The 72,089-nt window shown below is 46.0% G+C and overlaps 2 protein-coding genes and 1 long non-coding RNA gene across 3 annotated transcripts; 1 reads left to right on the top strand and 2 right to left on the bottom strand.

Annotated features, from left to right (window-relative positions):
* Window positions 1-2,518: 2,518 nt before the first annotated feature.
* On the bottom strand, window positions 2,519-5,148 carry LOC109779748 (uncharacterized). The gene is made up of 3 exons (XM_020338372.4): window positions 4,817-5,148; window positions 4,577-4,652; window positions 2,519-4,485 (listed from the first exon to the last, which is right to left on the bottom strand). The coding sequence occupies exons 1-3, from the start codon at window positions 4,844-4,846 to the stop codon at window positions 2,819-2,821; spliced, it is 1,773 nt and encodes a 590-aa protein (XP_020193961.1). The 5' UTR covers window positions 4,847-5,148; the 3' UTR covers window positions 2,519-2,818.
* A 50,093-nt stretch (window positions 5,149-55,241) lies between these two features.
* Window positions 55,242-58,440, top strand: LOC120962807 (uncharacterized). Its single transcript, XR_005753781.2, has 2 exons — window positions 55,242-55,733; window positions 55,810-58,440. It is a non-coding gene; the product is annotated as an uncharacterized lncRNA (long non-coding RNA).
* Window positions 58,441-66,275: 7,835 nt separating this feature from the next.
* On the bottom strand, window positions 66,276-68,502 carry LOC109779747 (uncharacterized). Its single transcript, XM_020338371.4, has 6 exons — window positions 68,249-68,502; window positions 67,954-68,062; window positions 67,755-67,840; window positions 67,457-67,621; window positions 66,911-67,015; window positions 66,276-66,703 (listed from the first exon to the last, which is right to left on the bottom strand). Exons 1-6 carry the CDS (start codon window positions 68,366-68,368, stop codon window positions 66,542-66,544), a joined length of 747 nt encoding a protein of 248 aa, XP_020193960.1. The 5' UTR covers window positions 68,369-68,502; the 3' UTR covers window positions 66,276-66,541.
* Between the last annotated feature and the right edge of the window lie 3,587 nt (window positions 68,503-72,089).

The raw sequence follows: 72,089 nt of genomic DNA, 5'->3' as shown, positions 1-72,089 counted from the left end.
GTGTGAAGAAAGTAAAGAAATGTCACAAAATTTTAGATCCCAATATATATTATGTCACTTGATCATCCTTTCTAAATCCAGCCGAATATGATGTTATTTTCTAAATAAAAAGTATATAGAATTATGAGTGTAAAGTCAAAAGTTGTGTGAAAAAATCACAATTCACATGTTCCCCAATGTTCCACTATGATAACTTCCTAGTAAAAAGTGGAATTTACTTTCTACATTTTTTCAAGAACACCCAGGAGATCTGTGTGCCTACATATTAATACAAAAGGCAGTTTACATTTTACCAATTTACATCAAGATTGTGCTTGAAGCACTAGGACAGAATGACATCCCAATGATTCTTCCTAGCAAACTACGTTACAACTCGCTTAAGAATACTGTTGTTGCTCCACTCGCAACAATGGTCCCTAGCCTTGTCAATAACCGCCAGTGGAAGGTGGGAGGTGTTCTTGAACACCCTTCTGTTTCTCTCGAGCCATATGTAGCTAAGCGTTCACATGACAACTGAGTTCACAGTTTTTTTAAGCTTGTGAGGCACAACCAGCTGGAGAGATGTTCACTAATCTAGGATGGAATCTTTGGTGGAAGGGGAATGTTGATGTAGGCCGATCCAGTTAATAATTTTTGACCAAACCTTGTGGGCGAACACACATTGGAGGAGCACGTGTTCCATCGTTTTCTCGTGCTTGCAGCATATGGGGCATGACTGTTGGTGAGGTAGCCTGCGCTTGGCCAGTCAGTTAGAAGACCATCAACGATTGCGCATGACCAGCCAGGTGAAAATCTTATACTTGAGCGATGCCCTTGGATGATCAATGCTTCCAGCAAAGGTAGCCACGTATGTTGTTTTGGTCGAGTGGGAGCCTGGCGGATTCCATTTCCACAACTAGAAGTCTAGGCCCAGGAGAAGCGGTTGTCGACTAATGATCTTCTGCCACAACTCTAAGAACTGGATAATTGCGTCGGCGGAGCCACCCTCTGATGTCCCGAGTCCACGAGGCATTGTTCCACGGAATGTTGGCTCCATCGATTCAACAGTCCCACCGATAGAGTAGAAGCACCATACCTCCAGCCTTGTTGATGCTCCAAAGATGGCCTCGGCCTCATCTGATGCAGAGAGCTCAAGTGCAGACCATGGGAGATCATCAGAGGTTTTGCAGCCCACAACCACTTCGAGTGAAGGCATCGTTTAGAGCCTTGAGTTTTTTAGTACCTAGGCCGTCAAATTGGACTAGGGTGTAGAAGTTTCCCCAGGCGACGAGACATTGGCCTCCCTCAGTGCAATCAGACCTGGCCCAAAAGAACTCGCGCCGATTTTTTCGGACGCCTTGAGCATCCATGGGGAAGGTCGAGAGCAAGAAGAAAGTAAATCCCGGTAGCGGTGATGATAAAGTTGAGAAGGATGATGCGTCCGCTTGTGGGGATTAGTCCAGCCTTCCACGTAGGCAGCTTGTTAGCAAACTGTCCACCAGGAGGTGTAGTCTCGTTTCCGTAGCCTCGAGTTGGAGAGGGGGAGCCCAAGGTTCTTGATAGGAACTGGCATGGTCGCACAAGGGAAGACATCCTTGAGCTCGTGCGGGTTGATGTCATCACACCTGATGGGGATTATAGCGCTCTTGGACAAGTTCACTTTGAGGCCTGAAGCATTCCCATAAATCTCAAGGATCGTCTTTGTTGCGGCCATGTACTGGACGATGGGGCGCAAGAAGAGAGCCACATCATCTGCGAATAGGGAGGCGTGATGCCCCACATAGAGAGAGGAAGCAGAATGTACTCATGGTCAAATTCCCCGATCAAGGCATCTAGCACATTGATGACAAGAAGGAAGATCATCGGTGAGATAGGATAAACCTGGTGACAAGGACGAACGGAGGAGCAAGTGATGAGATTGATCCACTTGTAGCCAAACCCCCAGTACCTCCAAGAGGAATGACCATGCCTCGAAATCAAATGCTTTCGATATGTCAAGTTTGAGGAGGAGAGATGGCACCCTTCACGAATGCTCTTTGGGGACAAGATGAGCTCATAGAGACGTTGGGCTAGTTGATTCGCCAGCACCTTTGCAAGAAGCTAGAGGAAGTTGTCCACATAGCTTGTCGGGCGGAATTCAGCTAAGGCTCACCTTTGCGAGAAGCTTGGGCAAGTTGTGCACAACGCTTATCGGGCAGAAATCGGCTAAGGCGAGCACCTTTGCAAGAAGCTTGGGGAAGCTGTGCACAATGCTTACCGGGCGGAAATGGGCTATGGTGGGCACTTTGCAGAAGCTTGGGAAAGCTGTGCACAAGGCTTATCGGGCCGAAATTGGCCAAGTCCAGTGGGGAGTCTTTCTTAGGAAGGAGGACCAGAAAAGCTTGGTTGAGAAGATGTAGCGAACTGCGCCCCTCAAAAAAAATGTAGCGAACTGCCATCATATCCTTTCTACATTTCTACGATCGTTTCTTCTGGACATCTCACTTTTCAGTCGTACCAACGCAGAATGTAAACACAAGACACAACATTGACACCAGAGTTATTTTGCATACTGTTCATTGATCTACCATCAGTCAATCACATTGTTCTTCAACTGTAACAGCATGGAGCATTCATCTCTTATGACATCTATAGATAATTACTGTACCTACAATCGCCTTCAAGCAAGTCTCACAACTCTTGTTCTTTTTTAGCTTGAAATAAAGGGCGAAAATGTAGAAGCTAAATTAATCAAGAAGAAACGGTCTAGATGGGACTTGTTGTTGCCCCATGTCATGCCACTGCCAGATTCATCATGGTCTTCCTTCCAACCATGAGCGGCGGTGGCGCGATCCATCTCTCACATCACCGAGCAGCTGTTGGGGTCCTCGTCGCTGAAGTAGTTGTAAGGCTCGCCCGCTGGTGGCTGCGGCGGCATCGCATAGGCGGTTGGCATCGGGTACGAGCCCATCGGCGGGCGCCCGTACCCCGGCCCGTAGCCCATCTGAGGGTACCCTCCCGCGCCGCCGCCGTGGCCGCCGTTCATCATCATCATTTGTTGCTGCTGCTGCTGTTGCTGCAGCATTGCCATCTGCTGCTGCTGTTGCTGCTGCTGGATCAGTTGCATGTACTGCTGCTGCGCCATGGGATTCCCGGCCGCCGCGGCAGCCTGCAGCATCTCCGCGCCGGACGGCATGCCGCCGCCGCCGCCGCCAGCGCCCTGGTAATGCCCAGCCGGCGGCATGCCCTGCATGGCGCGGCCAGCCTGCGCGCCGCTCGCCGCGTGCGGGTGGCCCATTGGACCGCCCATGCCGGGGAAACCGGCGCCGCCCATCATGTTAGGCCTGAACATGGCCTGCTGCTGCGACGGCATGCCGCCGCCCATCGGGCCACCCATGCCTGGGGCCGGGCCACCAGCGCCGCCGCCCTTCTTTCCCTGGACCGGCGCTCCTCCTCCCTTGACGTTGTTCGGCTGCCCACCGCCGCCTCCGTTCTTACCGCCGCCGTTGCCGTTGCCGTTGCCACCTTGGTGCTGCTGCTTGCCACCCGCGTCTTTCTTGCCGCCGCCGTTGTTGCCGTTCCCCTTGATCTGCACAGGGATCTCGTTTCCTCCACCGCCCTTCTTCCCACCATTGCCGGCGCCCTTCTTGTCGCCCCCGCCGGCGTTCGGCGGCATGGCCATCTGCTTCATGATCATCTTGGGGTCGTCGTAGTAGTCGTCTTCGAAGCCCTCATCGTCGTAATCTTCGTCGTCGTCAAATTCGTCGAACTCGTCGTCGAACTCGCTGCCGCCGTCGTCGCCCCAGCCGTCGTCGGGGAGGTTGAACTTGACGGACTTGGGGTCCTTGGCCGGCGCACCCGCCGGGAACGGCATCTTGGCCGCGGCGGCGCCCATGAACTGCGGCGGCAGCTTCAGCCCCTTCATCTGCATCTGCTGCTGCATCTGCTGGAGCTGCTGCGGCGTCGGCGCACCCTTCATCTGCATCTGCTGCTGCAGCTGCTGGAGCTGCTGCGGCGTCGGCGCGCCCTTCATCTGCATCTGCTGCTGCAGCTGCTGGAGCTGCTGCGGCGTCGGCGCACCCTTCATCTGCATCTGCTGCTGCAGCTGCTGAAGCTGCTGCGGCGTGGGCGCGCCCTTCATCTGCATCTGCTGCTGCAGCTGCTGAAGCTGCTGCGGCGTCGGCGCGCCTTTCATCTGCATCTGCTGCTGCATTTGCTGAATCTGCTGCGGGGTCGGCTGCGGCATCGCCATCTTGGCGTCCTTGCCTCCGCCCTTCTGGGCCTTGCCGCCGGCATCTTTGGGATGGCCTTTGCCGCCGGCGTCCTTGGGCTGCTGGCCCTTACCGCCGCCGCCGTTACCGTCGAGGTGGAGCTTTTGGAACTGGTTGGCGACGCCGCCGGGCTTGGAGCCCCAGAGCACAGCGGGCTTGCCGCCCTTGTTGAGCTTCTTGATGATGGTGTCCGGATCCACGAGTCCGGACACCATCACCTTGCCCTCCTCCGCGTCGATGGAGGTCTGGTACACGCCTGCAAACAAGATGGATGAATCCAACACATTCTCCCCACGGAACAACAAAACAACACGGATAAACAGAACTCCATCTACTATATTATTTACCATCGATCTTGCTGAGGATCTTCTTCACCTTCTTCTGGCACCCGTCGCAGTGGATGTTCACCTTGAGCACGCAGGTCTGCGGATTTGGGGACGAACAAACGAACACACACGAACGGCATGCAGGGATCAGACACAGGAGCAAGCAAGCAACCTCACAAAAATTTCATGGCAGCAGAAACAAGAAGGAACATGCGGGGGAATGTCTTGAGTTGAGAGGAAGCAAAGCAAGGAAGAACTCACCTGTATCTTGAGCACATCCTCCTTGCTCATGGCTGACTTCCGGACCGAAACGCAGCAGCCCACCCCACGGACGAGCGCAGATCTGGTGCAGAGGAAACGGACGCGGAGGGAGGCCTCAAATCAGGGGGAGGAGAGCAGGAAGAAGGCAGCTACCAGGAAACATTGCGCTCCATCTCTCCCGCAGTGTGAGTGTGTGAGAGGGCGAGCGAGAGAAGGAGGAACTGCCTTCTTGGTGAAGATAATATAATAAGTGTCCCGTCCCACACTCACACAAAGAGCGAGTGCTCGGAGAATGGAGAGAGAGGAGAGGGGGGAGGGGCTTCTTATCAGAGTGTGTGCCTGCAGAAAACTAGAAGGAAATTAATAGGGGAGGGGCGGAGGAAGGAGAGGGGCACTCTCTCTCTATCTCTATCTTGTGCAAAGCTAGGAAGGAAATTACTCTTTACCCTTTTCAAGATTTATTCCTCGATAGTCTTTGGGCTTTGGGGATGGATTGGATTGGAAGCCTTTCGCTTTTGCTCTCTCTCAACTAATTACTAGTATTAGTAGCAGCTAAATATGGATCAGAGTTGCTAAACATGGACCGGTCAGTGGGCAGAGACAGAGGCTGAACATGTGAGGTACCCGGGGGCTTTATAAAACTGCGGTTACCAATGTCGGTTCAGTTTTTTCTAAAAAGCAGTCCACACGGGTCCGCTGCCAATTCTTTAGCTGCCTTTTATTTGTCTTGTTCTCCTGCCAATTTTAGACCCGGAGAGAGGGGCTGGCTCTGTGGACGGCCGTCAGTTCCACCGTCCAACCGGGGAAATACGCCGTTAGGTCCTTTGTTAGTTAGAGGTTAAAAGGTTCATACGGTACATGGTTTGCCAGGAGCAGTGTAGCACGGGACGAGAACGTGTGTTTTGACCGTAAAATTTTGACGTGGTTAATAAATACTAATTCATATGAAGAGTTGCGATGTTATCGTGCTAAAATGCATGTGACGCATGACCGATGCATTTCTATTGTCGGTGCCAAGAGTGAAAGTAAGAGAATGCATGTGACCGTTACACTCTTTGTTGTTGCCGGTGCCGAGAATGATAGTTAGAGACTGCGTGCAACTGTTACATTTCCATTTTCGGTGCCGAGAGTGAGAGTTAGAGATTGCGCACAACCGTTACATTTCCGTTGTCGGTGCCGAGAGTGAGAGTTGGAGAGTGCGTGCGACAGTTACATTTTCGTTGTCGGTGCCTAGAGTGAGAGTTGAAGATTGCGTGCGACCGTTACATTTCCGTTGTCGGTGCAGAGAGTGAGAGTTGGAGATTGTGCGTAACCGTTACATTTCCGTTGTCGGTGCCGAGAGTGAGAGTTGGAGAGTGCGTGCGACAGTTACATTTCCGTTGTCGGTGCCGAGAGTGAGAGTTGGAGAGTGCGTGCGACAGTTACATTTTCGTTGTCGGTGCCTAGAGTGAGAGTTGAAGATTGCGTGCGACCGTTACATTTCCGTTGTCGGTGCCGAGAGTGAGAGTTGGAGAGTGCGTGCGACAGTTACATTTTCGTTGTCGGTGCCGAGAGTGAGAGTTGGAGATTGCGTGCGACCGTTACATTTTCGTTGTCGGTGCCGAGAGTGAGAGTGAGAGAATGCATGTGACCGTTACATTTATGTTATCAGTGCCGAGAGTGAGAGTCAGAGATTACGTGCAACTATTACATTTATGTTGTCGGTGTCGAGAGTGAGAGTGAGAGAATGCATGTGGACGTTACATTTCTGTTGTCGGTGCCGAGAGTGAGAGTGAGAGAATGCATGCGGCTGTTACATTTCTGTTGTCGGTTGCCGAGAGTGAGAGTGGGAGATTAAGTGCGACCGTTACATTTTCGTTGTCGGTGCCGAGAGTGAGAGTGAGAGAATGCATGTGACCGTTACATTTTTGTTGTCGGTGCCGAGAGTGAGAGTTAGAGATTGCGTGCAACCGTTACATTTTCGTTGTCGGCGTCGAGAGTGAGAGTGGGAGAATGCATGTGGCCGTTACATTTATGTTGTCGGTGCCCACAGTGAGAGTGAGAGAATGCATGCGGCTGTTACATTTCTATTGTCGGTTGCCGAGAGTGAGAGCGGGAGATTGCGTGCAACCGTTACATTTCTGTTGTAGGTGTCGAGAGTGAGAGTGAGAGAATGCATGCGACTATTACATTTCTGTTGTCGGTGTTGAGAGTGAGAGTTAGAGATTACGTGCAACCGTTGCATTTTCGTTGTCGGTGTCGAGAGTGAGAGTGGGAGAATGCATGTGGCCGTTACATTTATGTTGTCGGTGCCAAGAGTGAGAGTGAGAGAATGCATGCGGTTGTTACATTTCCGTTGTCGGTGCCGAGAGTGAGAGTGAGGGATTGTCTACAACCTTACATATCTGTTGTCGGCGCCAGAGCGCGAGTGAGGGACTCGTGCAACCGTTCTATTTCTATTGTCGGTGCCAAAGTGAGAGTGGAAGAAAGTACACGACTATTGCATTTTTGTTGTCGTTGGTGCCGAGAGTGAGTGTGAGAGTATTTCTGTTGTCAATGCAAAGAGCAAGAGTCTTTTGAAGGGTAACAATAGGGTAAAATCACACTGTAATCTTATAAATTAAATAAAAAGAGAATGCAAAGTATTTACAAATGACTTGAGATAGGCCATGGAGAGAGAGAGAGAGAAATATTACAAAAAGGAGTTGGTCGTGAAGCCATGCTGAAAAAGTAGCAAGGGACAAAGTGTTTTGGTCATAAAAATTCGACGTGCATGCTTTATATAGTTTTTTGCGTGGTTAAGGGCTGATTCAAATGAATGAGATATCACTAAACTATAGTATTTATCTTGCTAAAATAAGTATTAGTTGAGATGTAAATCTATGTATCATAAAGCATAACTTGGGAAGCCTTCCGGAATTTCAAAACATTTACTAGAAGCAAAGGGCCATGGTAAGATGGGTTAAATTTGAAGATTAGATCGCTAAGATTTTCAAAACTAAGACCACCATCAAATACATGCACAACCTCATCTTAGTTTTACAAGAAGGAAATCAGTAAGATCATTGTGAGCACAATGCAAAGGCTGCTATTCTTTGGAGATCTTTCAAAGAGAGACTGGGAACTTCCTCTCCAACCACAAATTTCTTCCATCTCCCGAGCATTCTGCAACATGAATATTCTCTTAAAGATCCCGAGCTTCCTTTCTAAAAGAAGAGGTTGAGGATGTGATAAAGGAGCTCCCTACGCACAAAGCCCTAGGTCCTAATGGCTTCAATGGTGCTTTTGTTAAAGCATGTTGGGATCATATCTGAGGATTTTTATGAGCTTATTTACGAATTTTATCATGGCAAAGTTAACCTTAAATCTATTAACAACTCATTCATCACACTTATTCCAAAGAAAGATAACCGTCAAACTCCAAGTCTCACTGCTTAATTGTATTATCAAGATTCTCACTGAGCTCCTTGCCAATAGACTTTAGAAGGTGATTCTCAAATTGGTTCATATCAACCAGTATGGATTCTTAAAATAAAGGTCTATACAACTTAGCCTGGGCTTTTGAGTTTATTCACTAGTGTCATCACTCCAAAAAAAGAGATCATTCTTCTAAAGCTTGACTTTGAAAAAGCATTTGACCTCATTGTGCACACTTCAAATTTGGATATCATGAAAGTCAAGGGTTTTGGCAAGAGATGGATAATGTGGATCAGCATGATTTTCAACTCCTGAATGGGATACCAGAACAGTTTAAATGCAAGAGGGGTGTCAGACAAAGGGACCACTATCCCCTCTTCTTTTTTGTCCTGGTAGCTTGCTAGGTCAAACAAATGATGATTTTCCTATCATCCAATATGTTGATGACACAATTCTAATTTTGCCTGTTGTTCCGAGCCAAGTAATGCAAGTAAACAATCTTCTCATTTGCTATGCTGCTCAGACTAGGTTCAAAATTAATTACAACAAGTTTGTCTTGATCCCCATTAAGTTCACCCCTAACAACCTCACGGATTTGTTGAGAGGTCTTGGATGCAAAAAGGGAAGCTTTCCCCACTTACTCGGGGTTGCCTTTAAGTGCATAAAGGTGGAGAATTAATGACTGCAATCCCATTTGCCGGTAAATTGAGAGAAGATTAAATGATTGGTCTAGCTTATTTTCTTATGATGGTAGATTCCTCATGATCAAATCAGCTTTCTCCGCTTTGCCAATTTTCTTGATGAGTACATTGGCACTTCCTGTGGCATAGTGATGCGTCTCCGTCGTATCTACTTTCCCAAACACTTTTGCCCTTGTTTTGGACTCTAACTTGCATGATTTGAATGGAACTAACCCGGACTGACGCTGTTTTCAGCAGACTTTCCATGGTGTTATTTATGTGCAGAAACAAAAGTTCTCGGAATGACCTGAAACTTCACGGAACGTCTATTTGGAAATAATAAAAATCCTTGCAAAAGATGAAGACCAGGGGGCCCACACCCTAGCCACGAGGGTGGGGGGCGCGCCCCCCTAGGGCGCGCCCCCTACCTCGTGGGCCCTCTGGAGCTCCTCCGACCTCAACTCCAACTCCATATATTTGCTTTCAGGGAGAAAAAATCAGAGAGAAGGATTCATCGCGTTTTACGATACGGAGCCGCGGCCAAGCCCTAAAACCTCTCGGGAGGGCTGATCTGGAGTCCGTTCGGGGCTCCGGAGAGGGGGATTCGTCGCCGTCGTCATCATCAACCATCCTCGATCACCAATTTCATGATGCTCACCGCCGTGCGTGAGTAATTCCATCGTAGGCTTGCTGGACGGTGATGGGTTGGATGAGATCTATCATGTAATCGAGTTAGTTTTGTTATTGGTGATGCCACTTCTACTATGCATGATACTTATGATGAAACTACTTCTATGCTTGATACTACTGTGCCCCTTGGTGAATTTCTTGATGAACAAATTGCTAGGGCTAGAGAGAAAGAAATTATTGAAACTGATTATATTGATGAAAGTGATGATGAAGACTTGCCTGTTATTCCTCAGGGTTATGTTTTTGATAAAGAAGCTTCTTTAGCTATTTTAGCTTGCAAAGATAGATATGAGCTCAAGAGATTATTAGCTAAATGGAAGCAACAATCTCTTAATGATAGAATGAAACCTGACCCTGCTTTTGCAACTTCACCTATCTGTGTTACCGATAAGGATTATGAATTCTCTGTTGATCCTGATATAATTACTTTGGTTGAATCTGATCCTTTTCATGGCTATGAATCTGAAACTGTTGTGGCACATCTTACTAAATTAAATGATATAGCCACCCTGATCACTAATGATGAGAGATCTCGCTACTTTTATATCCTTAAAATATTTCTATTCTCATTAAAGGGTGATGCTAAGATATGGTTTAATTCTCTTGATGCTGGTTGTGTGCGTAGTCCCCAGGATATGATTTATTACTTCTCTGCTAAATATTTCCCTACTCATAAGAAACAAGCTGCTTTGAGGGAAATATACAACTTTGTGCAAATTGAAGAAGAGAGTCTCCCACAAGCTTGGGGGAGGCTTCTCAAGTTACTTAATGCTTTGCCTGACCATCCTCTCAAGAAAAATGAAATACTTGATATCTTTTATAATGGACTAACCGATGCTTCCAGAGATTACCTGGATAGTTGTGCTGGTTCTGTTTTCAGGGAAAGAACGCCGGATGAAGCTGAAATTCTATTGAATAATATGTTGACAAATGAAAATAATTGGACACTCCCTACAGCTCCTGAGCAAATTTCTGAGCCTATTCCTAAACCAACTCCGAAGAAAAGAGGTGTTCTATTTCTCAGTCCTGAAGATATGCAAGAGGCGAAGAAATCTATGAAAGAAAAAGGTATAAAAGCTGAAGATGTTAAGAATTTACCTCCTATTGAAGAAATACATGGTCTTAATCTACCGCCTTTTGAAGAAACATATGATCTTAATCCATTACCTATTGAAGAAACTCATGGTCTTGATAACCCGACACAGGTAGTAAAGGTAAATTCTCTCTATAGATTTGATGAAGGCGATATTCCTCACTATAAGTCTGCTAGACAATGCTTAGAAGACTTTGATAATTTTATTGTCAAACAAGAAAACTTCAATGCTTATTTTGGTAGACAATTGAAATACAATTCAGATACGCTTGAATATTTGGGTGATTATATGTCTAGAGTTAAAGGTGAACTTAAACTCATTACTAAACATGCTTTTATGGTTACCACTCAAGTAGAACAAGTACTTAAAGCTCAAAATGATTTGCTCAATGAAATGAATAGTAAGAAAAATGATTATTCTGTTAGAGTGGCTACTAGAACTGGTAGAATGACTCAGGAACCTTTGTATCCTGAAGGCCACCCTAAGAGAATTGAGCAAGATTCTCAGAGAAATAATATTGATGCACCTAGTCCTTCTAAAAAGAAGAAAAAGAAAAATGATAGGACTTTGCATGCTTCTAGTGAACCTATTGCTGAACCACCTGCGAATCCAAATGATATATCAATTTCTGATGCTGAAACACAATCTGGTAATGAATATGAACCTAGTGAAAATGTTAATGATGATGTTCATGATGATGCTCAACCTAGCAATGATAATGTTGTAGAAATTGAACCTGTTGTTGATCTTGATAACCCACAATCAAAGAATCAACATTATGATAAGAGAGACTTTGTTGCTAGGAAACATGGTAAAGAAAGAGAGCCATGGGTTCAGAAACGCATGCCTTTTCCTCCGAAACCATCCAAGAAAAAGGATGATGAGGATTTTGAGCGCTTTGCTGAAATGATTAGACCTATCTTTTTGCGTATGCGATTAGCTGATATGCTCAAAATGAATCCTTATGCTAAGTATATGAAAGATATTGTTACTAATAAAAGAAAGATACCGGAAGCTGAAATTTCCACCATGCTTGCTAATTATACTTTTAAGGGTGGAATACCTAAGAAACTTGGAGATACATGAGTACCTACTATACCATGCTCCATTAAAAGAAACTATGTTAAAACTGCTTTATGTGATCTTGGAGACGGTGTTAGTGTTATGCCTCTCTCTTTATATCGTAGACTTGATTTGAATAAGTTGACACCTACTGAAATATCTTTGCAAATGGTTGATAAATCAACTGCTATACCTGTCGGTATTTGTGAGGATGTGCCTGTTGTGGTTGCAAACGTTACTATTTTAACGGACTTTGTTATTCTTGATATTCCCGAGGACGATAGTATGTCTATTATTCTTGGAAGACCCTTTTTGAATACAACAGGGGCTGTTATTGATTGCAACAAAGGCAATGTCACTTTTCATGTTAATGGTAATGAGCATACGGTACACTTTCCGAGGAAACAACCTCAAGTTCATAGTATCAATTCTATTGGAAAAATTCCATCGATTATTTTTGGAGGTTTTGAATTTCCTCTTCCTACTGTCAAGAAGAAATATGATATTCTTATTATTAGGGATGTGCATATCCCCATTGAGGTAACATAGTGTTATTCGAAATTTCTCCGTTATTCGGAATGAGTTTGTTAACAAGACCTGATCAACCTTGTTAATGGATTCCTTTTGATGAGCATGAGATGGATGAAACTAGAAGGCACAACCTTCTCTACCCTCTTTCTACTTTCTGTTATTTAGTTGAAATAAAGTAAAAATATATTTTTCTGTCTGTTTTCTGAGTTATCTGTGCAATATAAAAATACCCCAAAAATAAAAGTTCTCCAAATGCCCTGAAAATGGAATATGACTTTTTCTAGAATATTTGAGAATATCTGGCACTGAGAACACAGCAGGAGGGGCAAGCACCTGGCCACGAGGGTGGAGGGCGCGCCCCCTACCTCGTGGGCCCACGGTGGCCCTCCTCCACTTATTCCTGCACCCATACATTCCTTCTTCCTCCCACAAACACCAATATCCAGCTCAAGCACGAGTTCTAGCTCATTTTGCTGCGATTTTCGATCTCCTTGCTCAAAGCACCTCTCACAAAACTGCTTGGGGAGATTGTTCCTTGGTATGTGACTCCTCCATTGGTCCAATTAGTTTTTGTTCTAGTGCTTTATTCATTGCAAATTTGTGCTGCCTAGGTGACCATGTTCTTGAGCTTGCATGTCAAATTTATATGGTTCCAAGTAGTTCTAATGCATGATATAGTCTCTAGGCACTTGTAGGAGTAGTTGCTATCAATTTTGTTGAGTTTGGTTTACTTTTGTTTGAAGTTACTAAAAAATTCAAAATATTTCAGAAAATAATGAAGAGATTTTTGAGGGGCTCATCGAGCCGAAGCTCGAAGGAAAAGCAAAATGAAGAAGCACAGAGGCCCAAATATAATTTGCCTCGCACCGCAGAGGTCCGGCCGTGTGAATGGCCTTACGATGATTTCTTGAGAGAAGCCGGGATTTATGATGATTTCTATTCATTGGTTGAGAATGCTGGCCTCACCGACTTCCTCCGCGACCAACGTCATCAGTATCTCTTACTCACCAATACTTTTGTGCAAAACTTCTACTATTTTCCTAAGGAATCACCTCCTTCAGTAGAGTTTCATTTATATGATGTTGTTAAGAAGATGCCACTAGATGAATTTGGCAAGGTTTACAAAATACCCTTCGAGGGTACCTTAGATGAACCACATCGTAAAGATGTGGACGGGTTTATTGACACCATTACTGTGGGGGAAACCAGGAAGGTTTCCGATGCAAGAATCACTAGCATACATTTTCCTGTTTTATGCTACTTTGCTATATTTGCTAGTCGTTGCTTAATTGGTCGCGGAAACTGTGGAAACCTTAGTATTCCTGATATTATCATTTTGTTCCATGGTTTATATTCCGATAACACTGTTAGTATGGGCGGTATTATTGCTAAACGGTTAAGTCTGAACCGTACTAAGGGTCCCATTTTTGGAGATATTTATGCTTCACGCCTTGCTGCATATTATAATATACCTATTAGGCTCTATGAGAAAGAAGAAAAATTGTTTCCCAATGCTTATTTAGATTATAAGAGTATGTTAGCGCATGACTTTATTGTTAAGAATAAGGAAGGGGAGCTTAAATACAAATTGTTCTTTGATAAACATCACCCTGAGACTATTACCTTGCCTGCTCCTTCCTTGTTTAATTTATCTGAAGGTCCGTATCTCGTCCCGTGGGCGGCCATTTACGCTTACCGGAACCCTACACCGGCCCCGGAGCCAGAACCACAATTTGAGCCTCAACGACAGTCTGATTACTTTTGGGATCCAGAGATGACTGCCAACTAGTGGCAGTCAGAGTCCTCTTCATCTCAGTACGACCCCAGCTACAACTACGGATATCCGCCAGGCCATCCTTGGCAATGAACCAACTTAGGCCAAAAGCCTAAGCTTGGGGGAGTACGTATTTCCCACCGACTACATTTATGTTCACACACTCATTGCTAGATGTCGGTGCTCATACTCTTTCACTGTAATATCCATGCTAGTTTATTTTCTTTTTCTTGCTTTCTTCTTGTGTGTTTGAAAAACTTTAAGAAAAACCAAAAAAATTAGTGTAGCTTCTAGCTAGTTTACTTTTCTTGCTGTAGTAGTAATAATTAAAAAGAAAACCCAAAAAGATTTCCCATTCTTCTTTTGCTTGTTGGGAGCTTTCCCGTGTAAATAGTTTTATTTCTTTTCTTTTCTTTGGGGGTCGAAAGGAGAAGACCATAATTAAATTGTTGAAGTGGCTCTTATATGCATTATTGTTGATTTAACCAAGAGCCCATATTGCCTAGTCTTCTCATGTTTATCGAATGCTCGCAGATTCCAGCTTAGTCCAATGCACGTGCACTCTTATTATTATTCACATCGTTCGGTCGTGCAAGTGAAAGGCGATTATGACGATATATGATGGACTGACTGAGATGAGAAAAGCTGGTATGAACTCGACCTCTCTTGTTTTTGTAAATATGATGAGTTCATTGTTCCTGATTCAGCTTATTATGAATAAACATGTTTGCAATGACAATTAGAGATCATAGTTGCTTGTGCTATGCTTGATTAGCTATGAGCTATAATGGTTTACCTTGCGTGCCAACATGCTATTAAAATGGTTGTGATGTGGTATAGTGGGGTGGTATCCTCCTTTGAATGATTTAAGTGACTTGACTTGGCACATGTTCACACATGTAGTTGAAACAAATCAACATAGCCTTCACGATATTTATGTTCATGGTGGATTATATCCTACTCATGCTTGCATCCAATGTTTATTAATTTTAATGCATGTTCATGACTGTTGTCGCTCTCTAGTTGGTCGCTTCCCAGTCTTTTGCTAGCCTTCACTTGTACTAAGCGGGAATACTGCTTGTGCATCCAATCCCTTAAACCCCAAAGTTATTCCATATGAGTCCACTATACCTTCCTATATGCGGTATTTACCTGCCGTTCCAAGTAAATTTGTATGTGCCAAACTATAAACCTTCAAATAAACATTCTGTTTTGTATGCTCGAATAGCTCATGTATCAACTAGGGCTGCCCTTATCTTCCATGTTAGGCGGGTTATTCTCAAGAGGAGTGGACTCCGCTCCTCACTCACGAGAAAATGGCTGGTCACCGGGATGCCCAGTCCCATGCTTTATGCAAACTAAATCAAAATAATTGCAAACAAAACTCCCCCTGGGACTGTTGCTTGTTGGAGGCACTCGTTGTTTCGAGCAAGCCATGGATTGATGCTTGTTGGTGGAGGGGGGTATAAACTTTACCATTCTGTTTGGGAACCGCCTATAATGTGTGTAGCATGGAAGATATCGCCATCTCTTGGTTGTTATGTTGACAATGAAAGTATGCCGCTCAAAATATTATTTATCTCTATTTCAAAACCGAGCTCTGGCACCTCTACAAATCCCTGCTTCCCTCTGCGAAGGGCCTATCTATTTACTTTTATGTTGAGTCATCACCCTCTTATTAAGAGCACTAGCTGGAGAGCGCAGCTGTCATTTGCATCCATTACTATTAATTTATATTGGGTATGACTATGATTGGATGTCTTTTACCATGAATTACAATGTCTAGTCAGTCCTTGATCTTTAAAGGTGCTCTGCATTTATGTTTTGCGGTCTTAGAAAGGGCTAACGAGATACCATCTTGTTATATCATATCATGATTGTTTTGAGAAAGTGTTGTCATCCAAGATTTATTATTATGGCTCGCTAGTTGATTATGCTATTGAAATGAGTAAACATGAGACCTAAGAGTTATTGTGAATGTGGTTAGTCATAATCTTTGCTGAAAACTTGAATGCTGGCTTTACATATTTACAACAACAAGAGCAAACAGAGTTTGTAAAAGTTTTTCTTTATCACTTTCAGTTGGTCAACTGAATTGCTTGAGGACAAGCAAAGGTTTAAGCTTGGGGGAGTTGATACGTCTCCGTCGTATCTACTTTTCCAAACACTTTTGCCCTTGTTTTGGACTCTAACTTGCATGATTTGAATGGAACTAACCCGGACTGACGCTGTTTTCAGCAGACTTCCCATGGTGTTATTTATGTGCAGAAACAACAGTTCTCGGAATGACCTGAAACTTCACGGAACGTCTATTTGGAAATAATAAAAAATCCTTGCAAAAGATGAAGACAACGGGGCCCACACCCTAGCCACGAGGGTGGGGGCGCCCCCCCCCCAGGGTGTGCCCCCCCTACCTCGTGGGCCCCCTGGAGCTCCTCCGACCTCAACTCCAACTCTATATATTTGCTTTCGGGGAGAAAAAAATCAGAGAGAAGGATTCATCGCGTTTTACGATACGGAGCCGCGGCCAAGCCCTAAAACCTCTCGGGAGGGCTGATCTGGAGTCCGTTCGGGGCTCCGGAGAGGGGGATTCGTCGCCGTCGTCATCATCAACCATCCTCCATCACCAATTTCATGATGCTCACCGCCCTGCGTGAGTAATTCCATCGTAGGCTTGCTGGACGGTGATGGGTTGGATGAGATCTATCATGTAATCGAGTTAGTTTTGTTAGGGTTTGATCCCTAGTATCCACTATGTTCCGAGATTGATGTTGCTATGACTTTGCTATGCTTTCAGATCTGAACCTATTATGTTTTCATGAATATATGTGAGTTCTTGATCCTATCTTGCAAGTCTATAGTCACCTACTATGTGTTATGATCTGGCAACCCCGAAGTGACAATAATCGGGACCACTCCCGGTGATGACCATAGTTTGAGGAGTTCATGTATTCACTATGTGCTAATGCTTTCTTCTGGTACTCTATTAAAAGGAGGCCTTAATATCCCTTAGTTTCCATTAGGACCCCGCTGCCACGGGAGGGTAGGACAAAAGATGTCATGCAAGTTCTTTTCCATAAGCACGTATGACTATATTCGGAATACATGCCTACATTACATTGATGAATTGGAGCTAGTTCTATGTCACCCTATGTTATGACTGTTACATGATGAACCGCATCCGACATAATTCTCCATCACCGATCCAATGCCTACGAGCTTTTCCCATATTGTTCTTCGCTTATTTACTTTTCTGTTGCTACTGTTACAATCACTACAAAACACCAAAAATATTACTTTTGCTACCGTTACTTTTGTTACCGTTACCACTACTATCATATTACTTTGCTACTAAACACTTTGCTGCAGATATTAAGTTATCCAGGTGTGGTTGAATTGACAACTCAATTGCTAATACTTGAGAATATTCTTTGGCTCCCCTTGTGTCGAATCAATAAATTTGGGTTGAATACTCTACCCTCGAAAACTGTTGCGATCCCCTATACTTGTGGGTTATCACATAGCATCATTGAGCAGATTAAGAAGTATCTGGGACACTTCTGTTGGAGAAAGTATGGACAAGATTAAGATGGACGTGCACTCATCTCTTGGGAAAAAAGTTTGTCAACCTAAGGATCAGGGAGGATTAGGAATTTTGGACATCTCAATTCACAACAAAACCTTAATGTTGAAAACCCTTTACAAATTCTTCAACGAGGTGGATCTACCTTGGGTCAAGATGATTTGGGCCTCATACTACAGTTCTCATTTGCCAGGACAGAGAATGGAAGGATCTAGCTGGTGGAAAAGCCACCACAAGCTACAACCTCTACTCAGATCAAACTTCCATTGCAGTATGGGAAATGGCCAATCTATTTTACTATGGCATGACAATTGGCTGGATGTTCCCGACACGAAAATTCCCAGAGCTCCATTCTTATGTAAGAAATGATCTTCAATTGGCTCCATCATGAATTTGAAGGGAAAATCCCTCGGATCTACTTCGCACTCCACTCTCAGAAGAAGCAGATGTTCAAGTTATTGAGCTTCAAAGACTAGTCTTAACACACTGGTCAGCACAAGGAAAAGACACCTGAAAGGGAGTTGGACAAGCACAAAGTTACTCATGCATTAAAATCTATAAAACCCATTTGCGCCAAACCAGAGGATAACCCATTGTTCAAATGGATTTGGAAAACTGCCAGTAGACTAAGACACAAAATATTTTTTTGCCTCTTGCATCATGACAAACCGAACACTAGAAATCTGCTAAAAACAAATTTGCTAAAAATGAATAACATGACCTTAGATTGCTATGTGAAAGCACAAGTGCTCCGAGGGTGATTTTGGTAATTAATGTCAACATATCTCTTGTTGGACTAATGCTTTTACCTAGTGTATTTCAGACAAGTTCAACAATGGCGTGGCAAGGACAAGAGGATGTGGAACCCTTCAAAATGCTAAGGACACATATTGGCAAAAGCTCAAGACTCTTAAATTTTATATTTTAGTTCCAAGATCACATTGAGTCCATAGGAAAACCAATATTATTAAAAGGGGATGAGGTGCTGCTCTTGTGCCTCGAGAGCTTGCTTATCCTGTACCAGACATTCCCGGTCCTTCACGATGGGCACACGAGAGACTTCGAAGGCGATGATGGCCTTAGGGTTGTTTCCTTCCACACGTTAGTGCAAGATGTGTTGTCATCCTCCATTTGTGCGTGCGCGTCGGTGGCAGATGCACCACAGTTCGCCATGTACACTTCTGGCATGAAGGTAGAGATGTACGAGCTCTCGTACCCATCGGACTTGAAATCCTGTGTGGCAGAATGTAATCACCTTAAACCATGCCAAAAATCTAAGGGGCAACATTGTCGGAAATTGCAAGTATCATGGGATGCGCGATACCAATCTTCACTCACTGATAGGGAGTGTGTCGTGGAATTGTCACGGCAGATGTCCTTGAGCTAGGACTTAGTCGTGGAGCCATCGCAGCTAGGAAGCTTGAAGAGGTTAATGCGGGACAAGGAACACGAGGGTTTATACTGGTTCGGCCCCTTATGGTGAAGGTAAAAGCCTACGTCCAGTTGAGGTGGTATTGATTAGGGTTACGATCACCAGGGAGCTAAACTGCTATGCCCGGCTCTCGATCAGATTGTTGTCGTCCTTAAACTGCTGCCGGGTCGTCCCTTTATATAGGGAGGCTGACGCCCTGCAGCTCTCAGAGTCCCGGCCGGCTCATAAGAGTGTCCGGCTCGGACTCTCAACTATTCTTGCCTTACACTACAAGTTCTACCATAATAATGATTGCAACTACGGGCCTTAAGCCATATCCGGGTCTTAAGCCCATCTTTGGCCCACTGTCTTTAAGCTTGGCGCCGGGCTTCTGGCAATGACCATATGAGTAACCCGGCCCCTCCTGGCGGGTGACTCTAAGGTCTATATCCTCAACATTAGGCCCCAGATTGATTTGAGCCGGCTCATGTCAATCTTCAACTCCTTCGACAGAAAAATCTCCGGCTTACAATTGTATGAAGGCCATAACCCGGCGTGACGTCATCCTCTGGACTCCGGGTAATCCGCCGTGATGTCATCTTCCATTAAATCCGTTTTTTACTCCGCTAGATCCGCAACGGATCTTTACCTTTACTGTCATCCCAAAAATCGAGGCGTTGCGTGGGGAGATAACCACGCCACGGTCTCCTTGATTCTCGCGCCCGCTTTACGAGCTCGCCTTATAAATAGGCTGACCCGACGGGCCTTTCTCACTCTCCTTCCTCTGTCGTCTCCTTCCTCTCACTGTCCTGTGCTGCTCGAGCTTCGCCGCCGTCGCCGCCGCGGGTCTTCTCGTCATCACCAGCTCAGGCCGCTGCATCACCCTGATCGGACCAGAGAAACGCGACAACCTCCGCAGCTCTCCAGCTCCTGTAAGTCCTGCTTGTCCTGTAGAATAGATCTGTCGTAGGGTTCGTCCGCGTTCTTCGTGTTCGTCGCCATTGCCACAAACTCCGGTAGTTTTCTTTCTTACTGCTCCTTCTGATCTTAGATCTGCATAGAACTAGTGCGGCGGTTGTTTGGTACTTATTTCAAATGCCAGTAGGTCTCTTTCCACTGCATAACGGCTTCGCTCGAGCTCAAGAACATCCGCGCGTCTGTTTCTAGGTCTAGAAACTTTTTATTTTACCCGACCATTTTGATCCAAAAGTTTTACTGCGATGTGTGAAACCTGTTTTACCACACTTAGTAAAAAACTGCAATCATTGAATCTCGGCGGTTTAGAGTTCCGGCTTAAAGAAACCACGCGCCGTAGAACCGTCCGGCTTAAAGAAACCATGCACCATAAAATTTTCCGGCTTAGCTGTGATAAGGCCTGTAGACGATCAAATTACTCTCAATCCCTCAGCGGCTTAAATAGCCCGATGCACTTAAGTGTATACCATTAGTCCCCTTCATAAGCCGCCACCTTGACATTGAACTGTAGATTTCCTCCGGCTCATAATTAACCCGGACATTTTTCCTTTTATCATAGACTGCCGACTTTCACCATGCCTCCCAAAGCTCCCAAAGCTTCCGTCACTTGCAACTGGATGAGGTCCAATGTCACCAGTGAGACACTAGCAGATTTTGTTAAGTCCGGATACCTGCCCAAGAAGGACGTCATGTCCTACCGTGCCCCCGACCCGTCAGAAGAGAGACCACAACCAAAGGACGGGGAGGTAGTGGTTTTTGCGGATCATATGAGCCGGGGCTTCGCACCGCCCGGTTCAAAGTTTTTCAGAGACGTCCTGAACTTCTTCGACCTGCGGCCTCAGGACATAGGACCCAACTCAGTGTCCAATATCTGCAATTTCCAAGTGTTCTGCGAAGTTTATCTTGGAGAAGAACCTAGTCTGCTGCTCTTCAGAGAGCTTTTTTATTTGAACCGTCAGAATGAGTGCACCAATGGGCCAAGTCTGGAGTTAGGTGGCATCTCCATCCAGCAGCGTAGGGACTGCCTTTTCCCTTACGCAGAACCGCCCAGCCACCCCAAGGACTGGAATCTGACATGGTTTTACTGCCAAGACACGTCGCCGGCTGACGAGAGTCCGTTGCCCGGCTTTCGCCCCTCGCGTCTGGAGCCGACTCACCCACTGTCAAACAAGCTGACTCAAGCGGAGCGCCAACCTCTGCTCCCCACTATCAACAAGATCAAGGCTCTCCTGGGCAATGGTCTGAATGGAATCGACCTGGTCCGGGTCTGGATCTCATGGCGGGTGATCCCATTGAGCCGCCGCCCCGGCTTAATGTGTGAGTACACGGGCCGAAAAGATGACCCTCAGAGACACAGCCACAACGATCTTCCTGAAGACGTTGCAGAAGAGATGACCAAGGCTCTTTTGAACGAGAGCCTGGCAGACTGCGGAAGGACCGGGCTAGCCCCCTTCTGCAAGACCAACCCAGCCCCAGCGGTAAGCCGCTGATCTGAACATCTTATCTCTACATGACTTTCATCTGAATTGTTTTAAAAAAAACCTCATTGCATTCTTCAGGCTGATGATAAGTTCTGGCGGGTCAAATACGACCATGAAGCGGCCAAGAAGGCCAGGAAGGCGAAGAAAGCCGCCAAGAAAGCCGCCCCTCGCAAGAAAGGAAGCAGGCCTACTGCTTCGGAGCTGATGCAATTAAGCGATAGCTCCGAGTCAGAGGTAACCCCCGAGCTTTTAAGTCCTTGCTGTATTTGTTGTTTGTTGCTGTCCGCCTTATCAATATTTGCTCATTGACAGGATGACACCGGCGCAAGTAACCCGGTGGTTGAAGAGGTAATGTCACTTTCCTCCGACTCGGAGCCCTTGCCCAAGCTGAAAGTCCGAAGGGTAACCCGGAAAGTAAGCTTTTCACATCCTTTAGCTTATCAAGACCCTCAATTTATTTTGAAGCGACAGGTTCATGAAAGCCGGCGTCACACCCGGACCAACAAGGACACCGACCTCTCAGCCGGGTTACCCGACGCAACAAGGAAGCGCCGAACTGAGGTTATTTCCCACTTGTACCCTTTTCATCTGTTGGCGGGTATTATCCGTCAGCCACTCAACTCTTCTGACTCCAATTATCAGGAGACCTCCCCCTCTTCGGGCGACTCTATGCAGTCGAGTCTTCCGGCTTTCAAGACCGTGCCCGGGTAATGATAACCCTCTCATATTTGTTCTGGTCCTTGCTCATACTTTTTATACTAACCTTTGTTGTTCCTTCAGTGCCCAGGAAAAACTCACCAAGAGGGCGAAGAAAACCAAGTCGGCCGGAGAGCCGGATTTGCCTGAGCCGGAAGTGACGGTCCAAGACCCGCCAGCTGCCTCCGCCCCCGAAGCCACCACTCCAACGGACACGGCACCTGTAGAAGCTTCTGCTGACCCGGAGGCCTCCGGCTCGTCTCAACCAACAAATGACCCGGACGTGGTAATCACCCGGACGGCATTTGTTGAGCCGCGGAGACCTACCGCATTGGCTAAGTGCTCCGCGAAGGGGGAGTTGCTGCAGCCCCACCGGGTGAACCTGGACCTCTCCGACCACACCAACCTGAGCATTGGAGAGCTCGTCTCTGGCTACATCAGCCAAGTGCACAAGAGCCGGGACGCAGAGGTTGCCATGGTGAACCAGATCCAGCAAAATCTGAGGTATCCTTCTGCTATCCTCTTACTCACTGCATAGTTACTTTTATCATGCTAGCCCCCAAGTCGGCGACTTATGATTAAATATGTTGTAGACTTAGGGTCCGGCTTACTCAACTGAGCCGGCAGCTTGTAGATAGATACGTTCAATATGCATTAGCCCCCAAGTGCCAAGTGTCTTTGCTTGGAAAACGCTTGGGACTTAAAATTTATATAGTAACTATTCATGTCATAACCCGGAAATGTATGCAGGCTGCTGGCAAAAAGCTAGAGGCTGACATGGCTGATCTCAAGAGCCGGCTGCAGATGCAAGAGATGGAGACCCGGAAGGCAAACGCCAAGTTCATGTCCAGCATCGCCGCGCAAGAGAAGCTGAAGACGGAGTTCGACGCTGAGCGGAAGGCATGGGCCGAAGAAAAGGCCGCATTGGTGACCCAGGCTGAACAGGCGGAGAAGACTCTCTCCGAGAAGACCGCCGAGCTCTCCGGCCTAAAGCGCCAGGTGTCCCAGATGGTTGCTGCAATCTTCGGTAAGTCGTCTCACCGGCTTTCATCAAGCTTAGAATTTTCATATCTCATAATTCATCCTTGTCGGCGGCTTATCTGACTCTATTAAGCAGGTCCCAGAAGTACCAACCTCAACCAGAGCATGGTAACCAAGCTGAAGGCCGTGTATACCCTGGTGGAGCAACTCTACACCGGGTCTCAGCGTGCCTTGGCTGTGGTGGCCCTCTCCAACAAGGTGCCGACTCACCTGGCGGAAGTCCTCCGCCGGCTCGCCGTTCTGCCTCAACGGATCCAAGAGCTGCGGCGGGCCTCTGCGAGAGCCGGAGCAATCGCTGCGTTGAGCCGGGCCAAGGCGTTCTTGCCAGAGCTAGACCCGGCAGACATCGCCCTCGGCTACCCAAGCCTGAAGGAAGACGTCACCGCCTTTGATCAGAAGGACTTCGCAGCTTGCGTGAAGACTGTACGCCCGGTGGCCACTCTTATTGGCAACGACACAGATCTGACCAAGTATCAGTCGGGTTACAATGCGGAGAATCAGAGGATCCCGACCCCTCGCTATGAAGCTCTGAGTTTAATCCCGCCGGCTCGTCAGCACACCTTCGCCCCGGAAATTGACCCGGCCGGGTTAATTGACGAGGAAGCCCAGTTCGAAGCTCTGAGCGGCATCGACTGGAAGTCTTCGACTTTCCAGATCCTGGGAACAGCCGGAGGAGAAGAAAGAGACGAGCCGGAGACATCAACCCAGCAAGCGTCGTAATTCTGCTGGCGGTTTACCAAACAATGCCTCACCCTTTTGGACTCAACGAGTCTTGTAATAGAGTAGGACCAACACTTTATCTTTGTCGTGCCATCGTGCACGTCTTGAATGCCGAAGTTTTATTGAAGTTGTCTCCTTTATGATTCTCCGGGTTATTCATTCTCCTTAGTCTCAAGTAATTGTCTTTAACTATCCTGCATAGAAAGACGAATCACAAGTCTCCAGGCGGCTTACCACCCTGAGAATCATATGTTTTAGATATATAACCCAGAATATGAATCAAAAAAGACTGGTCCTCAATTATATCCTTAATACAGCCGTAATAACACACTTAGCAGCCTGCAAGCATACTTCCTGTTTAGATAACCCGGGTAATAAGGTTGGTACCTTAATTCCGATTTACTTGTCTTAATGACACCCATTGTGTTCAACCAACACTGTAAACCAAAGTTAAACCGGCAAAGTGAGACCCGGCCGTACACACGTTGAAATAATCAGAAGAAACTTGCTACAAAACAGAAGAACTTAGGGACTTCCGGTTCGAATACGACCAGAGACCCGGCCCAAAGGGGTTATGCTAGGATTCGAATACGATCATATAGCCCCCAGTGGGTGTGGCGATGCCAATCAAGAGGGTATCGACAGCTATGTTCTCTTTGGTTCGAATACGACCCATGTTTGAACAGGAAGCCCCCAAATGACTTTAAGAATTGTTTAACGACGCTGATTCGAATACGATCCACGTCGGTTCTCAAAGGGTTTAAACTAAGATTCAAATATGATCAAAGAAAACTCCTCAATGAGCTCGGCACTTTGCCAATCAAATGGGTATCGACAGCTATGTTCTCTTTGGTTCGAATACGACCCATGTTTGAACAGGAAGCCCCCAAGTGACCTTACTACCTACGGCTAGATTCGAATACGATCATAAGCCGGATCCTCCTTCAAGTTATCATGTAATCTTGCAATGAAAACAACACATGCACATATGGAGGAGAAAAAAGGATAGAAGTCCTGCTTTATTGCTTATCATAATATATACATGGCTGAGAGAAATATGTACATTATGAGAGCCGGTGGCTCAAGTGTAGTAAGGCCGAAGCTGAGCTATGTTCCACAGCCGACGGGTTTCTTCCTCCGACTTACGTGAATCTTTGTGCTCCCGAATGTCAATGAGGTAATATGACCCGTTGTGCAAGTTCTTGCTGACCACAAAGGGCCCTTCCCAAGGCGGGGATAGCTTGTGTGCATCTGTTTGATCCTGGATGAGCCGGAGCACGAGATCGCCTTCCTGGAAGACCCGGGATTTAACCCGGCGGCTATGATAACGGCGCAGGTCTTGTTGGTAAATCGCTGAACGGGCTGCCGCCACATCACGCTGTTCGTCCAACAAGTCAAGAGCATTTTGGCGCGCCTGTTCATTATCCGCCTCAACATAAGCCGCCACTCGAGGTGAGTCATGACGGATGTCACTGGGGAGGACTGCTTCTGCCCCATAAACCATGAAGAAAGGCGTAAAACCTGTAGACCTGTTAGGTGTAGTGTTGATGCTCCATAACACGGAGGGCAACTCCTCCACCCAACAACCCGGCGTCCGTTGCAAAGGGACCAAAAGCCGGGGCTTGATACCCTTCAGAATCTCCTGATTAGCTCTCTCAGCTTGACCATTGGATTGAGGATTACCCACTGAGGAAACATCAAGTCGGATATGCTCTCATTGACAAAACTCCTCCATGGCGCCTTTGGAGAGATTGGTGCCATTGTCAGTTATGATGCTGTGTGGAAAACCAAAGCGAAAGATCACCTTCTTGATAAACTGAACCGCCGTGGCTGCATCACACTTGCTAACTGGCTCCGCTTCAACCCACTTGGTAAACTTGTCAACTGCCACCAAAAGGTGGGTCTTCTTATCCTTGGATCTTTTGAAAGGCCCAACCATATCCAGCCCCCAGACCGCAAAGGGCCAAGTAATTGGGATCATCCTCAACTCTTGAGCCGGTACATGAGCCCGTCGCGAGAACCTTTGGCAACCATCACACTTACTGACCAAGTCCTCTGCATCAGCATGAGCCGTCAACCAATAAAAACCATGATGAAAAGCATTGGCCACAAGGGACTTTGAGCCGGCGTGATGGCCACAATCCCCTTCATGAATCTCACGCAAGATCTCTTGCCCTTCCTCGGGGGAAACACAACGCTGAAACGCCCCTGTAACACTGCGATGATGCAGCTCGCCATCGATAACAATCATTGACTTAGCCCGCCGGGTTATTTGCCTGGCCAAAGTTTCATCCTCAGGCAACTCGCCCCGGGTCATGTAAGCCAGATACGGCATTGTCCAGTCTGGTATGATATGGAGAGCCGCCACCAGTCGTGCCTCCGGGTCAGGGACGGCCAAATCTTCCTCTGTAGGCAACTTAACAGAAGGATTATACAGGACATCCAGGAAAGTATTAGGCGGCACCGACTTTCGCTGAGAGCCTAGCTGGCTTAAAGCATCAGCCGCCTCGTTCCTCCTGCGATCAATGTGCTCTACCTGGTAGCCCTGAAAGTGCCCTGCAATGGCATCAACTTCGCGGCGATAAGCCGCCATGAGAGGGTCCTTAGAGTCCCACTTGCCTGATACTTGTTGAGCCACCAAGTCTGAGTCATCGAAACACCTCACCCGGCTCAAGCTCATCTCCTTAGCCATCCGAAGGCCGTGGAGCAAGGCCTCGTACTCAGCCGCATTGTTAGTGCAAGGAAACATCAATTGTAGCACATAATGGAACTTGTCACCCTTAGGGGAAGCCAATACAACTCCAGCCCCCGAGCCCTCCAACTGCCTGGACCCGTCGAAGTGAATAGTCCAATATGTGTTATCCGGCTTTTGCTCGGGCACTTGTGACTCTGTCCAATCATTGATGAAATCCACCAGGGCCTGAGATTTAATAGCAGTGCGTGGCACATATTTGAGACCGTGAGGTCCGAGCTCGATAGCCCACTTAGCCACTCTCCCTGTGGCCTCTCTGTTTTGAATGATATCACCAAGAGGGGCAGAACTGACCACGGTTATGGGATGACCCTGGAAATAATGCTTAAGCTTCCGGCTTGCCATGAACACACCATAAACAAGCTTCTGCCAATGTGGATACCGTTGTTTGGACTCAATGAGCACTTCGCTGACATAGTAAACCGGCCGCTGAACCGGATGCTCCTTACCCTCTTCCTTGCGTTCCACCACCACAGCCACACTGACGGCTCGTGTGTTTGCCGCCACGTACAGTAATAAGGGCTCTTTATCAACCGGAGCAGCAAGGACTGGGGGCTCTGCCAACTGCTTCTTCAAATCCTCAAAAGCGGTATTAGCTGCATCATTCCAGACAAAGTTATCAGTTTTCTTCATCAACTGATATAATGGCATGGCCTTCTCACCCAAACGGCTTATAAACCGGCTTAAAGCAGCGATGCGACCAGCCAAGCGCTGAACATCATTTATACACGCCGGCTTAGCCAGAGAGGTGATGGCCTTGATCTTCTCCGGGTTAGCTTCAATGCCTCTGTCAGAAACCAAGAAACCCAAAAGTTTACCTGCGGGAACACCAAAAACACACTTGGTCGGGTTAAGCATCATCTTGTAGACCCGGAGATTATCAAAGGTTTCTCTCAAATCATCTATCAGGGTTTCCTCCTTTATGGATTTAACCACAATGTCGTCCACATAAGCATGAACATTGCGCCCAATCTGTTTATGAAGACAGTTCTGTACGCAACGCTGATAAGTCGCCTGTGCACACTTGAGTCCAAAGGGCATGGAGACATAGCAGAAGGCTCCAAAGGGAGTGATGAATGCTGTCTTCTCCTGGTCCTTAACTGCCATTTTAATCTGATGATATCCGGAATAGGCGTCCAAGAAACTTAAGCGCGCACAACCTGCCGTAGCATCAATAATTTGATCAATACGGGGAAGGGCAAAAGGATCAGCCGGACACGCCTTGTTTAAGTCCGTGTAGTCCACACACATCCGCCAAGTGCCATTCTTCTTGAGTACGAGCACCGGGTTAGCTAACCACTCTGGGTGAAAGACTTCAACGATAAACCCGGCCGCCAAGAGCCGGGCCACCTCTTCACCAATAGCTTTCCGCCTCTCTTCATTAAACCGCCGAAGGAACTGCCTGACCGGCTTAAATTTCGGATCAACATTGAGAGTGTGCTCAGCGAGTTCTCTAGGTACACCTGGCATGTCAGAAGGTTTCCATGCGAAGATGTCCCTATTCTCACGGATGAACTCGATGAGCGCGCTTTCCTATTTCGGATCCAGGTTGGCACTGATGCTGAACTGCTGAGATGAATCTCCTGGAACGAAATCAACAAGTTTAGTCTCATCAGCCGACTTAAATTTCATCGCCGGCTCATGCTCCGTAGTCGGCTTTTTCAGAGAGGTCATATCTGTTGGGTCAACATTGTCCTTGTAAAACTTCAACTCCTCTGTTGCACAAACAGATTCTGCATAAGCTGCATCGCCTTCCTCACACTCCAGGGCCACTTTCCGGCTGCCGTGAACCGTAATGGTCCCATTGTGACCCGGCATCTTGAGCTGTAAGTACACATAACACGGCCGAGCCATGAACTTGGCGTAAGCCGGCCGCCCAAATATAGCATGATACGGACTTCTTATCTTAACCACCTCAAAGGTCAATTTCTCCACCCTGTAGTTGTTCTCATCTCCAAAGGCCACTTCCAATTCGATCTTGCCGACTGGATAAGCCGACTTACCAGGTACCACATCGTGGAAAATAGTGTTGGACTGGCTGAGGTTCTTATCAATCAACCCCATACGACGGAACGTCTCATAATAGAGGATGTTGATGCTGCTGCCTCCATCCATGAGCACCTTAGTAAACTTATATCCTCCCACTTGAGGAGCCACCACTAGGGCCAAGTGGCCCGGGTTATCCACCCGGGGAGGGTGATCCTCCCTACTCCACACTATAGGCTGCTCAGACCACCGCAAGTAGCGTGGAACCGCCGGCTCAACAGCATTCACAGCCCTCTTATGAAGCTTCTGATCTCGCTTACACAGGCTGGTGGTAAACACATGGTACTGTCCACCGCTAAGCTGCTTTGGATTGGTATGATAACCCCCCTGCTGCTGTTGATGACCCTGGCCAGACTGTTGATTGAAGCCCCCTTGACCGTTCTGAGGATTAGAATTTGAGCCGCCGCCCGGGCCATGGAAACCGCCGGCGCCTGAGCCGCCGCCCGGGCCGTTGTAATTCTTAAAGGCCTTCATGATTGCACAGTCCTTCCATAGATGAGTCGCCGGCTTCTCTCTAGATCCATGCCTTGGACAAGGCTCATTCAACAGCTGCTCCAGCGTCGGGCCTGACCCGCCGCCTCGGGGAGGGGGCCCCATGGTGGGCGCCAACTGTCGTGGAATTGTCACGGCAGATGTCCTCGAGCTAGGACTTAGTCGTGGAGCCATCGCAGCTAGGAAGCTTGAAGAGGTTAATGCGGGACAAGGAACACGAGGGTTTATACTGGTTCGGCCCCTTATGGTGAAGGTAAAAGCCTATGTCCAGTTGAGGTGGTATTGATTAGGGTTACGATCACCAGGGAGCTAAACTGCTATGCCCGGCTCTCGATCAGATTGTTGTCGTCCTTAAACTGCTGCCGGGCCGTCCCTTTATATAGGGAGGCTGACGCCCTGCAGCTCTCAGAGTCCCGGCCGGCTCATAAGAGTGCCCGGCTCGGACTCTCAACTATTCTTGCCTTACACTACAAGTTCTACCATAATAATGATTGCAACTACGGGCCTTAAGCCATATCCGGGTCTTAAGCCCATCTTTGGCCCACCGTCTTTAAGCTTGGCGCCGGGCTTCTGGCAATGACCATATGAGTAACCCGGCCCCTCCTGGCGGGTGACTCTAAGGTCTATATCCTCAACAGAGTGGATAACTATAAGCACATTGAAAGAACATGCGGCGCCCCCATATTTGGTTTTGGTAATTGATGACATTGTCTATGGACTAATGGTTGACTTGAGTTATATTTGAAGGATTTGTCCATAGGCATTTCTTGAAGTCCATGTGTTGGTTTCAAGGAGTTTATGATTTGACCAAGGTGCTATTCAAGGAATTATCCCAAGATTGGTCATGTAGAAGACATGATACAAGGTTGATCACAACTAAGTCAAAGAATGAATCAAGTTGATCAACACACAAAGTGTAGAAGATGTACCGAAAGGGGTCAACTGATCCCATGGTATGGTAAGCACTGTCCATTACACTTTGTGTACTAATACATGGTCTACGTGAGAGTTCTATGTGGGTTTAGGTATGTTTCCATGGGCTTGCGTCAAGAGGAGTATCTCATACAACCCATAGAGGATGACATCAAGTGGTGATTTTCATCAAGATTGCGGTGTGAAGTTCAAGTGGAGCATCACGAAGAGATCATGCTTGAAGCTTGCCGTCCATTGTGGTGACAATGGTCTTGTGAAGATGTTCCGAAGAGTGGCTCACCCATAGTAGAGTATGGAGGAGCAATCTACTAGTCTTCATCGAGCCAACGCAATCACGAAAGGTGGTCCACCTTGAGGGAGTCAAGATCGTCATCATCTAGCTCAAGTGGACTATGTGCAAGGCAAAGGTTTGCCCTTGATAGGTTGTGTATTTTACCGGTCTCATGGTGGTAGTTGGGAGACCGGGTTATAGGTTCGTTTGTCGTACTATCAAGGGGGGCTCTCAAGTTAGTAGCTTGATTGTATCGTTCGTAGAGAGCTAAAACCATTGCATCACTGCATCATCTTTCTTGGTTCTTGTTTGATGTTTATCTTTGTGAGTTTTAGGGCTTATGTTCATCGTCATGACAAGCTTGAGTTCATAAAAAACAGAGTCATATATGCATCTTCTATGATGCTTTCTGTTGGGGAACGCAATATTTCAAAAAAATTACCTACGATCACACAAGATCTATCTAGGAGATGCATAGCAACGAGACGGGAGAGTGTTTCCACGTACCCTCGTAGACCGAAAGCGGAAGCGTTTAGTAACGCGGTTGATGTAGTCGAACGTCTTCGTTGTAACGCCCGGATAATTAGGCTACAGTAAACCTCTGTTAAAGATGCCACGTTACCACAGTTACTGTTGATAAACTCGCGTTAGTTCAAAACGATTCAAATTCAAATTTAAAATATAGGCAAACAGTAAATGTTTTCAAACATAAAAACTAAAATGTTCTTATTATGGCAAATAATTCATAGGATATATTGGTGGAGAGACCAAACTTTGATAAAATGTTTTAGGGCTCTAAAGTAATTAAAACAGCAGCAAAAACAATTAAATTAATGCCTTTTATAAAGTTATAATAATATAACTAATTTAATAATGTGCCAAAATAATTGTGGCAGTGGACTAATTAGTAATACTAATTTAGGTGCTCATTTGGCATTTTATAAAACTAAAATAAAAGGAAGTTTAGATGGAAACAGTAAAGAAATAAAATAATAAAAATAAGAAAATAGAAAAGTCTTTAAAAAAGGAAGAAAAGTGAGAGAGGCCCCCTGCCGCTCCTGGGCCACGGCCACCGAACCGGCCCAGCCGGCGCTCCCTTATCCCCTCACCCCGACAGAAACCCTAGCCCCACTCGCCCACTCCCCCCCCCCCCGCACGACGCCCACTCCCCTCGCTCCTCTCCTCCCCACTCGCCTGTTCTGGATCGACGGGAGGGACCCGATCTCGCGCCGCCTCGCGACCTCGACCCCGGCGCCCATCGCCGGCGCCACCACGCCGCCGCTGCCTCATCTTCCTCCTGCGCCTCCCCCTCTTCCGCGATCTGGATACGCCGCCGCCCGAGTACCTCGCCGGAGGCCACGACGCCGGAGCCACCACGCCGGCCTGCCTCCTCATCTCTCTCCTCGATGGAGCGCCCTCCCCGTCTGCCTCCTCGCCTCAACGCCGCGGTGCCAAAGCCGTCGCCGGTGCTGCCTCGCCGGACGACCCCGACCTCGTCGCCGCCGTCCGTCTACCTCAGGCCCTCCCCGAGCACGCGATTGCACAACAATAGGCTCGATGTGAGCCTCTTCCCGTCCCCTCTCGCGCCTTGGTCGCGCTCGCTGCGACCCATGTCCACCTACGCCCGCGCCATCACCGCTCGCCTCGCCATGCTGCTTCTGCGCGCCCCCCAGCGATGAGTCCTCAGCCCCGACGCGCGGCCCCGACGCGCGGCCCCGCCGCCCGGGTCCGACGCCCGTCCGCCACCGCTCCCCGCTGCCCCCGCGCCTGACAGAGCCCCTCTCCCGCCACTGCCGCTGCCTCGGCTCGCCGCTGTCGGGCGCAGCTCCGGCAGGCCTCACCGCGGCCGGGCCCGGGTCAGCCTCGCCCGTTAGCCCACGCCCGCAACCGGCCTGAGCCACTGATGAACGGGACCCACACCCCTGTTAAAACGACAATTAGAAATAAAAATAAAAGATTATAAAATATATATATATATATAACCATTAATTAATTAAGTTTGCTTAATTAACTTAAAATAACTGCTAATTAGCTAACTAAAACTGTTAATTAGTAAATCAGTGAATGACAGGAGCCCCACCCCCCTGTTGACCAGTCAAACGTTGACTGGTCAACTGGGACCCCCTGGACCCACTGTCAGCCCCTTAGTGTATTTTGTGTGCACTATGCTGGGTGCACTTAGCTTTTTATCCATTTATTTTTGAATTAAATAAAATGCAGAAATTCTTTAAATATTTGGAAAATCATATAAATTAATTCGTAACTCGGATGAAAATACTTTGTACATGAAAGTTGCTCAGAACGACGAGACGAATCCGAATATGCAGCCCGTTCGTCCGCCACGCGTCCCTAGCATAGTGAACCTGCAACATTTCACCTCCGGTTCATCTGTCCGAAAACGTGAAACACCAGGGATACTTTCCCGGATGTTTCCCCTTTCGCCGGTATCACCTATCCCTACGTTAGGTCACCCCTAGCACAATGTATCGCCGCGTCTTGCTTTGTGTTACATTTGATTGCTCTGTTATTTATTGTGTTCCCCCTCCGTTACTTCTTTCCGGTAGACTCCGAGACCGCTGTCGATGTTCGTGTGTTCGACTACATCGAAGACGACCCCTCCTACTTGCCAGACCAACCAGGCAAGCCCCCCCCCCTTGATCACCAGATATTGCCTATTCCTTCTCTATACTGCTTGCATTAGAGTAGTGTAGCATGTTACTGCTTTCGGTTAATCCTATACTGATGCATAGCCTATCATTGTTGCTACAGTTGTTACCCTTACCTGCTATCCTACTACTTAGTATAGGATGCTAGTGTTCCATCAGTGGCCCTATACTCTTGTCCGTCTGCCATGCTATACTACTGGGCCGTGATCACTTCGGAAGGTGATCACGGGTATATACTATATACTTTATATACATGACACATGTGGTGACTAAAGTCGGGTTGGCTCCTTGAGTACCCGCAAGTGATTCTGGTGAGGGGGCTGAAAGGACAGGTGGCTCCATCCTGGTAGAGGTGGGCCTGGGTTCCTGACGGCCCCCGACTGTTACTTTGTGGCGGAGCGACAGGGCAGGTTGAGACCACCTAGGAGAGAGGTGGGCCTGGCCCTGGTTGGCGTTCGCGGATACTTAACACGCTTAACGAGATCTTGCTATTTGATCCTAGTCTGGCCATTTGGTCTATACGCACTAACCAACTACGCGGGAACAGTTATGGGCACTCGACGACGTGGTATCAACCGAAGCCTTCGTGACGTCAGCGACTGAGTGGCGCACGCCGGATTGGACTGGAACGCCACTAGGCTAGGTCTGCTTCCGGCCGCGTTCGCAACGTGCAGGTGTGCAATGGGCGATGGGCCCAGACCCCTACGCCATAGTATTTAGACCGGCGTGCTGACCTCTCTGTTGTGCCTAGGTGGGGCTGCGATGTGTTGATCTTACGAGGCCGGGCATGACCCAGAAAAGTGTGACCGGCCAAATGGGATCGAGCGTGTTTGGTTATGTGGTGCACCCCTGCAGGGAAGTTTATCTATTCGAATAGCCGTGTCCCTCGGTAAAAGGATGACCCGGAGTTGTACCTTGACCTTATGACAACTAGAACTGGATACTTAATAAAACACACCCTTCCAAGTGCCAGATATAACCCGGTGATCGCTCTCTAACAGGGCGACGAGGAGGGGATCGCCGGGTGGGATTATGCTATACGATGCTACTTGGGGACTTCAATCTACTCTCTTTTACATGCTGCAAGATGGAGGCTGCTAGAAGCGTAGTCTTCGACAGGATTAGCTATCCCCCTCTTATTCTGGCATTCTGCAGTTCAGTCCACCGATATGGCCCTTTACACATATACCCATGCATATGTAGTGTAGCTCCTTGCTTGCGAGTACTTTGGATGAGTACTCACGGTTGCTTTTCTCCCTCCTTTTCCCCTTTCCATTCTACCTGCTTATCGCAACCAGATGCTGGAGTCTAGGAGCTAGAGATCCCGAGGATGATTCTACATGGAGTTCGGCTTCGAGGAGTAGTTAGGAGGTCCCAGGCAGGAGGCCTTGCCTTTTCGATCGTTGCTACTTTTGTGCTAGCCTTCTTAAGGCAAACTTGTTTAACTTATGTCTGTACTCAGATATTGTTGCTTCCGCTGACTCGTCTATGATCGAGCACTTGTATTCGAGCCCTCGAGGCCCCTGGCTTGTATTATGATGCTTGTATGACTTATTTATGTTTTAGAGTTGTGTTGTGATATCTTCCCGTGAGTCCCTGATCTTGATCGTACACGTTTGCGTGCATGATTAGTGTACGGTCAAATTGGGGGCGTCACAAGTTGGTATTAGAGCCAACTGCCTGTAGGAATCCCCCTTTCCAACTCCTTGGCCGAAGTCGAGTCTAGTCATTGAAAAAACTTTTACTAACATGACTGTGTGGCTTACGGGCCCACGTCGCCATTGGGTGGTATTAGGATCTTTTACTCCTTGTCTATACTCTGGGACTCTCATCTCTCTTCTATTCGGGTTAAGTGAGTTTTGCTAAATCTAACATTAGGATCTCGTTATCACTTTCACCCGGAGAGCCCCTTATTACTGATGATCGTCTGCTGCACGTGAAGACCCTGAAGATACTCTCCGCTGATAACCCGAGAACTTGTGTTCATCGCTTTTGCAATTCCCTTTCATCGATAAACTCCTATGGATAACCACCTATACTCGCCATTCATACAATGTTTCCCAGTTGATCTTGTTATTACAAGATACCCCGAAATTCTCTCTGTTGTTCCGAGAATCCTTTGAGCTTACTGCCTTGCAGTTCTTTGTCACCTGAATACCCCTACGGAAAATTCTCGCACTTACCGAGTATCCGCTCATCCCCAGTTGATTCAAGTATTTCACAAAAGTGTTCAAAATACCATTCGATCTTCCGAAAATCCTCAAGAGCCTTTTGCTCTTGAAATTCTTGCTTACTTGCATTATGATTAATCTTAAGTCTCGTAATCTTATTGGCATCTCTTGTCATTATCATTTTGAGTCCGTTGATTCAATTTGTTGCGAATGCTCGCAAACCTCAATCAGAGCCTAGAATTCATCCTTCCGGCTCAGACGTCATTTGAAATGTGAGCTGGTTCTCGCCAATCAAATTGTCGTCGATTTTGCCCCTATGTTTATTGAACTTATCCATCCTTGATCAGAGCGTCTGTTTCTGATCCTTCGCTTTGTAAATCATAATTCCTTTGCAATTGAGCTCTAAGTTACTTAGTTGTTTCTATAATCCAAGGTCTTTGCATTGATTCTACCTCTGGTTGTGTGCCGGTACTCACGTCAGATCCTTTATGGACCATCAGAACCTTGTTGGATTTTATCTGACAACGTCCTTCATATTCAATCACTTTGGAAGTTCTTTCCCTGATACATAATGCCTTTAGTAAATTGTATCCTCTCGTTTTGTCACCCATGCTCTACTATCGAGCTTGAGTTATTTACCCCTGAAGCTTGTGGTATATGTTTCCATGGTGCCCCGATGGGTTGAACCTATGCCTTTCATAGTATGTGTGAACTCGAAAGTTTTCATGAGTCATACTCTTCTGGTATTTTGCTAGATAAAATTTTTCAACACTGCAACTTCATCAAACGCGAGAAGTGAATGAAAGGGTATGCATTGGAGAAGTGGGAGTCGACCTTGAACTTTGTGTTCATGCCCATGGACACGATGTAGATCCTATCATAGAAGCTTCTTGTAATAATAACTATTTCCTTGATATGATATCGTCTAGTATCTGTGTATTGATCCTTTTGCAATCGTGGTTCCGGCCATGTTCTCCTTTAAATACCATTTCTCGTGCAAGTTTAAGCACTTGTCCTCTGCAGAGCAATACCCCCCGTCCAACCTCTACTTTGGTCTGTCGTCGAGTATTACCCCCCTGGTATCTCGAGAATGCCAAGGAACTACTTAACTTCTTATGAGTTCTTCATCAACTAATATTCTTGCCGATTCCATTTTTCCAACGGGTTCTGAGTTGTTAGAACCCCTCAAAGACACCGATAAGTGAATCAATTCCGCACTCCGATTCAATAACTCTAAGTAATTTTTGTGGCTTACGAGTTTAATAATCCTTCAAGTCATTCCTAGCCTGCTCGGCTATATCATTATCGTGCCAAATTTTAACTGTGCTACCTGGTTCTTCTTCCCGGAGCATAATTTACGACGATGAGCTAAGCTTACGTCGATCTTCCTCGTCATATCATTCTTCCTTGAACAACAAGCTTGATTTCAAGTTTGTGTCATACCCGTGGTTCGAATAACCTTTTGCTTCATCCTACCTTTTAGCTTGATGTCATCGTTGATCGATTACATCTTCATGAAATCTCTCGACAAATGTGTCGTGATCATCATCTACATTCTGAGCTCTTCCAAGATATCTATCGAAATTCAGGATGAGAAATACCATCCTTGCCCCTCGGTGAATTGTGTTATCATCGACAACATTCTTGCCTCCCCCCAACACAAACTTGTTCATATTTTGTGTTCTATCTTGATTTCCCTGCTATCCAACCTATGTTATGTTCTACCGTGGAGTATTACCATCTTTGATGTCAAGAATGTCGTGAGCATTACTCCACCTCTTAAGAATTCTTGGTACAGTGATACTTCTCACCATCACCATTCTTTCTTGGTCCCCGTGTTGTTTCTAAACGAAATACCGACAAATAGTCTGTGATGTGTAAATTCTAAACTTCTAGCAACCCTATTGCTTTGAAGTTATTGGTCTATAGTTTCATTCTATGCCTATGGCTTAATGAATCATCATTCGAACATTGATCGTGCTACCTAGCCCATATTTCGGGTGCACATTTCAACCAATGTTTAACTGTGTATGTTTTCCTCGAGCATACATCATTAAGTCATTCGATCTAGCTAATGTTATCTCCTTGTTCACATAGTTGTGGAAATCCATCTTTTGGAAATCTCAATGGAATGTCGCTGAGTCCATCAGCCACCTCCTAACCCTCTCCTTGGTTTAATGATGAACTCTTGTTTCGGAACTTGCTTTCATAGTTCATTTCCCGAGAATCTTACAATGTCATCCCATCAATTTGTGTTGCACTTTTCTTCTCAGACATCCTGAGTCTGAGGTATCCTGACACTAATCAGATCTGAATCTCGGTCAGATATGATGGTTGGGACATTTTCCAACAGTCGTAACATTGGTCCTTACGTTAACCGGTAAGGTGATGTCGTGCCTTGCACACCTGGCCGGAGGCCCTATTGTTATAGATTCCTTTTCAACCAGGTTAAACATTCTTCCATGAGGAAATTGTAAGACTTATTCTACTAGTTGTTCCTGATGAATCCTTCGTGTATCCAAAGACTGACCTTTGCTTGAAGACCATGTCAATACTATCTCGAAGCATGTCTGTGCTACTCCAATCATCAATAAGAGCATTTGAAGCACAATGCTAAATTCTCTTTATCAATTATCCAAACACCATTGTATGGGTAATGTCATGAACTTTCTCTCCCCTTTCCTAAAGGGTTTTCTACGTTATATCCTGTCATGGATATCATGCTCTGTTTGTCCTTGGGAAGGATATACCCTTGAGATTTGTGTTTAAACACATTTTCCTTTCCATTGTTCTGTTTAATATGAAGATCACATTTTCCTTTCCATTGTTTGGTTTAACCTTTCTTGTGATCTATATGATCTAAGCAGTAATATTCTCCTGCTTATGTAAACACCTCGTTGTACAATTCTGTCAGCAAGACCCTGTTACTATTGTTAATGACATTCTGGTAGCCACCGATGGACGAGAACTTTGCCTATTGGTCCGCCTCGTTCAACGAGCAGGAAAATGGTTCTCTTCGTCCCTCGCCCTTGGTACCGACGATGTTGCTGACATATAACTGACAGGCTACCCTCTGACATGCCTTGCTATCATGATCGTGCAAGATGTCACCGCCCTTCCTACTTTTAACCCACATGGTGGGCCCATAACCCACAGTTCCACAGGATTGAAACCTGACTCTCCTATACACCCTGTTGTCGAAGTTATTCCTCGAGCTTGACTTCGTATGTGATTCACGGGCCACCTGCCTAGTGATCTATTCTGGTACCAGACGCAATACTTTCCCATTTGCTCTGAACCCATATCACATTTTGTTTCAGGCAACGAACGATTGCATGCCCGCTCGAAACTTCCCATGATACCTCCTTACTTTGCTCTCGATATTTTCTTAAGTTTTAGTTCGAGAGTTACTTCCCGCCACCATCCTCGATGTTATCGACCAGTTAGTCAACCTTGCAGAGGTTTGTTCTTCCGGAATAACCACCCTTATTCTTTTGTAAGTACGATGGAGTTCCCAAAGAAAGGATGCCGACTTCATCATGATGTTCTGAAGCAGAGAAATAAGGACATCCACGAAGCGGGTCAACTACTTCAGGGAGAGCAAAAATGAATGAGAAGATCCATTAGGATGTCGTAACCAAATCTTTCCCCCTTGCTCTACCCCTTAAATCTCGGGACATGATTAATTGTAGTGGAGGAGAATTGTAACGCCCGGATAATTAGGCTACAGTAAACCTCTGTTAAAGATGCCACGTCACCACGGTTACTGTTGATAAACTCGCGTTAGTTCAAAACGATTCAAATTCAAATTTAAAATATAGGCAAACAGTAAATGTTTTCAAACATAAAAACTAAAATGTTCTTATTATGGCAAATAATTCATAGGATATATTGGTGGAGAGACCAAACTTTGATAAAATGTTTTAGGGCTCTAAAGTAATTAAAACAGCAGCAAAAACAATTAAATTAATGCCTTTTATAAAGTTATAATAATATAACTAATTTAATAATGTGCCAAAATAATTGTGGCAGTGGACTAATTAGTAATACTAATTTAGGTGCTCATTTGGCATTCTATAAAACTAAAATAAAAGGAAGTTTAGATGGAAACAGTAAAGAAATAAAATAATAAAAATAAGAAAACAGAAAAGTCTTTAAAAAAAGGAAGAAAAGTGAGAGAGGCCCCCTGCCGCTCCTGGGCCACGGCCACCGAACCGGCCCAGCCGGCGCTCCCTTATCCCCTCACCCCGACAGAAACCCTAGCACCACTCGCCCACACCCCCCCGCACAACGCCCACTCCCCTCGCTCCTCTCCTCCCCACTCGCCTGTTCTGGATCGACGGGAGGGACCCGATCCCGCGCCGCCAAGCGACCTCGACCCCGGCGCCCATCGCCGACGCCACCATGCCGCCGCTGCCTCATCTTCCTCCTACGCCTCCCCCTCTTCCGCGATCTGGATACGCCGCCGCCCGAGTACCTCGCAGGAGGCCACGACACCGGAGCCACCACGCCGGCCTGCCTCCTCGCCTCCTCATCTCTCTCCTCGAAGGAGCGCCGTCCCCGTCTGCCTCCTCGCCTCAACGCCGCGGTGCCGAAGCCGTCGCCGATGCTGCCTCGCCAGACGACCCCGACCTCGTCGCCGCCGTCCGTCTACCTCAGGCCCTCCCCGAGCACGCGATTGCACAATGACAGGCTCGATGTGAGCCTCTTCCCATCCCCTCTCGCGCCTTGGTCGCGCTCGCCGCGACCCACGTCCACCTACGCCCGCGCCATCGCCGCTCGCCTCGCCATGCTGCTTCTGCGCGCCCCCCAGCGATGAGTCCTCAGCCCCGACGCGCGGCCCCGCCGCCCGGGTCCGACGCCCGTCCGCCACCGCTCCCCGCTGCCCCCGCGCCTGACAGAGCCCCTCTCCCGCCACTGCCGCTGCCTCGGCTCGCCGCTGCCGGGCGCAGCTCCGGCAGGCCTCACCACGGCCAGGCCCGGGTCAGCCTCGCCCGTTAGCCCACGCCCGCAACCGGCTTGAGCCACTGATGAACGGGACCCACACCCCTGTTAAAACGACAATTAGAAATAAAAATAAAAGATTATAAATATATATATAACCATTAATTAATTAACTTTGCTTAATTAACTTAAAATAACTACTAATTAGCTAACTAAAACTGTTAATTAGTAAATCAGTGAATGATAGGGGGCCCCACCCCCCTTTTGACCAGTCAAACATTGACTGGTCAACTCGGACCCCCTGGACCCACTGTCAGCCCCTTAGTGTATTTTTGTGTGCACTATGCTGGGTGCACTTAGCTTTTTATCCATTTATTTTCGAATTAAATAAAATGCAGAAATTCTTTAAATATTTGGAAAATCATATAAATTAATTCGTAACTCGGATGAAAATACTTTGTACATGAACAGAACGACGAGACGAATCCGAATACGCAGCCCGTTGGTCCGCCACGCGTCCCTAGCATAGTGAACCTGGAACATTTCACCTCCGGTTCATCTGTCCGAAAACGTGAAACACCGGGGATACTTTCCCGGATGTTTCCCCTTTCGCCGGTATCACCTATCCCTACGTTAGGTCACCCCTAGCACAACGTATCGCCGCGTCTTGCTTTGTGTTACATTTGATTGCTCTGTTATTTATTGTATTCCCCCTCCGTTACTTCTTTCCGATAGACTCCGAGACCGCTGCCGATGTTCGTGTGTTCGACTACATCGAAGACGACCCCTCCTACTTGCCAGAACAACCAGGCAAGCCCCCCCCCCCTTGATCACCAGATATCGCCTATTCCTTCTCTATACTGCTTGCATTAGAGTAGTGTAGCATGTTACTGCTTTCGGTTAATCCTATACTGATGCATAGCCTGTCATTGTTGCTACAGTTGTTACCCTTACCTGCTATCCTACTACTTAGTATAGGATGCTAGTGTTCCATCAGTGGCCCTATACTCTTGTCCGTCTGCCATGCTATACTACTGGGCCGTGATCACTTCAGGAGGTGATCACGGGTATATACTATATACTTTATATACATGACACATGTGGTGACTAAAGTCGGGTCGGCTCATTGAGTACCCGCAAGTGATTCTGGTGAGGGGGCTGAAAGGACAGGTGGCTCCATCCCGGTAGAGGTGGGCCTGGGTTCCTGACGGCCCCCGACTGTTACTTTGTGGCGGAGCGACAGGGCAGGTTGAGACCACCTAGGAGAGAGGTGGGCCTGGCCCTGGTCGGCGTTCGCGGATACTTAACATGCTTAACGAGATCTTGCTATTTGATCTGAGTCTGGCCATTTGGTCTATACGCACTAACCAACTACGAGGGAACAGTTATGGGCACTCGACGTCGTGGTATCAGCCGAAGCCTTCGTGACGTCAGCGACTGAGTGGCGCGCGCCGGATTGGACTGGAATTCCACTAGGCTAGGTCTGCTTCCGGCCGCGTTCGCAACGTGCAGGTGTGCAATGGGCGATGGGCCCAGACCCCTGCGCCATAGGATTTAGACCGGCGTGCTGACCTCTCTGTTGTGCCTAGGTGGGGCTGCGACGTGTTGATCTTACGAGGCCGGGCATGACCCAGAAAAGTGTGTCCGGCCAAATGGGATCGAGCGTGTTGGGTTATGTGGTGCACCCCTGCAGGGAAGTTTATCTATTCGAATAGCCGTGTCCCTCGGTAAAAGGATGACCCGGAGTTGTACCTTGACCTTATGACAACTAGAACTGGATACTTAATAAAACACACCCTTCCAAGTGCCAGATATAACCCGGTGATCGCTCTCTAACAGGGCGACGAGGAGGGGATCGCCGGGTAGGATTATGCTATACGATGCTACTTGGAGGACTTCAATCTACTCTCTTCTACATGCTGCAAGATGGAGGCTGCTAGAAGCGTAGTCTTCGACAGGATTAGCTATCCCCCTCTTATTCTGGCATTCTGCAGTTCAGTCCACCGATATGGCCCTTTACACATATACCCATGCATATGTAGTGTAGCTCCTTGCTTGCGAGTACTTTGGATGAGTACTCACGGTTGCTTTTCTCCCTCTTTTCCCCCTTTCCATTATACATGGGTGTCGCAACCAGATGCTGGAGTCCAGGAGCTAGAGATCCCGAGGATGATTCTACATGGAGTTCGGCTTCGAGGAGTAGTTAGGAGGTCCCAGGCAGGAGGCCTTGCCTTTTCGATCCTTGCTACTTTTGTGCTAGCCTTCTTAAGGCAAACTTGTTTAACTTATGTCTGTACTCAGATATTGTTGCTTCCGCTGACTCGTCTATGATCGACCACTTGTATTCGAGCCCTCGAGGCCCCTGGCTTGTATTATGATGCTTGTATGACTTATTTATATTTTAGAGTTGTGTTGTGATATCTTCCCGTGAGTCCCTGATCTTGATCGTACACGTTTGCGTGCATGATTAGTGTACGGTCAAATCGGGAGCGTCACATTCGTGATCCAACCAATCCAAGTACCGAACGTACGGCACCTCCGTGTTCAGCACACGTTCAGCACAATGACGTCCCTCGAGCTCTTGATCCAGTTGAGGCTGAGGGAGAGTTCTGTCAGCACGACGGCATGGCGACGGTGATGATGAAGTTACCGGCGCAGGGCTCCGCCTAAGCATTACGACGATATGACCGAGGTGTGTAACTGTGGAGGGGGGCACCACACACAGCTAAGAGAAGACTTGGTGTGCCCCCTCCCACATATATAAAGGGGGGAAGGAGAGGTGGCCGGCCCAAGGGGGCGCGCCAAGGGGGGGAGTCCTACTTGGACGGCCGGTCCAAGTAGGATTCGGCCCCCTCCTTTCCTTTCCGGAGAAGGGCCGAAGGGGAAAGAGGTGGAGGAGAAGAAGGAAAGGGCCCCCCCAACCCTAGTCCAATTCAGTTTGGGCTTGCGGGGGCGCGCGGCTCCACCTGGCCGCCGCCTCCTCTCTCCACTAGGGCCCATGAAGGCCCATTAACTCCCCGGGGGGGTTCCAGTAACCCCCGGTACTCCAAAACTAATCTGAAACGACCCGAACCATTCCGGTGTCCGAATGTAATCTTCCAGTATATACCTCTCTACCATTTCGAGACTCCTCGTCATATCCGTGATCTCATCCGGGACTCCGAACAAACCTCGGTCATCAAATCACATAACTCATAATACAAATCGTCATCGAACGTTAAGCGTGCGGACCCTACGGGTTCAAGAACTATGTAGAAATGATCGAGACACATCTCCGGTCAATAACCAATAGTGGAACCTGGATGCTCATATTGGCTCCTACATATTCTACGAAGATCTTTATCGGCCAAACCTCATAACAACATACGTTTTTCCCTTTGTCATCGGTATGTTACTTGCCCGAAGTTCGATCGTCGGTATCATCATACCTAGTTCAATCTCATCACCGGGAAGTCTCTTTACTCGTTCCGTAATGCATCATCCCGTAACTAACTCATTAGTCACATTGCTTGCAAGGGTCATAGTGATGTGCATTACCGAGTGGGCCTAGAGATACCTCTCCGATACACGGAGTGAAAAATCCTAATCTCGATCTATGCCAACTCAACAAACACCATTGGAGACACCTGTAGAGCATCTTTATAATCACCCAGTTACGTTGTGATGTTTGATAGCACACAAGGTGTTCCTTCGGTATTCGGGAGTTGCATAATCTCATAGTCAGAGGGACATGTATAAGTCATGAAGAAAGCAATAGCAATAAAACTAAACGATCATAATGCTAAGCTAACGGATGGGTCTTGTCCATCACATCATTCTCTAATGATATGATCCCATTCATCAAATGACAACACATGTCTATGGCTAGGAAACTTAACCATCTTTGATTAACAAGCTAGTCAAGTAGAGGCATACTGGGGACATTTTGTTTGTCTATGTATTCACACATGTATTAAGTTTCCGGTTAATACAATTCTAGCATGAATAATAAACATTTATCATGATATAAGGAAATATAAATAACAACTTTATTATTGCCTCTAGGGCATATTTCCTTGAGTATCCCACTTGCACTAGAGTCAATAATCTAGATTACATAGTAATGATTCTAACACCCATGGAGTCTTGGTGTTGATCATGTTTTGCTCGTGAGAGAGGCTTAGTCAACGGGTCTGCAACATTCAGATCCGTATATATCTTGCAAATCTCTATGTCTCCCTCCTTGACTTGGTCGCAGATGGAATTGAAGCGTCTCTTGATGTGCTTGGTTCTCTTGTGAAATCTGGATTCCTTTGCCAAGGCAATTGCACCAGTATTGTCACAAAACATTTTCATTGGACCCGATGCACTAGGTATTACACCTAGATTGGATATGAACTCCTTCATCCAGACTCCTTCATTTGCTGCTTCCGAAGCAGCTATGTACTCCGCTTCACACGTAGATCCCGCCACGGCGCTCTGCTTAGAACTGCACCAACTGATAGCTCCCCATTCAATATAAATATGTATCCGGTTTGTGACTTAGAGTCATCCGGATCAGTGTCAAAGCTTGCATCAAGGTAACCATTTACGACGAGCTCTTTGTCACCTCCATAAACGAGAAACATAGCCTTAGTCCTTTTCAGGTATTTCAGGATGTTCTTGACCGTTGTCCAGTGATCCACTCCTGGATTACTTTGGTACCTCCCTGCTAAACAAATAGCAAGGCACACATCACGTCTGGTACACAACATTGCATACATAATAGAACCTATGGCTTAGGCATAGGGAATGACTTTCATTTTCTCTCTATCTTCTGCAGTGGTCAGGCATTGAGTCTGACTCAATTTCAGACCTTGTAAAAACACAGGCAAGAACCCTTTCTTTGACTGGTCCATTTTGAACTTCTTCAAAACTTTATCAAGGTATGTGCTTTGTGAAAGTCCAATTAAGCATCTTGATCTATCTCTATAGATCTTGATGCCCAATATATAAGCAGCTTCACCGAGGTCTTTCATTGAAAAATTCTTATTCAAGTATCCTTTTATGCTATCCAAAAAATTTGTCTTATTTCCAATCAACAATATGTTATCCACATATAATATTAGCTATGCTACAGAGCTCCCACTCACTTTCTTGTAAATACAGGCTTCTCCAAAAGTCTGTATAAAACCATATGCCTTGATCACACTACCAAAGCGTATATTCCAACTCCGAGAGGCATGCACCAGTCCATAAATGGATCGCTGGAGCTTGCACACTTTGTTAGCACCTTTTGGATCGACAAAACCTTCTGGTTGCATCATATACAACTCTTCTTTAAGATATCCATTAAAGAATGCAGTTTTGACATCCATTTGCCAAATTTCATAATCATAAAATGCGGCAATTGCTAACATGATTCAGACTGACTTAAGCATCACTAAGGGTGAGAAGTCTCATCGTAGTCAACTCCTTGAACTTGTCGAAACCTTTCGCAACAAGTCAAGCTTTGTAGTCAGTAACATTATCGTCAACGTCACTCTTCTTCTTGAAGATCCATTTATTTTCTATGGCTTGCTGATCATCCGGCAAGTCAACCAAAGTCCATACTTTGTTCTCATACATGGATCCCATCTTAGATTTCATGGCCTCAAGCCATTTTGTGGAGTCTGGGCTCATCATCGCTTCCTCATAATTCATAGGTTCGTCATGGTCAAGTAACATGACTTCCAGAACAGGATTACCGTACCACTCTGGTGCGGATATTACTCTGGTTGACCTACGAGGTTTAGTAGTAACTTGATCCGAAGTTTCATGATCATCATCATTAGCTTCCTCGCTGATTGGTGTAGGAATCACTGGAACTGATTTCTGTGATGTACTACTTTCCAATTCTGGAGCAGGTACAATTACCTCATCAAGTTCTACTTTCCTCCCACTCACTTCTTTCGAGAGAAACTCCTTCTCTAGAAAGGATCCATTCTTAGCAACGAATATCTTGCCTTCGGATCTATGATAGAAGGTGTACCCAACAGTTTCCTTTGGGTATCCTATGAAGACACATTTCTCCGATCTGGGTTCGACCTTATCAGGTTGAAGCTTTTTCACATAAGCATCGCAGCCCCAAACTTTAAGAAACGACAACTTGGGTTTCTTGCCAAACCACAGTTCATATGGCGTCGTCTCAACGGATTTAGATGGTGCCCTATTTAACGTGAATGCAGCTGTCTCTAAAGCATAACCCCAAAACTATAGCGGTAAATCAGTAAGAGACATCATAGATCACACCATATCTAATAAAGTACGATTCGATGTTCAGACACACCATTACGCTGAGGTGTTCCAGGTGGCGTGAGTTGCGAAACTATTCCACATTGTTTCAAATGAAGACCAAACTCATAACTCAAATATTCACCTCCACGATCAGATCGCAGAAATTTTATTTTCTTGTTACGATGATTTTCCACTTCACTCTGAAATTCTTTGAATTTTTCAAATGTTTCAGACTTATGTTTCATCAAGTAGATATACCCATATCTGCTCAAATCATCTGTGAAGGTCAGAAAATAACGGTACCCGTCGCGAGCCTCAACACTCATCGGACCGCATACATCAGTATGTATTATTTCCAACAAGTCAGTTGCTCGCTCCATTGTTCCGGAGAACGGAGTCTTAGTCATCTTGCCCATCTGCATGGAGTTTCTTCATGCGCTTTACACCAATATGACCTAAACGACAGTGCCACAAATAAGTTGCACCATCATTATTAACCTTGCATCTTTTGGCTTCAATATACTATCAAGATTCAACAAAAATAGACCACTCATCAAGGGTGCATGACCATAAAAGATATTACTCATATAAATAGAACAACCATTATTCTCTGATTTAAATGAATAATCGTCTCGCATCAAACAAGATCCAGATATAATGTTCATGCTTAACGCTGGCACCAAGTAACAATTATTCAGGTCTAAAACTAATCCCGACGGTAGATGTAGAGGTAGCGTGCTGACCGCGATCACATCGACTTTGGAACCATTTCCCACGCGCATCGTCACCTCGTCCTTAGCCAATCTTCGTTTAATCCGTTGCCCATGTTTCGAGTTGCAAATATGAGCAACAGAACCAGTATCAAATACCCAGGCGCTACTACGAGCATTAGTAAGGTACACATCAATAACATGTATATCAAATATACCTTTCACTTTGCCATCCTTCTTATCCGCCAAATACTTGGAGCAATTCTGCTTCCAGTGACCAGTCCCTTTGCAGTAGAAGCACTCAGTCTCAGGCTTAGGTCCAGACTTGGGCTTCTTCACTTGAGCAGCAACTTGCTTCCGTTCTTGTTGAATTTCCCCTTCTTCCCTTTGCCCTTCTTCTTGAAACTAGTGGTCTTGTAAACCATCAACACTTGATGCTCCTTCTTAATTTCTACCTCCGCAGCCTTTAGCATCGCGAAGAGCTCCGGAATTGTCTTATCCATCCCTTGCATATTATAGTTCATCACGAAGCTTTCGTAGCTTGGTGGCAGTGATTGAAGAACTCTGTCAATGACACTATCATCAGGAAGATTAATTCCCAATTGAGTCAAGTGGTTGTGGTACCCAGACATTCTGAATATATGTTCACTGACAGAACTATTCTCCTCCATCTTGCAGCTATAGAACTTATTGGAGACTTCATATCTCTCAATTCGGGCATTTGCTTAAAATATTAACTTCAACTCCTGGAACATCTCATATGCTCCATGACGTTCAAAACGTCGTTGAAGTCCCGATGCTAAGCTGTAAAGCATGACACACTGAACTATCGAGTAGTCATCAGCTTTGCTCTGCCAGACGTTCATAACGTCCGAAGATGCTCCTGCAGCGGGTCTTGCACCAAGCGGTGCTTCCAGGACGTAATTCTTCTGTGCAGCAATGAGGATAATCCTCAAGTTATGGACCCAGTCCTTGTAGTTGCTACCATCATCTTTCAACTTAGCTTTCTCTAGGAACGCATTAAAATTCAAGGGAACGGCAGCACGGGCCATTGATCTACAACAATATAGACATGCAAAATACTATCAGGCACTAAGTCCATGATAAATTAAAGTTCAATTAATCATATTACTTAAGAACTCCTACTTAGATAGACATCCCTCTAGTCATCTAAATGATCACGTGATCCATATCAACTAAACCATGTCCGACCATCACGTGGGATGGAGTAGCTTTCAATGGTGAACATCACTATGTTGATCATATCTACTATATGATTCACGTTCGACCTTTCGGTCTCAGTGTTCCGAAGCCATATCTGCATATACTAGGCTAGTCAAGTTTAACCCGAGTATTATGCGTGTGCAAAACTGGCTTGCACCCGTTGTATGTGAACGTAGAGCTTATCACACCCGATCATCACGTGGTGTCTCGGCACGACGAACTGTAGCGACGGTGCATACTCAGGGAGAACACTTGTACCTTGAAATTTAGTGAGGGATCATCTTATAATGCTACCGCCGTACTAAGCAAAATAAGATGCATAAAGGATAAACAGCACATGCAATCCAAATAAGTGATATGATATGGCCATCATCATCTTGTGCCTTTGATCTCCATCTCCAAAGCACCGTCATGATCACCATCATCACCGGCTTGACACCTTGATCTCCATTGTAGCATCATTGTCGTCTCGCCCACTATTGCTTCTACGACTATCGCTACCGCTTAGTGATAAAGTAAAGCAATTACATGGCGATTGCATTTCATACAATAAAGCGACAACCATATGGCTCCTGCCAGTTGCCGATAACTGTTACAAAACATGATCATCTCATACAACAATTTATATATCATCACGTCTTGACCATATCACATCACAACAAGCGCTGCAAAAACAAGTTAGACGTCCTTTACTTTGTTGTTGCAAGTTTTACGTGGCTGCTACGGGCTTCTAGCATGAACCGTTCTTACCTACGCATCAAAACCACAACAATTTTTCGTCAAGTGTGCTGTTTTAACCTTCAACAAGGACCGGGCGTAGTTAAACTTGATTCAACTAAATTTGGAGAAACAGACACCCGCTAGCCACCTGTGTGCGAAGCACGTCGGTAGAACCAGTCTCATGAACGCGGTCATGTAATGTCGGTCCGGGCCGCTTCATCCAACAATACCGCCGAATCAAAGTAAGACGTTGCTGGTAAGCAGTATGACTATTATCACCCACAACTCATTGTGTTCTACTTGTGCATATAACATCTACGCATAGACGTGGCTCTGATGCCACTGTTGGGGAACACAGTATTTCAAAAGATTTACCTACGATCACACAAGATCTATCTAGGAGATGCATAGCAACGAGCAGGGAGAGTGTGTCCACGTACCCTTGTAGACCGAAAGCGGAAGCGTTTAGTAACGCGGTTGATGTACTCGAATGTCTTCGCGATCCAACCGATCCAAGCACCGAACGTACGGCACCTCCGCGTTCAGCACATGTTCAGACGTCTCTCGAGCTCTTAATCCAGTTGAGGCCGAGGGAGAGTTCCGTCAGCACGACGGTATGGTGACGGTGATGATGATGTTACCGGCGTAGGGCTTCGCCTAAGCACTACGACGATATGACCGAGGTGTGTAACTATGGAGGGGGCACCGCACACGGCTAAGAGAAGACTTGGTGTGCCTTTGGGGTGCCCCCCTCCCACGTATATAAAGGGGGAGGAGAGGTGGCCGGCCCAAGGGGGGGCGCGCCAGGTGTGGGGAGTCCTACTAGGACTCCCTAGTCCAAGTAGGATTCCCCTCTCCTTTTTCCTTTTTCGGAATAGCAAAGAGGGAAATAGAGGAGGAGTAGGAGAGGGAAAGGGGGGGCACTGCCCCCACCCCTTGTCCAATTCAAATTGGCAAGCGGGGGCGCGCGCCGCCTCCCTGGCCGGCCCTCTCTCCTCCACTAAGGCCCATGTGTGGCCCATTAACTTCCCGGGGGGTTCCGGTAACCCCCGGTACTCCGAAACTCATCTGAAACGACCCGAACCATTCCGGTGTCCGAATGTAACCTTCCAATATATTAATCTTTACCTAACAAACATTTCGAGACTCCTCGTCATGTCCGTAATCTCATCCGGGATTCCGAACAAACTTCGGTCATCAAATCACATAACTCATAATACAAATCGTCATCGTAATGTTAAGCGTGCGGACCCTACGGGTTCGAGAACTATGTAGACATGACTGAGACACATCTCCGGTCAATAACCAATAGCGGAACCTGGATGCTCATATTGGCTCCTACATATTCTATGGAGATCTTTATCGGTCAAACCGCATAACAACATATGTTGTTCCCTTTGTCATCGGTATGCTACTTGCCCGAGATTCGGTCGTCGGTATCATCATACCTAGTTCAATCTCGTTACCGGCAAGTCTCTTTACTCGTTCCGTAATGCATCATCCCGTAACTAACTCATTAGTCACATTGCTTGCAAGGCTCATAGTGATGTGCATTACCGAGAGGGACCAGAGATACCTCTCCGATACACGAAGTGACAAATCCTAATATCGATCTATGCCAACTCAACAAACACCTTCGGAGACACCTGTAGAGCATCTTTATAATCACCCAGTTACGTTGTGACGTTTGATAGCACACAAGGTGTTCCTCGGTATTCGGGAGTTGCATAATCTCATAGTTTGAGGAATATGTATAAGTCATGAAGATAGCAATAGCAGAAAAACTAAACGATTATTATGCTAAGCTAAAGGATGGGTCTTGTCCATCACATCATTCTCTAATGATGTGATCCCGTTCATCAAATGACAACACGTGTCTATGGCTAGAAAACTTAACCATCTTTGATTAACGAGCTAGTCAAGTAGAGGCATACTAGGGACACTCTGTTTGTCTATGTATCCACACATGTACTAAGTTTCCGGTTAATACAATTCTAGCATGAATAATAAACATTTATCATGATATAAGGAAATATAAATAACAACTTTATTATTGCCTCTAGGGCATATTTTCTTCAGATGAGACCTCCTAATCGGCGCCTTCCGCGACTGTTAAGGGTTCTCGCGCTCACGCACAAGCAAATATGGGCAGGCCCATCAGGCGCGCCAGCGAACGCTCACCGAGGGCACACCTATTTTGTTAGGTCCATGGTTGACCAGTCAACTATTCACTTTTAGGGAAAAACGCAAAAAAATCCAAAAATGGCAAAAAAGGAAATAAAGTTCATGGATTTAAAAAAATTCGCAATTTCGAAAAGGTTCATGAATTCAAACAAACTTCGCAATTTGGAAAAAAATACAACTTAGAAAAACGAGGATTTGGAAAAAGTTCATCGATTTTGATTTTTTTTCATGAATTTTGAAAAGGTTTGCAGATTGGAAAACAAATCATTGATTTGGAAACAAGTTCACGCATTTAAAATAGTTTGTGGATTTTGGAAAAAAATCACACATTTGCATAAAGTAGACCAATTTTGAAAACAAAATCACTAGCTTAAAAGAACGTAAATTTGGAAAAGGTTTGTGAATTTGAATGTATTAATGCATTTGAAAAATCATGGGATTGAAAGTTCACAAATTTTAGAAAATCATGATGTCTGAGAAAAGGTTAATGAATTTGAAGAAAGTTTTTGAATTTGAAGAAAGTTAACATGTATTAAAAAAGAAAACAAAAAGGAAAAGGAAAGAAGAAAAATGCCAGAAAAAAAACGCACAACAGGTCCTAAATGGGTCGGTGTTCCGTTGTATTTTGTGCAAAATTTTGACCATAAGTCCGTAAATTTAACTAACAAAATGTTCATGCATGTCACCAAAAAATATTTTATTAAAAACTACTCCCTCCGTTCCTAAATACTTGTCTTTCTAGGCATTTCAAATGACTATCACATACGGATGTATGTAGACATATTTTAGAGTGTAGATTCACTCATTTTACTCCGTATGTAGTCACTTGTTGAAATGCCTAGAAAGACAAGTATTTAGGAACGGAGGGAGTATGTTCAAATACGAATCCAACGATATATTTTTGTTAACATGCATTAACATTTTATTAGTTAAATATTTGATCAAAATTTGACAGAAATTACAAAGGGGACCAATAAACCAGAACGAAGGTAGTACACGGTAACTAGTGCTTAAGGTGTGGAATAGGACCTTAGTATGTAGATGCCGATTGTGTATTCATTTCGTGGTAATATAAAATATATTTGGATAAAGTACATTGATTTTGAAAAAAATTGTAAATTTGGAAAATGTTTGTGAATGTGAATGTATTCATGCATTTGAAAAAAGTTCAATTTTAAAAAAATCACGATGTCTGAGAAAAAGGTTAGTGAATTTGAATCACGAATTTGAAGGAAGTTTTTGAATTTGAAAAAACTTTACGCGTACAAAAAAGGAAAACGAACAAGAATGAAAAAGAAAAAAGAAAGAAAGAAAATCTCCAGAAGAAAACAACTACAGGTCCTCCAATGGGCCGGTCTGCCTGCATCGGCCGCCCGGTTAGTGATATACACTGTAACTGGCGCCTAAGGCGCGGAATAGGATCTGGGTGTGTAGATGCCGATTGTGTATTCATTTCGTGGTAATGTAAAATTCACCCGCCTTCGAAAAAATAAACAAGCAGATTCCTATAACACAAAATGAAACGCCGTTTACGGGGTCGGAGCGCCGTTAAGCGGCGGGGGAAGGAGGCGCATACTGCTATAGCGAGGGGGGTGCGCGGCACGATATGGATACATACATTTATGGCAGCGCCGCGCGGCGGGCATGGCATGGCATGGCGTGGACTGTTGGTGTATGGCATGGCATGGCGTGGATGCAGTCATGTCGAGTGGAGTGGAGTCGAGTCGAGTCGAGTAACACACGGACACACAGCCCTCGACCGACGCCAGCCGTCGCTTTCGACCGTAGTGTTACTACTCCAGCGTGCGCGTCAGGCCCAGCCAGTGACCGCATTCAACCTACCTACTCATTGATTACACATGCATGCATGTATGGCCTCGTCCCTACCAACCTGCATGCTGCGTGCGTAGCCACTGGCGCCGTTGGGTCCCGTCCCGTCCCGAGCGGGAGCGGAGCGGGGACCTTTGTTCGTTTGCGTTTTCTGACTTTCTCTCTCGCTGCATCTGCATGCTTTGACATTTGCCGCGACCAACGGATTCCACGCCAAGCCAACGAGGATGACGCCGATGGAGCTCCATCCATCTTTGCTTTGCTTGCGCAGGGAGTGGATGGAGTTTGACTCGCGGTGCGTACGCCGGCCATCGCCTCACCTGCATATCATATCTACTGCCATAATGCGAGTACAACTGGACAACGGTGCATGCATGCAGTGGCGGAGCGTGAACCAAATGTAAGGAGGGGCCAAAACGAGTGTATGCCATAGAAAAGGCTAGGGTGATCAGACATGCCGGAGGATTCGTAGAGCGATTAGTAGAAATATAATCAAACTGTGTAAAAAAATTCTCCAGCAAGGGGTGGCCAAGGCCCGGTATTGTCCCCACTAAGCTCCGCCACTGCATGCATGCGCAACCACCCCGCGTGTAGGTACGTCATCGATCGGGTCAGTTTTTTGTTGAACGTGATCATCGGTCGCTGCCTTCTCTTTTCAACGGTGCAAGCAAAAGCACCGGATGCCAGGCCCCGACCAACGAGATGTTTTTTTTTCAAAGCAGACCAATGAGAGGTTTTTTTTTTTAGAAATTCTCGCCACATTATTCATCAATAAGAATGTTCATAGGTACACATGATGGATCATGTAGAGAGCCCAACCAGATATGTCTACCTAAGCCTAAGTTGCAGTCAAATTTCGCGAAATTATGAGCTTCGCAATTGTGATTCCTACGCTCATGAACAAAAGAACATGAAGTAAAGCTATTGCTACGATCTATTATTTTTCATGTATTACTGCTGAGTGAGGACCTCCTGTCCCAAAATTTATATCGTTCACCACTCCTAGACAATCCGATGCCACCTTCAGCCTTTGAGCATTCAGATCCTCCGCTAGTGCCAGCGCTTCCCTGCATGCAGAAGTTTCCAGTATTGTCGGATCAGTGATACCTCGAACCACCACAGCCGAAGATCCTAAGTACACCCCCGTGTGGTCTCGGCAGATAGCCGCCACTGCACCACCGTGCCGATTACGAGCTAATGCCCTGGCCCCATCCACGTTCATCTTCATTGCCCCCTCCGGCGGAGGTAACCAGCGTTGTGATAACAGGGGCTTGCATCGTCTCTGGCTTTGCGAGCTGACCCGGTTCATTGATGTATGTGCTCACAAAAGATGAGGTCTGTTGTGGTGACTGAAGTATAACTTTGTGTTATTGCCCGTCCCCTTGCATACGATATAGACCAAAGAGTCACCACCATTGTTGTGAACGTACTGTGATCAAGATTCACGTTCAAATCAAACAGCCAATTCCTCGCTCTTGGTTCCACATGCTCTGCCATTTTTGACACTAACACCTACGAGAGGTTGTTGCCTTTTGCTTCCTCCTGGCTCTGTACCAACAAAATTTCGAGTCACCCAACTCTCGGCCTTTCTCGCCTATCCTTTCTTCTTTACTTTTTTTTTAAAAAAATCTTCTTTACATCGGCCTTTGTCATGTACGTTTACACTCGAGAGCCCAGTTGGTCCAGCCTCTTTTTTTCTTAAAGTATGCCAATGATATATCATATTTTTATAGAAGGCAGAAAATTATATAAAAAACCCTAACGAGGTGCGAACAGCCCAGTTGGTCTAGCCTCTCAAAAGGGCCTTGGAGGATACGCGGGCCTCATACGCGTACACTGATCTTTTTATTCGGGATTCGTACACTGACCTCGAAAACAGTAAACAGCAGCAGGCAGTACACGATGGCAGTACGCCATGTGAACGCAGACCATTTACTTATTACTGTAATCACTGATGTAAAGACTGTTGCCAGCAGCGCGGTCGTGTAGCAGCTAGTCTCTACTCCTAATGTTTTAGTTGGTAGTCTCCGTTCCGGATTTATTTTCGTCCCCATCATTTTCGTATGGGTTTTTTTCGCTGGTTTTTTTTCGTCCTCCCCCGCACTAAGAAAACCTACGCTCGATCCCCTCGACGCACGCTCCTCTCGATCCACCCCTCCCGCTGGGGCCTCTCTCTCTTTCCCTCCTCCCCCGCTCCACCGCCGCCGGCCCATCTCCCGCCCCGCCGCTGCCGCCCCATCTCCCACCCCGCCGCCGCCGCCCCATATCCCGCTCTGCCACCGCCCCTACTGCTCCACCGAACCGACCTCTTCTTCGAGCGTGAGCCGCTCCTCTCCCTGACACCCTCGTACGCACTAGGGTTTCGTGCGCCGCCGCCGCCGGTCCTCTCCAACACCGCGACGGGCTTCACGGCCTACTTCGGCCTCAGGCCTTAATGCTCCCTCTGCTTCTGCGTCGACCGGCTTTTCAGCGAGGAGGACGTACATCAGGCAGCGGGTGACGCGCGGTGACTGCGCAAATTCCTCTGCGGCGGAGATCTCCAGGATGGGTGCTTGTCTTCTCGGAAGAAGGAGATGATGAAGGATGCAGAGAAGGAAGGCAACGTGGTGTGTTCTTGCTGCAAAGTTCTCGTTCATATTTTTCTTGCTGCAAAGTTCTCGTACATATTTTTCTTCTTGGTAGGAAGGCAACGTGGTGTGTTCTTGATGATGATCGAAGAAGATCGTGCTGGCTGTTGTTCAAGGGACGATAGCCAAAGAAGAAGAAGATGATTGCTATGCTCTGCTGGATCAGGATTCTGGAAGACCACGAAGAGGAATAAGACAAGCAGGCACATGTGTACCGTCACGAGCAGCAAAACGAAGAGTAAACCCAAGAATATCAAGGGGGGTTATGTTGGCTGCCGTGGAGGACGAGATGCAAGGGTGCTCGGGCAGCGGCTGCAGCAGCGTGATAGATCAAGTGAGCTAGGTTGTGCCATCTCTGGTCCTCTCTCTTCAAACGGTCGACACCGGGTGCTTACGATCGACGTGACGGCGACGGTGCAAGAGCATGGCGTAGCTGGTCTGAGAGTGGCGATGGACTCACTGCCCGCTGCTACTATATCATCCAAAGTAGTGGCAGGGCGCAGCGGCACGAACGGCTCAGCCTCTGCCTTGTTCATCCCATTACCACGGAGGCGCTTTAATTACTGACACATCTGTTCTTATTATGCTACTGCAGGCGATTTCTCAGCTTTCAACTCGTTCTATTTTACTCGTCATACATGGGGAGAGTTTATACAATGTTAGATGAAGAGTTGGCGGTGCCACGGTGCCAAGGTTTGCTTCTCAAAACTGATAAGATCACATGATGCTTTTATATGCTTATTATTAAATCACAGGCAAATAACCCACTTCAACCTGCGTGATAATTATGCAGTAAACAGAGCTTTTGTGTAAATAAACTACCCAACTTTGTCAAGTGAGTTAATAGAGCAAGTCTTTAATTTGTAATTAGCTGTTGCTCAGATTTGAACTAGCGCTTCATACAGAACAATTTTGAGAGCAACTCCCCGCAAAAAAAAATACATCAACTATAATTGTTGGAATCCTGAAGGTAGTTCCATCGAAGTTTGTGAGTATATTTGCAAACCTCTGTCTACCTATGAATACTATTATCGAGATAGTTTAAACCATGTTGTTGGCCTGCTACAATGCTCAATGGTTTACCCTTGCTCGGATCAATTCTGGTGTGTTTGTAGTGGGAATGTGGGATGATGTATGAAGAGATAAAGAAAATTATGCTCGCGGAATATGAGTATGTAGTAACAGTTCTCTGTTATGGTTCGCGACAATTGTTCTGGTACATCTCATTGGTAGTTTATATGTAATGCAATGCCGTTTTATAATTATCATGCTAAAAAATAATGTTACATTAGACATTTCAACATAAATGAGTTGGACAACTGAGCCCACAATATATAACTATGTATATTGGGACACAACGTTTTGCCTCTGTGTCCAGATGAGCCGGTCATTCGTCAGTTGGAATCCGCACCAAAGAGTTTCTGTGGTGTTGGTGTTCACCAGTAGTCGAGTACATCGAGTATAGAACACCCGTGTATGCTGCAGGTGGTTACGGCGTACAGCGGAACTAACAGAACTATTTTGAATCTCGGTGGCTCTGTATCAGGGTCTTCCTGTACTGATGGTTGAAAGATTTCCATGTGGTATGTGACATGGTACAGATTTTTCGTTTCCTCGTAACTGTGATCAGATAATCATGGATGACGAAAGGCAAACGGATTCCTTGCCTTCCAATTTATCAGTCTTCAGTTACGCTCACGTACCGAGTGAATAGATTGCAATGTTCTGTACTTCTTATTTCTAATTGATTTCATTCTCTAATGGTTGCATTAACTTGCCAAATATTTCATCTGGCGGATGCATGGGAGGGGATATGCATCTGCGGCTGTGCGTCTATGGTGGCAGTGGAACAGTCCTCACTGTAAGTGATCTTAGATAGGGATGAGGTTAGCAACGAGGGCGAAAGATGATGAGGCTCCAGCATCTACTTTGTGAAGTTCTTCTAATTTCGAATGTTATAGACAGCTAGAAAGGCAGCCCATTGTACAAGTTGTCTATATCGATATCTAGAGATGATATGGAGAGCCGCTATAGATAGATACTATCTAGACTATTGTACTTTCCCTTATTGCTGCAGGTCGAAGGCGTCGTGGTGGCGCATTGGAGCTGGAGGAGGCGGCGGGCCAGCGCTGTTTGTGCTCAAGACGTACGAGATGGTGGACAGCCCATCGACGGAAGCAGCGGTCTGGTGGAGTGACGCGTTGGACACGACCTTCGTGGTCTGGTGCTCGCTGGAGTTTGCATCTTCAAGCACATAAATTTCTCCAGTTTCATCCATGAGCTCCCCCACCCCCTCTCTTACTGAATCCCTACGCACCCCAAGCAATCTCGGTCAAGTTTGTGCGGATTTGGGGTTTAAGATCTGTGCATGTGCGGGGAATTTATTAGGAGTTGGGCTGGGTTTTATTTGTCAGATTTACTGAAGAATTTGCCATTAGATTTTGATCTTGGGTGGGGGCGAGGGTCCTCAAATGTCTACACTGTTGTGGTGAAATGCTACTCCATTTTTACTAAAAATCATTTAGGATGCTGATTTTCTTAGTTGGTCTTGATTGCAGTTAAGTGCCAAAAATCAGGACTCGGTATGGTGCCAAAATATGTTCATAATTTTGTGCGCTGGGCTGGTGGGATGCTATGTGAATCACTACATTCTTACTCCTTTGGTTCGCCGGAGGTTCGGATTGCATTGACAAGGGCCTGATTTTGTTCTCATGGTTTGCTAGGTTTAGGTTGAAGTTTTATATTCATGATTGATCCGGATGTTTGGGGTGAAACTTGGTTCAGCTGCTATTGAGATTACGTGTTGTGTTTATATTTGACCGTGTCTAAAATATTACGTTTTTTGTGTGCAATGGAGTCCTTATGTTTGGATTAAAATGTTTTAGCTGCATTCTAAACCTAATATCTTGATTCAGAAATGTCCGTTTACTAAAAGAATTAACTGTTCGTTAAGTTCTCTGAAAATTAAGTCAAGATTTAGCTGGTATTTTAACAAAGCCAAAGTTTCCACTGTTATGCTTTGCTGAAGTAAAGGCATCATTAAAAAATTGTAATTGTAGATGTTGGCCAATTTAACTCTAACCCGACACATCTGTATGAACAGAACACCTGAGATAACCTTACATCTGTTTTCCTTTACTAAATAAAGGCATATGCAGATATGTCCGAGTATTTCAAGATTTCAGCTGCTTTTGATAGGTCTTCCATTCAGAAGAATCAAATGGTTTGTTAATGCAAGGAGCCACTGTCCATGTGTCGATGGGTTTATATGTGCCTCTCTTTCAACTAGAGAGGAACTAATTATGTGTTCATGGCTAAACGTTCTGAAAATTTCTGCAAATTGTTTAGGTTTGAACAGAGATTCAAAATACATTTATGCAAGCTTCCATGTTTTTCAGAGATTTGTTTTAGTAAGCATGACCTTGGCTACCAACCATAGATTGGTTCGAAATTGAAACCACTTGGGTTGAGAACCATTTTTTCCTTTGAAAATAGACTACAAGCCATAGTGCCAATTCTTAAAAGAATGAGCCCAACAAAGAAGAATGGACTGGGCACATGCAGGTCAATAAAAAATGTGCACAGTAGTCTACTAATTAGACAACAACTCAATCCTGCAGAGCCTACCAAGGAAACAAATACTACTGCGTTACACCAAGAGCCTACTTAATGCATACTAATTTTTTCACAGCTTCTCATCTGTTCGATTCACTATTTCGCAGATATTGCAACTACTGCTAGCCGGAGAGAGCTTCTTGATTATGGAACACATTATATTTTTGTAGTAAGGAGAAAAGTCAGTTGCAACAAATAATCATTTGATTTTCTGTTAGTTAACAAGTGAGCTCAGATGTTTTGTTCCATCTTAAGTGGTTGAAAACTTGGAAAGCATTTCCTTTATATATGAGTAACTCTTGTTCTATGCCTTCTCCATCAATATTAACCTTTTTCAGAATATATGTCATGTTTCTAGGCAAAATATTCATTGTCGAAGGCCTCTTCCCGAACAATAAAACTTCGAGTTCTTAGTAGGAGCTAGAGATCTTGTTCACCTCCCCATTTGATCATTCTCTTTATTTGAAACATGGTATGTAGTTGCTTGGGTAGTAAACATGATTTATGGTACAAATTGTCATGCAATGAGCTTCCTCCTAGATGAGGTGGTGAACATGGACCGGGATTGCAGAGATAGTTGGTGAAGAAAGAAATGTTAAGTGGTTTATTTAATAAAAAAGAGTAAACTCAGATGTGCATGAGAAATCAATAGGTATACGCTAACTTGATTAAAGTCGAACAACCAAACTAATGTATGCCCTGTTGTAACGCATGAGCAATTTTATTTTCCAAGTGAAATATTGCTGCTAATTATATATATTGCTTGTGCAGGATGTTTTCATTTTAGAAAGATTTTTTTAATTATACTTGCTGAAGTGCCGTGCAAATGAAGCTAAATATAACTGAAATTTTAAGCGCATCAAATGGATCTTTTTTTTAGTTCTCATCAAATGGATCTTAATTTGTAACATATAATCATTTGAATCATTTCTCTCTGTATACATCGCTGAGTTACATTGAAAGTGAAGTCGATTTCAATTATTTTCGATTGTTGCAGGCTATCTTTTCTATACATAGGAAATTTGATATGGATATAGGTGCAATCAGAAAAAATCTATACCTATATAAATAAATAAAAAGCCCGTGGCAACGCACGGGCATTCTATTAGAATGGTAGTTAATCTGTTACTATTTTCCTTTGTGTTTACTTTGAATGCACTAATAGTGCTCTCTTCAGTTTTATGATCAGCTAGAGTTTACTACAAGGTATTCAAAATGGTGCATCTCAAAAATATGGCACCATTATGTAAGCACCCTTTCTTCCTTGCGCTCTTAACTGCATGCACCATAAATATGGAATGTGCAAGAGGAGCAATCATCATCTAATATTAGAAAATTAGCTATCTTTCCGTTGCATGGTAATAATGCTCTATTGTTTGTATTGCCTAATTCTTTGTTTCCAAAAGGATATATTCTAGAGAAGAGGCAAATTGACTCACCATGCTTGGTACCAATATTCTGAAGGTTGATCCACTTTGTTTATTTCCGTATTCTGCAAGATAAGGCATAGGATAGTGGATTCTCATGTAGGGGTGCCTCAGTTGTCCCCTTACTAACAATTGATAATAACTCGATACCATCAACGTCTCTGCCGGCGTGAGATAAATCTTGCACATGGTACGTATGACCTATTCCTTCGTCTGTCTCTAATTAGTTTTACATACGAAGTATTCACAGTAACATTCTAAATACACTGCCAACTAGATATGTGGTTCTACAAGATTGCATCTTTGGCCTGTCTGGTTGCAATGATCTGTTGGGGAACGTAGTAATTTCAAAAAAAATCTACGCACACGCAAGATCATGGTGATGCATAGCAACGAGAGGGGAGAGTGTTGTCTACATACCCTTGTAGACCGAAAGCGGAAGCGTTAACACAACGCGGTTGATGTAGTCGTATGTCTTCACGATCCGACCGATCAAGTACCGAACGCACGGCACCTCCGAGTTCAGCACAAGTTCAGCTCGATGACGTCCCTCGAACTCCGATCCAGCCGAGTGTTGAGGGAGAGTTTCGTCAGCACGACGGCGTGGTGACGATGATGATGTTCTACCGACGCAGGGCTTCGCCTAAGCTCCGCAACGATATTATCGAGGTGTAATATGGTGGAGGGGGCACCGCACACGGCTAAAAGATCATAGATCAATTGTGTGTAGAGAGGTGCCCCCTGCCCCCGTATATAAAGGAGCAAGGGGGAGGCCGGCAGCCAAGGGAGGTAGAGGCGCGCCAGGAGGAGTCCTACTCCTACCGGGAGTAGGACTCCCCCCTTTCCATGTTGGACTAGGAGTGGAAGGGGGAAGAGGTGGAGGGGAGGAAGGAAGGGGGGGCGCCGCCCCCCTCTCCTTGTCCTATTCGGACTGGGGGGAAGGGGGGCGCGGCCCTGCCCTAGCCTCCTCTCCTCTCTTCCACCTAGGCCCAATAAGGCCCATTAAGTTACCGGGGGGTTCCGGTAACCTCCCGGTACTCCGGAAAAATCCCGATTTCACCCGGAACACTTCCGATGTCCAAACATAGGCTTCCAATATATCAATCTTTATGTCTCGACCATTTCGAGACTCCTCGTCATGTTCGTGATCACATCCGGGACTCCGAACAACCTTCGGTACATCAAAACATATAAACTCATAATATAACTGTCATCGTAACGTTAAGCGTGCGGACCCTACGGGTTCGAGAACTATGTAGACATGACCGAGACACCTCTCCGGTCAATAACCAATAGCGGAACCTGGATGCTCATATTGGCTCCCACATATTCTACGAAGATCTTTATCGGTCAGACCGCATAACAACATACGTTGTTCCCTTTGTCATCGGTATGTTACTTGCCCGAGATTCGATCGTCGGTATCTCAATACCTAGTTCAATCTCGTTACCGGAAAGTCTCTTTACTCGTTCCGTAATACATCATCCCGCAACTAACTCATTAGTTACAATGCTTGCAAGGCTTATAGTGATGTGCATTACTGAGTGGGCCTAGAGATACCTCTCCGACAATCAGAGTGACAAATCCTAATCTCAAAATACGCCAACCCAACAAGTACCTTTGGAGACACCTGTAGAGCACCTTTATAATCACCCAGTTACGTTGTGACGTTTGGTAGCACACAAAGTGTTCCTCCGGTAAACGGGAGTTGCATAATCTCATAGTCATAGAAACATGTATAAGTCATGAAGAAAGCAATAGCAACATACTAAACGATCGAGTGCTAAGCTAACGGAATGGGTCAAGTCAATCACATCATTCTCCTAATGATGTGATCCCGTTAATCAAATGACAACTCATGTCTATGGCTAGGAAACATAACCATCTTTGATCAACGAGCTAGTTAAGTAGAGGCATACTAGTGACACTCTGTTTGTCTATGTATTCACACATGTATTATGTTTCCGGTTAATACAATTCTAGCATGAATAATAAACATTTATCATGATATAAGGAAATAAATAATAACTTTATTATTGCCTCTAGGGCATATTTCCTTCATGATCGACATATGATACTACGGGTCTGGGCCTGATGGATGAAGCTCGACCTTTGGCAAGGCCAACTCGAAACCTAGCCCAGCCTGAGGTATGCCCAGACGTAGGATATACCAAACATGTGTAGAATAAGTGATTTCTCTTCCGCGGGTGGCTGCTAGGCCTCTTGGTATTTGTGTGTTTATCACTTGGTAACTATCGCCCACCTTCAGGTTATGACTAATTCAAATTTATGTTGGTTGCATTAACAAAAGGGAAGTGACTACCATTTTGAGTCTGGTCGATGACGTGACCTTTGTTTGCTTATTCCATTCTTAATTCATTTTTGAAGCCGAGCTTGTTGCCTCTTGAAAATAAGACGGGTCGCTACTTTTCATCTAATTTGGTGAGAAGATCAATCTTACATGATTATTGATTTCAAAACATGTCGTTGCTGAGCTTTACCCATAATTTAATAAATCATATAGCACTAATCGTCATTATATTGTTGATTTGTCAGAGGTTGAATGGCTATTCTGTTTCGTCTAGAAGCTTTGTTGCCTTGATAGTTTCATCCGTTTGCATCATTTTTGTTATGACACTAATCAATGAACTCTTAACTGTTTGTGTGGAAAAGAGGACTTCAGGGCCTGCTAAGCACGACGGGAGGACTGCAATTGATAGAAACAAGAGACAACATGGTTGGTTAGCTTGAACCAGAGCTTGCTTGAAGCATATGCACATCCGGGTGTGATGTGGATTGAGTAAGCACATAAAGTTGTGATGCTAATGCATACCAAGTCGAGAGCCATATCACTTGGTTGCCGTGCTAGGAATATGCTATGCATACGTCATTCATGTAATGATCTTCTATTTATGTTTCTTACGCCATTAATCTTAGGCTAAAGTGTAGTTTATTAGAGCAGTATTTGAATGAAACAAATACCGAGACAGAATGTGGAAGGTACAAATGAGTTCTCTTGCGTTTTCTCGAAAATGTGGAAGGTTTGAAGATTTTTTATATAATTCTTTGAGAACAGAGAAGTAACCCATGTTATTTTCGAAATGGAGTTTTCAGAATTTGATTGCAACTATATGTTTTTTGACACATGTTAAGTGCATTGTTATATTTTGGTAACACACAGGCTCAATTTTGTACTTGTGTGCATTCCACTTAAATTCACATATGTTGATTTTTTGGAAATACACACGTTGATTGAGATGTGCGTGCACGTGTACCCTTACTAACGATGCGCTGGAAGGAGCGGCATGACTTGGAACGGAAGAAGTTCAGGGAGTTGTCGGAGACTCAATATGGTTCATTATTGATACATCAAAGATTTTAAAGAGTACTATATTATGTACCAAATATACTGTTACACATATGAAGAATCATGACACTATTTAAAAGAATACTATATTAATTTATATTTTTGAATCATGACACTATTTAAAAGAACACTATATTAATTTGTATTTTTCAGTGTTGAGGAAATCGTTAACTCGTAGTCTGTTGAGTTACGGTTGTCTGGGCGAAATAATTTTCCTACTTTAGAAAATATGGCAAATAGCGTTTCATTAGAGATGACTTTGTAGCAAATTGCATGAATGAGCTATTCATATTTTTTTCATCAAGTCATAATTTTTTTTGTTTAGGTTAGAAGGGTAAATACGTTGTTTATGGACATCATATTTTTGTTTCATGGTAATGCATGACATTTCAACTCTATGTTACAATGTGGTAATAGATCAGGAGACATCAGATTACATTTCTTGGCTCCGGGGGTGCATGCCTCCTCCCTCTTGATGGCGGCGGTGGATCGACACGAACACGGGGTGTGAAGGAGAGTGGGCGCCATGGCAAAGGTGAGGTGGGAGTCATCCGGTTTTAAAGTAGAGGGCTCCAGTGATGATGGATTGTTGGTTGTAGTGATTTGATATTTTAATGACTATTCATATCAATGATTATGCTTGGCCCCATGAGAAACACACAAAGAAGAAACGATTGTGAGATAGGGAGGGGAATAGAAAGATAACGAGGAGATGCATTTATCTACCACATCACAAGCATGCAATATCATCACATGTCAATTGTCTATGACTCCCATATCATATAAATAGAAATCCAATATTTTTGTTTCTTGTGAAGTTGGTTCACTTTATTCCCTTCCTGTTAGAGTTGATGCTTGAGATCTAGGGCCTAAACAATTTGTGACCATAGACTGCTCAGAGTTGTCCTATTTGATCTTCAAGTGCAACCCTTCCTTTGTTCTATTGCATCTGTGAGCCATATTAGCATACATTTCTAATCAACAATGGACTACCGGATTTACTTCATGTCAGTTGTTACTATCTCTTAGAAATTCTTTATGCATTCATCATATAAGCAATTAAATTCACTATCAGCGAACTTCACTGCAAGTTTGCTGCACAATTTTTATTTCATAGATACACGTGAGATTATTATTTTTCTTTATGTTTGTTGAATACATGAATAATTCATTTGAGAACAGAGACAAAACATGACAAGAAAGGGGAAGAACTAACCTACATGGAGCTTGGTCAAGGTCGCCGCTCATGTTTGATGGCATTGTTTCTGGTTCCACCGACGTTGTCGATGCCTGTTACCTATGGCCCCGTTGCTGCTTTCCTCGGTCGGGCGTGGTCCACCAGCCACTGCGTGCAGACAATAGAATTTAGGCCAGCAATTGTCGCTGATTTACGCTACAGATCGACCCATAGACGGGGAAAGGAAGCGATGGCTGGTGGGGAGAGGAGCCGGGGGACGTGTTGTGGCGGGACAAGAGGCGCAGTGGCAGGGAGAGAAGGTGAAGACTACGCCATGTGAGTTGCTGAAGATGTGCCTTATGCGGTGGGGATAAGGGATGTGTGATGTGCTTGTGTGGTGAGAGGCGAGGAGTGGCTTTTCCCTTTTGTGGGAGGCTGTTCATATTTGTCTATTCTATTTTTATATTCAAGATACATACAATTATTTATCATCATTATAATCGAGATAATAAATATATTATTTATTCTAGTAATGTGTTGAGTTATTTTGTTTTTGATTTTAATATGCTCTCATGGAATGGTAAAAAATTGGTTCATCCAATTTACAAGTTGAGTACTCTATGTTTGCACGTTCTTACATTTTCATGTGAAGTCTTCATGCTAACTGTATGAAGTACTCATGCAGGATGGTTACAAGTCAACAAAGATTTCTTTTACCATAATTGCTCAAGTACTGTGTGAAGGAAGCTGAAGACAATATTCCTGATATTTTAGGAGATGCAAGTGAAGTGGAATAATGAAAATACATTGCATCAAGTACATTTTTCGATTGTTGCTGTAATTTTTCCTATACATGTGAAATTAGAAATGCATTATGCTTATATATGCAATCAGAAAAAAATTTAAAAGGCCCGTGGCAACGCACGGGCATCGTATTAGTGTGCGTAGTACTGCAGCCGAGATCGATCCATGTATGAAACGACAAAGACCGACAATCATAGTACAGCTAGTAGTGTCATATATTTATCATCAAATAAGCTTACTACTCCAGTGATTAAGTAGCACTGCAAATTAAGGAGTGCTAGTAGTGTAGATTGCTAGCTGGCATACTAGTACAAATCAAGCACAAACACTTTCCTGGATGGAGCGCCCGTGCCTGATCTATGAGGGAAGGTGCTACTAGTGGCACAAAGTGAAATATTCAGTGGCACCCATTCTTCTTCCTTGTCAGCAAGTCAACCAAGGTGATCCTGGGTGGAGCGCCCGTGCCCGATCTCTTCCTGATCGTCGTCGTCTTCCACAGCCTGTCCCCGCCGTACTCTCTCACGGTGCTGCTCCTCGTCTCAGATGCCACATTGTAGAACTGCAGGCATACGAATGAAGTTCTTATTTTTGATTGATTGATACAGGTAGGCTAACCTTCAAAATCGTTCGACGCTACGTAGTACACTGCCGCGCAGGAGGCTGCGTACTATGCACATTATGAAGTGGCGATCAAGCAAAGTATCCTTCATGATGGACAGGTCAAGTCTTAAATTTTACACGGCTTTCGTCAGATGTTTTTAGTTACCTCGCACACGCCGTGTAGGAGCAGCCTCTGGAACGGGTCCTGGACATCCAGCGCAAGCAAGTCCTTGTCGCCCCTCGTGTCTTGGATGAAGGCCCTCACTCGTTCCTGCAAAATTGAATCCGAGACACTTTAATGTTAACTAGTATACTAAACAACCTCCCTGAAAAAAAAACCCTACACTAAACAACCATGGAATCAACACTGACACCGAAATATGCACATGGCTTCCAGTTGGATAACTACTACTCCCTCCGTCCCCAAAATAAGTGACTCAACTTTATATTAACTTTGTAAGGTTACAAAGTTAGTATAAATTGAGTCACTTATTTTGGGACGGAGGGAGTATAATTTACTCCAATTGGGTAACTAATGCAGTTACTTTGGGTAACATTGCTGAAAGATTTCAGAGTTTTCAAAGGACACTAGCTACATGTGTTGTACTATCTTCCTAAGCATGTTCGCACACAGAGCTGAAAATGCACTGTACGTACTATATATTTGGTTGGGAAAACAGAAAACATAGGAGACACAAGACGGTACACATACTTCGTACATCCGAAGCAGGTCAGGCAGGAAGTTCCTCTTGATAACTTCTCTTGTCTGGCGATCAATACGGTGCCAAGCGTTCAGCGCAATCTCCTCGTCTTCGTCCAAACGACTGTTCTTCCGATCCGCGCATGATTGTCTCATGTGAAATTGCAACAAGTTTGCCTAACACCATTAAAATTTGTCAACTGTAAATGACCCATGAAGATAAGACACACCTCTTAGTATAATTTATCTCTACACGCATGCATTTGGGCCTGGTGTATGTACTGTATTCTACTAGTATACGGTGGCATACCTGAACATCCATGTCGATGGTCCTAAAGACATCCCATGCAGCAGCAGAACTTGTCATGCAGAATGCAGACAGGGGCAGCTCCTCACCTACATAACATGTGGATGCGCATGATCGATTAGAACATACATAGTACTACAACTGAGCTGTGAGGTCCGCTATGGACCAGAATTTATATTTGTTTGACTGACTGATCGATTACCCCACGGTGGCGGAGCGAAGAGGCCTTTGATCTCGTCGGCGCCAAGACGGGGGACCAGCTCCAGCAGCAGGCGGTCGTTGAGCCACCGGCACGATCTCCTGTTGCTAACCTGCACATGTTATATACGGTGCGTTTTGGCATTTGTTAATTAGCAGCAGATTCCTGATACACACGAATTAATCAACTGCAACTGTATGTAATACCACATGAGTAATAACTCCATCGAATTGGCAATTTTGCTCCAATTACGTTCACGCGCCATCGAGTTTTGACATTGTTAACAAGCCATGTGTACCTTGGTGGCGCCAATGTCGTCTTCCAGGGCCTGGATCTTGCTTTCGATCATCGTCTGTCCAGTGAAGGGGGAAGAGCCGAACTGCTCCCTCTCCCTCCGCAGCAGGCCCGCAGTCACCATGGATCCTTGGCACGAACTGTCGCTCTCTCTCGCGCTCTTTTTTCCGGCGAGAAGGAAGGGCTTCGGTGGCCGGAGACGGAGACGGCGGGACAGAGCGGGCGCAGCCAGTAGTGTGGTGCGACCGGGCCCTTATATGCGCACGTTTGGTTTGGTAGATTGAGGGCCACGGAACCGGCACGAAAGCCTACAAGGAGACGTTGATTGAGGACCACGGAAACGGCGCGGATACGTACTGGGCCGCCTATGAATTCATAACAAATCCGAGCCTGTCTCACCAGTAGTCCTGGCCATGGGCAGCCCGGCCCGAACGGCCCGGCCCGAAAAAGCCTGACCCGGCCCAGCCCGACACCGCTCCCGGGCCGGGCTCGGGCCTAGATTTTGAGCCCGAAGACCGGGCCGGGCCGAGCCCGGGCCCATCGTTTTCGCGTTTTTCTGAAGGACGGGCCGGGACGGCCCGAAGCCGGACGGGCTTTTACGTGTTCGGGCTGGGCTCGGGCCCAAAAAACAGGCCCGACGGCCGGGCCGGGCTCAGGCCTGGGTTTTTTGCGTCGGGCTTGGCTAGGCCCGGCCCGAAGCCCGGCCCGGCCCGAGGTATGGCCAGGTATACTCACGAGAGAAGAAGGATGATACCCCTCATCAATCAAAAATAAAAAAAACAGAGAAGGATGATATAACGAAGAAAAATCATGGTGGGCCTTCTTTACGGCAAATCCTTTTTCCTAGTGTAATGCGCGGAATAGTGAGCAAATGCGCACGCCCACATGCACCTAAGCCTGGCCCGGTTAGGAAGTGACAGCGGCGAGGAGAGGGTGTACTAACAGCGCGAAGATGGAGGTGGGGCAAAGCATTAGGACTGAGCCGCCGTTGACGAGACGATCAACCATGAGAAGGCCGGGGTAGAACAGCGGCGAAATTGGTGACTAGCCGCGGCGACGCATGTTGAGGGCGTGGACGTGATGGGGATGGATGCGGGTGTCGGTCACCGACATCAGAGAAGGATGATTAGAGGGGAGGACATGACATTTGTGGACCGTCAAAGGCTGACGCGATGGCAGGGAGGGACGATAAGGTGGAAGGAAGCGACGCTGACCACCGCTGGTGGGAGCAAGTGGTTCGGCCACTGCTAGTAGGCGGGTCATCGAGGTGTTGAAGGAAGGAAGAAGGGAAGGAGGGCGGTGAGGTGGGTAGGAAGAAGAGGCAACATGGATAAAGAAGGGGAGGAAGAAGAGGACAATGGCGAGATCAGCTGGCCCGAGGCATGGGTGCTTCCTCCTATACAGAGTAACTCATTAACACCTACGACTATCTCGTCATCAAGGCTCGCAAACACTTCTTTTAATCGTTGCTTGCTAAAACTTTCATTGTCTAGTGACGGGACTATGCAAAAGAAAGTATGCATAGAGTTTGTTGTGACTTACGCTCAAGTACTATGTATCAATATGCTGTCTCTTTCGAGCTCTTGAGGTCATTAATTGTTCATTACCACATACACACACTCTTCAAGTGAAAGTCAAATAATATTCTCTATAGTGTTACCATTGTGAACGTTAATAAACTCATAGTCGAAATCCGAGCTGAAACTTTAGTGGATCGTTCATTGGTCAGCGGAGTCCTTAGCATAACACCAAGAGAGGTGACGAAATCACATTTATGCACCTAAACGCACATATAGTGACAAGGCCATGACATGAGCAAGAAGTTGAAGCGCCATGTAAAGATGCAAAACAGATTTTGACATAATCTCGATCACCTTTCCACTAGATTTCTCTAGACAACTTATTGAGTCTAACAAAATTAACACTATGGGGTTGAGTATCGCTAATATCATCTGAGGGGTCCTAACCCCGGGGTACGTGACTTAAGGGAGCCCGGCCTCGACCTTGACCAGGGCCCACCAGGCCCAAGGTGTATCGAGAAACCCTAAGAAGGCGAAGGCAATGAGCGTGTTCCCCAAGATATAGGGGGGAGGCCAAACTAATCTGACCTACCCCTAGACCCATGTACGTAAAATTCATGGCAGTTCCGTCCTACGCCTATCTACAGCTAATTATGCTTGGCCCGAACGGTACGATCGTCGTATGGGGAAGCACGGAGAAGGCCTGCAAGGCCGAAGTGACGAACGTGGAGCTCGCTGAGGCCGCCCTGGCCTCCGCCGAGCTCGCCAAGAGAAGAAAGCGGATAGGGCCATTAGAGGCCGAGCTCCCCCAGAAACCGAGGCCTGGGCATGTCTTCCAGTCGCCCAGACAGACCAAAAAGTTCCAGGTTCACCCAGAAGATCCTGACAAAATAGTGATTATCGGCGGAGACCTCTCAGAGAGCCAGGAGGCAGAGCTCCTCGCTTTTCTTCGAGCCAGCTGGAACATATTTGCATGGAAGCCCACCGACATGCCAGGAGTGCCAGCGTAGAAGGCCGAACACTGCCTGAACGTCCACAAGGATGCGAGGCCAGTAAAATAGGCCATACGACGCTTCGCCACAGAAAAGTGAATGGCAATAGGACAAGAGATAGTGCGCCTACTCGTGGCTAAATTCATAAGGGAGGTCGCGCCCCCGGAGTGGCTGGCCAACCCAGTGATGGCACTAAAGAAGAAGAGCACGTGGCGCATGTGTGTGGACTACAACAGCCTCAATAAAGCATGACCCAAAGACCCGTTCCCTCTACCCAAGATCGACTAGATAATCGACTCCATGGCGGGGTGCGAACGCTTATGTTTCCTGGATGCGTACTCCGGATACCACCAAATACAAATGAAGGAGTCCGACCAGGAGATGGCCTCCTTCATCACGCCATATGGACCCTTCTGCTACATCACGATGCCTTCGGCCTAAAAACGCGGGGGCTATGTACCAGCTGACGGTGCAGAAGTGTTTCAACAAATAGATCGGAGTAGATGTGAAGGTCTAGATCAACAACATCATAATAAAATCCAAGCAATGATCAAGCCTCCTCACCGACCTCCAGCAGCAACCTCCGCAATTTCAGCATGAAGTTAAACCCCCACAAATGTTTCTTCGGGGCCCTTGTTGGGTAATTGCTGGGATTCATTGTGTCCCAGGGAGGGATAGAGGCAAAACCGGAGAATATACAAGCAATAGTGGAACTCGAGCCCCCGGAGACAGTATGTGGCGTACAGAAGCTCGCAGGATGCGTGGCGGCGTTGAATAGATTCATCTCACGGTTAGGTGAGAAGGCTTTGCCCCTATATCACCTTCTCAAAAAGGGCGACAATTTCTAATGGAGCGACGAGGCCAAGCAGACATTCATCGACCTCAACACACTACTACAATCAAACCCACTCGTAATCTCCCCGGCCCAATCAGAGCCCATGTTGTTGTACATCAGAGTAACCACCTAAGTGGTCAGCATTGTCATTGCTGTGGAATGAGAGGAGGCTGAAAAGTGCACCGTGTGCAACACCAAGTGTACTACGTGAGCGAGGTACTAACGCCTTGCAATACAAGGTATTCACATGACCAGAAGACAACATATGGAGTTTCATAGCCGCAAGGAAGCTGTGGGACTACTTTCAAGACCACCCAATAACGGTGGTCAACCATGCACCACTCTCCGATATCATCAACAACAAGGACGCCACGGGACACGTGGCAAAATGGGCGATCGAACTTCTGCCGTTCGAGCTCTCCTACAAGCCGTGCACGGAAATCAAATCTGGCCATCGCCGACTTTCTGGTGGAATGGACAGAGGCCTAGCAGGTCCCC

Source organism: Aegilops tauschii, chromosome 4 (assembly GCF_002575655.3).
Source record: "Aegilops tauschii subsp. strangulata cultivar AL8/78 chromosome 4, Aet v6.0, whole genome shotgun sequence".
Lineage (NCBI taxonomy): Eukaryota > Viridiplantae > Streptophyta > Magnoliopsida > Poales > Poaceae > Aegilops > Aegilops tauschii.
The sequence above is the reverse complement of the archived record's forward strand: the minus strand, read 5'-3'. Positions and strand labels throughout refer to the sequence as shown.

Bases quoted from the DNA above. Each gene is read 5' to 3' on its own strand.
- LOC109779748 (XM_020338372.4), bottom strand. From the start codon at position 4,846: ATGAGCAAGGAGGATGTGCTCAAGATACAG. The intron at 4,653-4,816 runs GTGAGTTCTTCC...CCAAATCCGCAG, and splicing joins AGGATGTGCTCAAGATACAG to ACCTGCGTGCTCAAGGTGAA. The intron at 4,486-4,576 runs GTAAATAATATA...TCTTGTTTGCAG, and splicing joins GATCCTCAGCAAGATCGATG to GCGTGTACCAGACCTCCATC.
- LOC109779747 (XM_020338371.4), bottom strand. From the start codon at position 68,368: ATGGTGACTGCGGGCCTGCTGCGGAGGGAGAGGGAGCAGTTCGGCTCT. The intron at 67,622-67,754 runs GTATGCCACCGT...TAATGGTGTTAG, and splicing joins CCATCGACATGGATGTTCAG to GCAAACTTGTTGCAATTTCA. The intron at 66,704-66,910 runs GTAACTAAAAAC...GTATGCCTGCAG, and splicing joins TCCTACACGGCGTGTGCGAG to TTCTACAATGTGGCATCTGA.